The sequence below is a fragment of the Schistocerca piceifrons genome, chromosome X (genome assembly GCF_021461385.2).
Source record: "Schistocerca piceifrons isolate TAMUIC-IGC-003096 chromosome X, iqSchPice1.1, whole genome shotgun sequence".
Lineage (NCBI taxonomy): Eukaryota > Metazoa > Arthropoda > Insecta > Orthoptera > Acrididae > Schistocerca > Schistocerca piceifrons.
This window is the reverse complement of record NC_060149.1, coordinates 102,214,289-102,286,377: the sequence shown is the minus strand read 5'-3', so window position 1 is coordinate 102,286,377 and position 72,089 is coordinate 102,214,289. Positions and strand designations below refer to the sequence as shown.

General features: G+C 39.2%; 1 long non-coding RNA gene across 1 annotated transcript; it reads right to left on the bottom strand.

The window, feature by feature from the left end:
- Positions 1-35,300: 35,300 nt before the first annotated feature.
- On the bottom strand, positions 35,301-65,082 carry LOC124723146. The gene is made up of 3 exons (XR_007006519.1): positions 64,949-65,082; positions 64,779-64,874; positions 35,301-35,982 (listed from the first exon to the last, which is right to left on the bottom strand). It is a non-coding gene; the product is annotated as an uncharacterized LOC124723146 (long non-coding RNA).
- Between the last annotated feature and the right edge of the window lie 7,007 nt (positions 65,083-72,089).

Here is a 72,089-nt window from a genome sequence, read left to right as displayed (position 1 = left end):
AACATTCAACAACTAAAATTTAGAAATGGTGATTTATATGAAGTGTCAGTTTTTTACCTTCATACATGTAGAAATAAAGTAAAAAAGCATTTAGTTTCTTAAATTGATAAAAATATTAGTACTAAGTAAAATGAGTGCCATTAATTTTATGGCTGTCTTGCTGTGAGAACATAGCTTTCTTAGCAAAAAAATAACAAATAAGCTTAAAAAGAGTTTTGATGTGTACTCTGTTCCAACTAACAATCTTGTCACTACTAGTCCAGTGCTTTAATCTTACACCAATGTGTTACACAGACAATTTCATTTTGCTTAATCTTTTCACAGTACACATTAACTGTAATGCCAACTTCCATGGCAACTTAGACTGCAGATGTGGCTGATCTGCTGAACTGCATAAGAAAGAGAAACGCGAAACACGTAAATGTATTCAGCATAGAATGTGGTGACAACTCTGACTGTGGTGCACAGCTGCATAACATTACTATGCAAATTACACTTCCTCCACATAGTTTTCTTGATTCTGAAACATCACAATAACTATGACCATTGAAGCCAATATTTATTCACTACAAGAGCAGGCTAATGAATACTGCAACAATGCTAAGAAATACTTCAAATGATAGAAAGATAATGGTGGACCCTTGCTACCTGTCACTAAAATGATAGACAAAACTGTGGCTGCATTAAAAATTCATAATAATACTGTTGTGAGAATAGGGAAGGAAAATTATGGAGCAGGAGAATGTGAAACTGGACCATCTCACTTAATCACTCTGAGAATACAGAGACAATTTGAGATACATGTGATGAATATTGATGATTTTTAGGGAAGTACAATTTGACATCATATTGATGATTACTTTTAGGGGAAGGAATATTCAACTTTTGATAAACTGAAGGCTTCCTTAGAAGGAATAGAAGTTTCCAGAGGCAGCAAATCATCACTGCAAATGTATTCCATGGCTTAGGCTTCAAAACTAAAAAATAAAAAAACATTAACTGAAGTCACAATGGAGAGAGGTGATATTGTAGCATAGCACTGTCAGTTATGGAGGACAGTATCAGGAGAAAACTTTGATGATATCATTTTGATCAGTGAAACATGGTTCAATGGAAGCCATTCAATGGGTACAGGCTATACAGAAGATTCTGTAACAGGCACCACACCACAACCCATTGGAAAATGTCACAGACTGATTCTTCTCCATGCAGGTACATCTGCAGGTTTGGTGGAAAGCTGTATGTTATTATTTAGATAGAGGGAAAGTGCTGATTACCATGAGGAAATAAACAGAGACACATTTCAGAGGTGGTTTAAAAACTCACTTTCGAAAAACTTGAGCAAGCCTTCAGTGATAGTTATAGAGAACACTTCATATCGTTCTACTATCCTTCATAAGTTGCCTACAGCAGCTTTCAGAAAACAAGACATTATTGACTGGCTACAACAAAGAAACATTCCCATACTAGATAACTATAGACAGGGTGAATTACTGGAACTTGTAGCTCAGAATAAACATAGGGTCCTCAGACTACCAACATACCACTGTCACTTCATTTCAGTTGAACTCATGTGGGCTCAAGTTAAAAATTATGTTGCAAGGAACAACAGAAAATGTACATTAGCAGAAGTGGAAAGACTGACAAATGATGCTGTATACCAGACTGCATCATCAGACTGGCATAATGTTGTAAGGCACACAAAAGAAGCAATAACAAAAGTATGGGAGTCACTGAATGTGTAGTGGAAAATGATTCTGAACAGCATATTATTTCATTAAATTCTGACAGCTGTTCTAGTGACAACACTGATGACAGTGAAAGTGATTCAGATACAAGTGGCTTGCATCCATTAGGGGTATAACGTGCTGCCAAAAATTCAGGTACTTTCTGCATATAAAGTTCCTCTGATTATTTAAAAATTGACTCAGTGCTCCTTATATTGCTGTTTTTCATCTATAATTGGTGATTATGGCATCTTAAATTCATCAACATCACTACATCATTAACAGTCCCCAACACTGCTCTCCCCCTTACCTACAAAGATGTTGAAAACAGTCAGTAAGTAGATGACATTTGTATGTGTGCGTGTGCGTGTGTATGTGTGTGAAAGAGAGAGCACAATTATTACATGAGCATGTGGCTTGTATTGTGGGTGCCATGCTGTGGGGAACTGCTGGGTATGCTTTCAGGTCATAGATGATAGTGATTGATGGAACATTGATGGGACAACAGTATAACACAGACCTCATGTGTCCTCATGTTTTACCATGAGACAGTACCGTAGAGTCATTTTTCAAAGGGACAATGTCCATTATTAATAGACATTTGATCATAGACTGCCTGCAAGTGTAACTTGTAGGTTAGGGATTGTTAATTAACAATATTCTGTTATCAATCACAAATTTTATTTTTTAACTGCTGTCCATCACATTTTGAAGCAAGAAATCCATTTTCAATGATTGTATGGATATGCTTCAGTTACATATGCTTCAGTTTCTCACCTGACAGTGACAGAATGACACAGTTGTTAGATTTAACATTTATGTTGCACCTCTCAGCTTGGCAACCCATGCGGCAGCCAGTATTGCTTGGGCCTTAAACTGTCCTTGTACAGGAAATTAAAGAAATTTATTTTTTATTTATTTATTTATTCATCTGTGGAACAATATATATTGTATGGATGTCGTCAGTTTATAATACATGAGCACACATTTACATTTACAATGAAACAGATTTCTCATATTTTGTGTCGTTTTTATAACTAGTCATACACACATCTATAATTACATCATATTTTGGTGATAATGTCATATGTTGCTAATAATCTACATCTATCTTAAATATTATTTTACAGTATAACAACTTTTACTTACTGAGAAGGTTTTAAGCTTTTGTCTGAAAGTGAGGGGCTCGTTTATTTCTTTAATTTCTTATGGTAATTTGTTATACAGTTTTATCCCATTATAAAATATACTTTTTTGTGTCTTTGCCTTGTTCTTTCTATCTAGATGGAGGTGGTGACAAGATCTTGTTTCATGGTCATGTATTAGGCTGTTTGTGTTATACATGTTGAGATTTTTCTTAATGAACATTATGTTCTGAAAGATATACTCACAAGAAACAGTTAGAATGCCTAGCTTCTAAATAATTATAGACAGTGTGCCCTGTTGTTGCTGTTTGTTACTATCCTTGTGGCTCTTTTTTGTACTTTGAACACAATTTGTATGTTACTGGCACTTGTTCCCTAAAACATGATCCCATAGCTGAGGACTGAGTGTAGATATCCGTAATATGTTATTTTAAGACAGGTATTATTGCATACCAGTGCAAGGATTCTAAGATCATAGCATACTGTGGATAATTTCTTTGCCAAAATGTTGACATGGTTTGTCCATTTCAGTTGGCTGTTTATATTCATCCCTAAGAATTTGGTACGTGTTACACATTCTAATTCATTATTATTAACTTTTATTCTAGTGGCATTGTGTTTTTTGTTCAATTGGAAGTTAATATAGTTAGTTTTCTTTACATTTAGGGTTACTTTATTTTTTAATGACCAGTTGTGGACATCATTGAGAGCTTCGTTTACTCTTTCTGACAGTTGTGTTGGATTTTCACCTGTTGTTACTATGTTGGTGTCATCAGCAAAAAGTATTTTTTCTCCATGTCTGATACTTTGTGGGGAGTCTTTAATGTATATAAGAAACAATATTGGGCCTAATACACTTACCCGTGGGATGCCTATATTCACATGTTCTGGGTCAGACAGGTGTTTTACAAGGGAATTGTTTGAACCTTGTGATATCTCAAATCATTGAACTCTGTTTTCCAAGTATGATTTGAACCACTTCTTTGTCACACCTTTTGTTCCCTCTCGCCCTAATTTATGAAATTTGCCCTAATTTATGAAATACTAATTAATGAAAAAGATAGTTTGCAAATGTGCTCACTCATTAAAAATAAATACCTTTTCATAATTTGTAGTCCATCAGGAAGCTTATTTGATGGAGGCCCCAGAATGCATTTTATTCCTTGCCAGTCCTGCAGGTGTAATGAATCGTACCTCCTCAGACCTTGAGTATTTCAATTGAAATGTTCAATTCTGTCTAAATTTCAGCCTGACTTGAGTTTATAATGTAAGTATATAAAAATTTATTCCTCATCTAAATGTAATTTATCGTATATTTGATCACCAGAACACTATTTTTCTGATAACATAATTTTATTTTTCATATCAATCCATTTAGCAACGTCGATTTTGAGCCATGTACCTTATTAATTACAACTGTTAACTTGAATGAGTCAGAAACCACTTTAGAGTGAAGCTAATGTTATTATGCTTTAGTTTTCATACAAACAAAATTTCTGTTTTCATTTTTCATTTTCCTAATTTTATTATTAATAATTCAGTTGACATTTGTACAGAGACAGGAAGCTAATAGCTTCTATATTGTCAAAATTTGCAACCCTTATTATTAATTACTACGTGCATAAATCTGTATATAAATTATTATTCCTAGAAAAATTATGTAAATAATACCCGAAAAGTAATTTAAAAATTATATCTGAAAAGTAATTTAGACTAAAACAGTCATAATAAAATTCATTTCAACTACATCCGGCTCAGGAAGAATCTGAAAGCTATGTACATAATGCTTATAGGAATTTTAGGCACCAAACATGCTATAATAGTTGCACTTGTTATTGAGATTGGTCCACATAGCTATCAAGTTCTTTGTGTTGTGTTGAAATGTTGCACAATGCATTTACTTAACAAGTGATGTTTTAAAAGGTGCAACAACTTTATGAATAAATACTGATGATGTTAAAAAGCAACTATTTTTCAGTTACTTTTACAGAAGCAAGAAAACCTTGGACCTGTTAATTGGAAAGCATAAACAGAAACTGGCACCCTAGACAAGTCAGAAATAGTAAGATAAATAACATTTCTCTGCTAATATAATGCTTCTGCTCTTATTAAATTACATAAATGTTGACAACAATAGAATAGTTAGTTCAGTGTAGAATATCTACTTTCTGTACATTTACAAACACTTTGATTGTAAGGGATATGTAACATTATACTGGACTGAGGTTTTATCAAAATATGATTGTTTAAATTGTGCAATAATTCTTTTTTAATCCCATAATTTTGTTTAGATCTATACACTGTTGAACTTCAAACAGCCAAGATCAATATTTCACAGCATTTATTTCAACTACTGGTTTCAAAAACTAAGTTGCCTCTTTGGTACTTATGCCATACATTTCAGTGAATCTGAGCCATGTGTAAACTATACTGTCACATCATAAAAAGACATTTCAAGAACATGAAAACCATGGTACATCAGTCATGTCAAGTATAAATATTAAGAGTTATACCTGCCATGCTGATACACCATGGTTTTCATGTTCTTCAGATGTCTTTTTATGGTATGACATGGTATAATGTGTACATGGCTGAGATTCACTGAAATGTAATGTGTAATACCTGACAATGGCAACTTAGTTTGCTGACTCCTGGTACTCAAAATTAATGTTGTAAAATAGTGCTCTTGGCTGTTTCAAGTTTTTTACTTATTTTTCATATCAATATAGGTTGTCTGCTTAGGTAAAGAATGTCAAGCATAAAATTTATGCTGGAAATGCAGGAGAACAGTGTAGGTTATCTTCAATCACAAATATTCCTAGTAATTAGTACAAAATTATATTTATTAAATGTGAAGAAGTATTCAACTTAAATGATGCTTCTTCTTGCAAAATATTTGCCACAATTAGAAATTACTGCAAGTCCTCTAAACTATTAAAGTCCTGTCACTGTGCCTCTGAGTGATGCATATGCAGAGTCCAGAGCTGGCCTATGATGCCTACAGAGCCTTAAGTCTCAGAGACGACAGACAAACACTGCAGCTTTTAGACTTGGCAGTAAGTGGGTACTGTACATGGCTCAGTGCACTGAAGAGAACTGTCCACCGTAGCTCAGTGCTCTGGTGTTTAATGAGGCATTGATCAATCACTATCCCCAAACTGCAGCCCTTGGCAGACCTCAGTATAGTTCACACTGCCAACCCATACAGCTGCTGCACTACATGTTTTTTGAGTGCGGATTATCGACTGTGAAGCAGTACTCTCTGGAGTCATGAGTACCATCACCACAATATATAACTTAAAATATATATTTGTGAACATGTTTTTGAAACAACAACTTTGGTGAAATTATCTACACTGATGAGCCAAAACATTATGACCATCTGCTTAATTTCTTGTTTGTCCATCTTTGGAACAAAATATATCACTGATTCAGCATATCAGGGATCCAACAGTTTGTTGGTAGGTTTGTGGATATATGTGGCACTATATATGTATGACAGGTCATGTAATTTGTGTAAATAATGGGTGGCTGATTCGCATATGTGGTGACGGCACCTGATAGTGACCCAGATGGGTCCATAGCATTTACATCAGGTGAATTTGGTTGCCAATACATCAACATGAGTTTGCTATAATGCTCCTCAAACCACTGATGATGATGTTGAGTCAAAATGTGAACATATGTGGGTGGTTTGCAGCAGAGCTCTGTGTTCAACAGTTTACAATTAACAGTGTGCTCCAAAACAGTTGTGCATGTACAAGTATTGTGCTCTTTTGGCAGAGATGCCACATATCACCATCTGTCCTACTTTACAAAGCAGACAAACCTCTGAACTGCACGTTCTGTAGAGTTGTGGATATCCAACCATTTAGTGCCCATTGGTAGTTTTGCTGTCCTTCTTCTTCTCACCGTAGATGCTCATGACAGCAGCGCATGAACATTTGACCAGCTTTGCCATTTTCAAGATACTCAATCACAGGCTCTGTGTAATAATAACCTGCGCTTTGTGAAAGTCGCTTATCTCAGTGGATTTCCTCATTTGCAACCCATATCTCCACTAGGGTGACTCCACGTCCATTCCTGCTCCACTTATATAGTTTTCTTACCATCATACATACCCGAGATGCCACCAGATGGCGTACAACATCATGGTGGGCAGCAGTCATGTTTTGGCTTATTAGTGTATAATGGTACTATGGTACTGTTAAATGTAAACACTATAAATTGTAATCCCATAAGTAATGTCCACTACAAAATTAATTTATAATGAAAATCATTAATACCTGATATGTTTTATCATAACTATTGTGCTCTGTTAATTGACCATGTAAGAAGGTTAACATGTAGTTGTTTATTTGAAACTGGAGGTAATTCTACCATTCTGAGACATTTTGACTCAATAGCACAAGGACACACACACACACACACACACACACACACACACACACACACACACACACAGACACACTGACTTACCAAACGAAAGCGCTGGCATGTCGATAGACACACAAACAAACACAAACATATGTATGTTGTGTTGATTGGTAATTTTGAGGTTTTGTAGGGAGTGGAGCTGGAAGTGGGAGAATTTTGAGGTTTTGGAGGGCACACAATCTGGCACCACAACACCCTAATTCAGTAGTTAACCTTTCCTCCAAACCTCTCTCCCAATCCGAAACCTCTGTCCTATCCAAAGGCCTCACCTTCAGCCCCACTCCCAGATTCAACCAAGCAGCCCTCGTCAAAGATTTACTGTCCTACACTCGTACTCTCTGCTGGAAGTATCACTTTGCCATGAAGAAAAATGATCTTAATCCTACCCCTAATGATCCAACTCCCCAAGACACTATCCAAATTGAACCCTGTCTGGAACAGTTCCGTCCTCCGTCACAGCGGGACCCACCTGCTCTTCCTCAAAATCACCCTCTCCAAACCTTCCAGGAATTTCTGACTTCCAGCCTTGCCTCTCAATCCTCCTTAAAAACCTTAATCCTACTCTCAACATCACCACCGCTGAAGCCCAGGCTATCTGTGATCTGAAGGCTGACCGGTCCATCGTCATTCTTCCGGCGAACAAGGGTTCCACGACCGTGGTACTTGATCGACGGGAGTATGTGGCTGAGGGACTGCGTCAGCTTTCAGACAACACCACATACAAAGTTTGCCAAGGTAATCCCATTCCTGATGTCCAGGCGGAGCTTCAAGGAATCCTCAGAACCTTAGGCCCCCTACAAAACCTTTCACCTGACTCCATCAACCTCCTGACCCCACCGACACCCCGCACCCCTACCTTCTACCTTCTTCTTAAAATTCACAAACCCAATCATCCCGGCCGCCCCATTGTAGCTGGTTACCAAGCCCCCACAGAACGTATCTCTGCCTACGTAGATCAACACCTTCAACCCATTACGTGCAGTCTCCCATCCTTCATCAAAGACACCAACCACTTTCTCGAATGCCTGGAATCCTTACCCAATCCGTTACCCCCAGAAACCATCCTTGTAACCATTGATGCCACTTCCTTATACACAAATGTCCCGCACGTCCAGGGCCTCGCTGCGATGGAGCACTTCCTTTCACGCCGATCACCTGCCACCCTACCTAAAACCTCTTTCCTCATTACCTTAGCCAGCTTCATCCTGACCCACAACTTCTTCACTTTTGAAGGCCAGACATACCAACAATTAAAGGGAACAGCCATGGGTACCAGGATGGCCCCTTCGTACGCCAACCTATTCATGGGTCGCTTAGAGGAAGCCTTCTTGGTTACCCAGGCCTGCCAACCCAAAGTTTGGTAGAGATTTATTGATGACATCTTCATGATCTGGACTCACAGTGAAGAAGAACTCCAGAATTTCCTCTCCAACCTCAACTCCTTTGGTTCCATCAGATTCACCTGGTCCTACTCCAAATCCCATGCCACTTTCCTTGATGTTGACCTCCACCTGTCCAATGGCCAGCTTCACACGTCCATCCACATCAAACCCACCAACAAGCAACAGTACCTCCATTACGACAGCTGCCACCCATTCCACATCAAACAGTCCCGTCCCTACAGCCTAGGTCTTCGTGGCAAACGAATCTGCTCCAGTCCGGAATCCCTGAAGCATTACACCAACAACCTGACAACAGCTTTCGCATCTCACAACTACCCTCCCGACCTGGTACAGAAGCAAATAACCAGAGCCACTTCCTCATCCTCTCAAACCCAGAACCTCCCACAGAAGAACCACAAAAGTGCCCCACTTGTGACAGGATACTTTCCGGGACTGGATCAGATTCTGAATGTGGCTCTCCAGCAGGGATACGACTTCCTCAAATCCTGCCCTGAAATGAGATCCATCCTTCATGAAATCCTCCCCACTCCACCAAGAGTGTCTTTCCGCCTTCCACCTAACCTTCCTAACTTCTTAGTTCATCCCTATGAAATCCCCAAACCACCTTCCCTACCCTGTGGCTCCTACCCTTGTAACCACCCCCGGTGTAAAACCTGTCCCATGCACCCTCCCACCACCACCTACTCCAGTCCTGTAACCCGGAAGGTGTACACGATCAAAGGCAGAGCCATGTGTGAAAGCACCCACGTGATCTACCAACTGACCTGCCTACACTGTGACGCATTCTATGCGGGAATGACCAGCAACAAACTGTCCATTCGCATGAATGGACACAGGCAGACAGTGTTTGTTGGTAATGAGGATCACCCTGTGGCTAAACATGCCTTGGTGCACGGCCAGCACATCTTGGCACAGTGTTACGCCGTCCGGGTTATCTGGATACATCCCACTAACACCAACCTATCCGAACTCTGGAGATGGGAACTTGCTCTTCAATATATCCTCTCTTCCCGTTATCCACCAGGCCTCAATCTCCGCTAATTTCAAGTTGCCGCCACTCATACCTCACCTGTCATTCAACAACACCTTTGCCTCTGCACTTCTGCCTCGACTGACATCTCTGCCCAAACTCTTTGTCTTTAAATATGTCTGCTTGTGTCTGTATATGTGTGGATGGATATGTGTGTGTGTGCAAGTGTATACCCGTCCTTTTTTCCCCCTAAGGTAAGTCTTTCCGCTCCCGGGATTGGAATGACTTCTTACCCTCTCCCTTAAAACCCACATCCTTTCGTCTTTCCCTCTCCTTCCCTCTTTCCTGATGAGGCAACAGTTTGTTGCGAAAGCTTGAATTTTGTGTGTCTGTTTGTGTTTGTTTGTGTGTCTGTCGACCTGCCAGCACTTTCATTTGGTAAGTCACATCATCTTTGTTTTGACTTTCACTGGGCATTCACCATACCCACACCCTGCCATCAGATTGCTGCATTGTGTACCATAATTCATCACTCCACACAACGTTTTTCCACTATTCAAGTGTCCAATGTTTACGCTCCATACACCAAGCGGAGCATCATTTGGCATTTACCGGCATGATATATGGCTTACGAGCAGTTGCTTGACCATGAAATCCAAGTTTTCTCACCTCCTGCTTAACTGTCACAGTTCTTGCAATGGATCCTGATGCATTTTGGAATTCCTGTGTGATGGTCTGGATAGACGTCTGCCTATTACACATTACGACTCTCTTCAATTCATTTCATTTCATTTCATTTCATTTTATTATCTTCCTGTATATCATTTACATGATGTAGGAATTGTCACAACAAAGTTATCATACTAGTACAAGTACTACAGACATAATAATGGAATATCACTTTCAAGACATTTTTTAAAAGTACAAGTTTAGACATACAAATTAAAATTTTTGGCAATAAATTTACACACAATCAAAGTACTCATCTACGTCATAGAAAGTTTTGCTTAAAAGATAATTTTTAAGTTCAGTCTTAAATTTTACTTCATCTATTATTGCCTTCATGTACACTGGCAGAGCATTGTAGAGTTTTATTCCAAAATAACTTACATGCTTTTGGGTTTGTGTTGTCCTTACCCTTTCTACATACAAATTCTTACGAGTTCTATTATTATAATTATGGCAGTCCTCATTTGTACGTAGATTTTTCATATGTGCTCTTGTACACAGAATGCTTTTAAAAATATACAGTGATGGTATTGTGAGTATTTGCAGTTCTTTGAAAAGGGGCCTACAATGAGTTCTTGGAGAGTTATGTGTTATGATTCGTACAGCTCTTTTCTGAAATTTGAAGGTATCTGTTATGCTTGATTTAGTTTTACCCCAGAACACTATGCCATAAGACACGATGGATTGAAAGTAAGCAAAATACACTAGTCTAGTACAGTCTGTGCTGCATACTCTAGATAATATCCTCAATGCAAAACATTCCAAATTGAGCCTGTGGGATAAGTACTTGAGATGGTCTTTCCAGCTTAAGTTCTGATCAATGTGCATGCCCAAAAACTTTGTGGATTGTACACTCTCTATCTTCTTATCCATTAGTTTTAACTGGAGGTCCATATCTTGAGTTGCTTTACCATACTGTATATAATTTGTTTTACTTAGATTAAGTGTTAACTCATTAGCATTAAACCAATGTTGAATATATTTCAGGACTATATCAGTTGTGGTGGTTAATGATTTTTTATCATCACTTATAATTATGCTAGTGTCATCTGCAAACAACATTATTTTGGTAGAAATATTTGGATTTTTTATGTCATTTATGTAAAGCAAGAATAATAAAGGACCGAGAACACTGCCCTGTGGGACACCTATTTCCAATTTCTTTGCATCTGAGACCCACTTGATTTTCTGATTTTTATGCTCTGCGATGATTTCTACCACCTGAGTTCTATCTTGAAGGTAAGATTCAAACCACTGCTTCACAACTCCCCTTACACCAATTGCCTCCAAACTCCCCTTACACCAATTGCCTCCATCTTGTTTAACAGAATTTTGTGATTTACTGTATCAAAAGCTTTAGATAAATCTAATTTAATTCCCACTACACATTTTTTAGTGTCGAGACTCCTGACAATCTCTTTGGTATAGGCATGGATAGCTGATTCTGTGCTGTGGCCTGAGTGAAAGCCATGTTGATTGCAGTTTAGAAGTTTGTGAGCATCTAAGTAATTTATGAGTCTAGTTTTCATTAATTTCTCTAGAATTTTTGAAAATGATTGGAGAATGGATATTGGTCTATAATTTTCTACCTTGTATGGATCTCCTTTTTTAAACAGAGGTCTAACCTTAGAGATTTTCAACCTCTCAGGAAACACACCTTCGCTGAAAGACAAATTGGCAATATGTACCAGGGGCTTTATAATTTGTTGGGCAACTTTTTTTATTATTGACACAGGCACTTCATCCACACCTGCAGACATTTTTGATTTTAGACTCTGTATCACCTTTAATATTTCATTATCATTTGTGGGAATTAACAACATACTACTGTCTACTTTTGGGGCTGTTAATTTTTCATGTTTAGTAAAGTTTTTTATTATTAATGACACTGGTACACTTAAAAAGTAATTATTAATGTAATTTGCCAGAGTTACATCTTTTAATTCAATATTTTCACTATTTTTTAGTACTATTTCCTGATCCTTGAGGCCCGTACCTGTTTCCCTTTTCACAATTTCCCAAATAGTTTTTGATTTATTGCCTGATTTTCTTATTAATTTATCATTACTTAGTAATTTTGCTTTTGTAATTACTTTTCTATATATTTTTTTGTAATTTGTTACATATTCTTTAAACTTGGGGTCAGTCCAACTTTTCAGTCTATAGTTAAGCATTTTCATGGTCCTGGAGGAATTTCTAATACCTGGTGTGATCCAGGAATTAGCATGTGTATGCCCATATGTGTTTGTTTTGACAAGTTTCTTAGGAAAACACGTTTCAAAATTCAACATAAACAGGGAAGAAAAAACATTATATACAGTGTTTGTGCTAGTTTGTAACAGTACTTCTGCCCATGATTGGTTAGTCAGTGTATTTATGAAGTGACTGCAACTATTTGTGGAGAAGGTTCTTTTGTACATTTGGTATGAACTATTTTTGGTCACAGGGGCTGTGGGAAATTTAAGGATAAGTGCATTGTGATCAGATATTCCTAGGTCAACATTTATTACATCTATATCTATGGCATCTATATTTGTGAAGATATTATCTATGAGACTTTTTGAAGAGTTTGTTATTCTTGTAGGGTTAGTTATATGTGGATACAAATTGAAGCTATGTTGGTAGTCTTTGTCAATCAACAGACGGGGTCAGCCTGTACGCTTTTGTGCTGTACATGTCACTTCATATTTCCATTTCACTATCACATTGGAAACAGTGGACCTATGGATGTTTAGGAGTGTGGAACTCTCACATGCAGATGTACGACACAGGTGACACCCAATCACCTGACCACGTTCAAAGTTAATGAGTTCCATGGAGTGCCCCATTCTGTTCTCTCATGATGTCTAATGACTACTGTGGTTACTGATATGAAGTACCTGGCACTAGGTGGCAACACAATGCACCTAATATGAAAAACATATGTTTTTTGGGATGTCTGGATACTTTTGATCATATAGTGTTTATAAGACAAAGGAAACATCCTTAAGCTTTAAGAAGAATGTAATAATTCCATTTACAAAGGCAGCAGGTATCGACAGGTGTGAACAGAATACCATTAGTTTAAAGTTCATGGTTGTCAAATACTGACATGAATTTTTTACTGAATAATGGCAAAAAAACCATTAGAAGCTTACCTTAGGGAAGATCAGTTTGAGTTCTAGAGAAATGTTACAACATGTGAAGCAATTCCTATCCTCCTCCTTATCTTATGAGATAGGTAGAAGAAAGGTAAAAACCTGTTTCTAGATCTACAGACTGCCTTTGAGCAACTTCATTGGACTAGACTCTTTGGAATTCTGAAGAAGGGACAGAGTTGCAGCTTCTCCCCAACATTATTTACAACCACAAATACAAATGTTTTATTTCACCTTTGAGCATATTTACATGCAATTAGTGTCGTCAGTTGTAACACAATAATCATGATATAAACTTGGACAAATGTCATTAACTACAATATAATAATCCAAGATGGATTTATGCAAATATCAATAACACCAAAAAGTTTCCTAATAGATCAATTACATGATGAATGATCTACCTAATTCAGTGAATGACAAATAAATAATCCTACAGATAATGAACAACAAGTACATGAAACAGTAACAGTGTGGCATATGTATAGTTTGCAGTTAATTTATTGTTCGTTCTCATAAGGAAAGTGGATCATTTGTAACATACCCAAGAAACTCTTGAGCAGAGTAAATTACTTTAGTTTTCATCCATCTCAAAAGACAAGTTTTAAATTTATTTACTGGCACTGTGTGTGCTGGCCACTGTGGCCAAGTAGTTCTAGGTGCTTCAGTCCGAAACAGAGCTGTTGCTACAGTTGCAGGTTCGAATCCTGTCTCGGGCATGGCTGTGTGTGATGTCCTTAGGTTAGTTAGGTTTAAGTAGTTCTAAGTGTAGGGGACTGATGACCTCAGATGTTAAGTCCCATAGTGCTTAGAGCCATTTGAACCATTTTGAACTGGCACTGTGTAGGCATTTTCTGGTAATTTGTTGAAGTAGACAGGGCCAATATATTTGTAACCGTTATGTGTCTTTGCAAGCCTAGCATATGGCATATTAGTTGTATGTCCACTTATTATGTTATGGCCAGGAACTGTCCTCCTTAAGTCAGATTTATTCAGATTCTTTTAAGGAAGACAAGGCAGTTGTAAAGATATAGGCCAGGCATTATCATTATATTTAGTTTCTTAAAATAATCTCAACATGATTCATATGGACTAAGTCCTGCTATGCACCTTATGGTTTTCTTTTGCCATTTAAACACTAATTTTGAGCCTACGGGATTGCCCCATAATAGTATTCCATGACTCAGGTGGGAATGGAAGAATGCAAAATATGCTTATAACAGAAGTTCTTTACTGACACTGTTCCTCAGCTTATACAGCCGATAGTTGGCATCTGCCAACATGCCACATAACTTCCCTGTGTGGGTATCCCAGATGAGCTTTTGATCTAAATGAAATCCTAATAATTTTACTGCTTTGTTATCATGACTGGGAGCGTTCAGGTTGAATCCAATAGCTTCAGTTTTACTATCATTCTTCTGCAGTACATTTGCCTCAAACCAAGTATTGCATCTCTCCATTGCCACTGCCATACTGTGTTGCACATTTTCAAGGTTGGTATCGCATGGTATGAGTGTTGTGTCATCGTCATAATAATAGTATAATAATAATAACAATAATTTTATTGTCTTTAAGCCATTACAGCAATAGACAAAGTCATACACATAATACAATACAGTACAGTATGTGCTATAAAAGAACAGAGTTGTTAAGAACGTTACAGTTTAATATCACAGGTCATGAAATCCTTTACATTGTAGAATGGGTTTACAACTAACCAGTCATAAAGTGTTTGTTTGTATTGTTGCTCTGGTAAATTTTGTATAGCTTGTGGAAGTTTGTTAAATAATTTGTGGCCCTTAAATTCATAACTAGGTGAGACCTCAGAAAAATTAAAGGTATTTGTGTTTGTTGATGACCTAGCAATATTTTTTGACAGTAACTGTGATGAGCTGATTTCAGGTTTAATTATAGCACTTCCTACTTCCTCAACAGATTTAATAAAAAAGTCATTAAATTCCTGGGGAGAGATACTAATTTTGTCACTTCTTTTATCTTTGGTGACACTATTTGTTAGTGTCCATGCTGCTTTGCACTTATTGGTGGATTTCTCAATACTTCTGAGATTGTGTGCTTGTTTGGCTTCCACAATTGCTTTTTTGTACTCATTCCTAAATCTAACATAGGCTAATTTAGCATGGTTGGTTTTCAGATTTTTATAAATATTGTACAACAACATAACTTGATTTTTCATAGTAGACAGCTGTTTTGTATACCATGTATTTTGTCTATTTGGAACTTCTGCTTTTAGGACTCTGTCAGTTACTTTGCATTTCTTTATTGGAATGCAGTCATTAAAGTGTCCCAAAAATGCTTTGAGAAACCTATCAAATAGTACCTTTGCTGGCAGATAATTGCTTAGAGTATAATGTGTCTCATCATAACACAAGCCAAACCAATCTCTGTTAGAAAGGGACGTACGAAACCTGTCAATTTTCTCATCTGTGACTGGTCTAGTGACCACAACTTCTGGGACAAGCTTATTTACATTACTCTTATCAAGAGGGAACCTACTTGTATAACTTAAAGATACTGAATCATGATCAGAATATGGAAATACTGTCACAAAACACATGATTCTTCTGTTGTTTTAGAATTTACAAAAATATTGTCAAGACATGCATGTTCTCTTGTAGGCTTGTTATTGACTGAAGTAAATTGCACTGTCTTAGTAGGTTTTGGAGTTCAGTGACAGTACGTTTTTGTGTTGTAACATCGAATTCATCATTCACATCTCCACTTATCACAGTATCATAATGTATCCGTCTAGTATCTGTAAGTACATGTAACAGCAGGTCCAGTTTTTCTAAAAATACATTGGTTATACCCTTAGGTAACCTGTACAGGGAAATTACAACTAACTTAAAACTGTCTATTACTAGACCAGCAGCTTCAAAGTTTTGTTCATCACACAGAAAATCTAGATCTAATCTATTGACTGTACTGCTAAGTGACTTGTTAACATATATTGCCACACCACCTCTTAAATGCAATTTTCTGCAGTAGCTACTGGCTAGATTATAATTATAAAATTTAATAAATGTAATTTCACTCTCACTAGCCCAGTATTCAGTTAAACAAAAGATATCAAACTTATTTTCTAATCCAAAGTCATTGACAATAAATTCTTTATCCCTTACTCCTTCAATGTTAAGATAACAGATTACAAAATCAAAAATGTCTTTCTTTACAGATGCACTATTTTGCTGAGAGGCTATTAAATCTTTAGCACTATTTATCTTATGGGCTTCTTCCAATTGCTGCCTTCTACTAAAAAATCATTTAGACGTAATGGAGGTACAGTTTTCCGTTTGCCCGCTACACTTGATATTGCTTCTACTCTTGGAGGTCTCTTCTCTTCTTCTTGTTCATGACATGATCTAAGTGGCTGGATTCCCACTGTAGCTAGTTCAAATGTTGCTGCAGACTGGACAGCTGGATCACCTGCTGGTACACTTGTTGCTGAATATGCTGCCACTTTTGCTGTTTCTGTTATCTTTGTTCCTGAATGGGGTGTTCTACCTGTTGTAACTGTAGTTACAGCTTCTTCTCTCCGAGCACATTCTTTTGTAATCAGTGATACCTGATGTTGTGTTACTGCTGCAATTGGAGTACGTGGTAGGGAAGATACTTTGCAGGCGTCCTTTACCAGTGGTAGTGGAATAGGATCACTTTTCTTACATCTAGGAGAAACACTATCCACTAACATTTTGATCTTTTGACTGAGCAGCGATTTGTCCCATTTATTTAAATGCATACCATGGTAGAACTGCAGGTAAATCATTTAAATAAATAATGAAAAGGAAAGGTCCAAAATCAGATCCCTGAGGTACATCCTTTACAACTGGAGACATTCTGACTTTTGATTATTTACCAGAGATTAGATAAGATAAATTATTCATACCATAGACCCATAAAAGAGGGAATCCTATTGGGTGTCGAACTTGTCAGATAAACACATTACAAAAATGTAATTAGAAAAACTTGAGTTTCATTAATTTTAATGATCCTCAGTCAATAAACAGTAAAATTACGTACATGAATTAAATTTAAATTTCTAATATTTACAGGTTTAATACTTACATCTGCTTTCATTAAATCCATCATTCAGACATTTGCTAGTTTCTTGGCTATTACAACCAAGTATTGTCAAAAATTAAAGTAAATTATTCATTTCAGTGATCCTCAGTTAAGAACAGTCAGATTATTCACAAGATTTAAAATTAAAGGTCCACTATTTACAGACTTAAGACTTACATCTGCTTTCCATACATCCATCATTCATGCAGTAGGTAGTTACTTGGCTGTTACAACCAAGTACTGTCAAAAAATGAAGTATAATACATTTTCATTTAAATGGTCTGCTGCACTTGTTGAGAAACTCATGGATGGAATAGAAAAAGTTGGCCACCAAAAATTCTTTTAAATTATGTTTAAATTATGCCTTGTCTGAAACTAAACTCTTTATTGTTGCTGGTAACTTATTGAAAATATGCATTGCTGAATACTGGACTCCTTTCTGGGCAAGAGTAAGTGGTTTTAAATCTTTATGTATATTGTTCTTATTCCTAGTATTGATACTGTGTACTAAACAGTTAGTTGGAAAAAGAGATGTATTATTTACAACAAACTTCATTATGGAATAAATATACTGTGAAGCTGTGGTTAATATGCCCAATTCTTTGAATAGGTTTCGACATGATGTTCTTGGATTTACACTAGTCATTACCCTTATTATACACTTCTGTACTCTAAAAATGTTTTCTCTGTTTGTGGAGTTACCCCAAAATATGATGCCATATGACATAATGGAGTAAAAATAAGCAAAATATGCCAGTATTTTTATATTTATATCTCCTATGTCTGACATCATTGCATTGCAAACGCAGACTTGTTTAGGCGCTTTAGCAGTTCATTAGTATGTTGCTCCCAACTGAATTTATTATCAAGTTGTAATCCCAAGAATTTTGCACTCTGAACTTCTCCTTTTCCCATGACATCATATTTTATACACACACCAGAAGGAAATCTCTTGGAAGTTCTAAACAGCATATAGTGGGTATTTTCAAAGTTTAATGACAGTGAATTGGCTATGAACCACTTATTAAGGTCAGTAAAAATTTGATTAGCTGCCCTTAAAAATTTCTATTTGATTTACTATTTATTGAAATATTTGTATCATCTGTAAATAACACAAACTTGGCATCTGGTAATGTAACAGATGACAGGTCATTAATATACACAGGAAAAACTAGTGGACGTAGTATGGAACCTTGGGGAACACCACATGTAATTTCTTCCTAGTCTGATTACCTACTGCTGAAGTGTTACATAATGACACCCTATGTTTTCTATTAGTAAGATATGACTGAAACCACTTTGCAGCACTACCAGTGAAGCTATAATATTTTAAATTACTTAAAAGAATCTACATCTACATCTACATCTACATGATGACTCTGTAATTCACATTTAAGTGCTTGGCAGAGGGTTCATCAAACCACAATCATACTATCTCTCTACCATTCCACTCCCGAACAGCGCGCGGGAAAAACGAACACCTAAACCTTTCTGTTTGAGCTCTGATTTCTCTTATTTTACTTTGATGATCATTCCTACCTATGTAGGTTGAGCTCAACAAAATATTTTCGCATTCTGAAGAGAAAGTTGGTGACTGAAATTTCGTAAATAGATCTCGCCGCAACGAAAAACGTCTTTGCTTTAATGACTTCCATCCCAACTCGCGTATCATACCTGCCACACTCTCTCCCCTATTACGTGATAATACAAAATGAGCTGCCCTATTTTGCACCCTTTCGATGTCCTCCGTCAATCCCACCTGGTAAGGATCCCACACTGCGCAGCAATATTCTAACAGAGGACAAACGAGTGTAGTGTAAGCTGACTCTTTAGTGGACTTGTTGCATCTTCTAAATGTCCTGCCAATGAAACGCAACCTTTGACTCACCTTCCCCACAATATTATCTATGTGGTCTTTCCAACTGAAGTTGTTCATAATTTTAACACCCAGGTACTTAGTTGAATTGACAGCCCTGAGAATTGTACTATTTATCAAGTAACTGAATTCCAACAGATTTCTTTTGGAACTCATGTGGATCACCTCACACTTTTTGTTATTTAGCATCAACTGCCACCTGCCGCACCATACAGCAATCTTTTCTAAATCGCTTTGCAACTGATACTGGTCTTCGGATGACCTTATTAGACAGTAAATTACAGCATCATCTGCGAACAACCTAAGAGAACTGCTCAGATTGTCACCCAGGTCATTTATATAGATCAGGAACAGCAGAGGCCCCAGGACGCTTCCCTGGAGAACACCTGATATCACTTCAGTTTTACTCGATGATTTGCCGTCTATTACTACGAACTGCGACCTTCCTGACAGAAAATCACGAATCCAGTCGCACGGAAGTACAGGTGTGCCAACCGCTTGTAGGCTGCATATAGGCTGCACACGGGTTAACATGGGCGAGGTTGGTACACTGGTTCTTGGTAGCGGGCCGTGCCGCTACGAGCGCTGTAGGCATGAGTGGGTGTGGCCAAACAGCAGATGGCCATAGTTCATTGCCACGAGCTTGGCAAGTTAATTGTCCATTCGGAACACAAGGAGCATGAGCACTCGGGCATACACTATCATTACAAAAGGGGGTGCTGATACAGTTTACAGAGTTCACAATATTGTCATTAACGTGCGCAGGCATGGGAACACCAGATTGGCATGGACTGACCTTGTCTGTAGCCGATGAGTCGTCTGCTTGTAGTGCCGTGAGGCGTTGTTATGTGGAGGCCAACTTGTGGTGTATGTCGCGGAGATGCAGCAGCATTTCCGTACGTTCCATCTGCAACTTTGAAGACTTGGCGCACTCCTCTAGCCACTTGTTTGTTCAAGATTGCAGCTCCAAGGATAGGTTTACACACTTCTTAGCACAGCACACTTTTGGTGTTAGCCGAACTGTCACTCGGCGAAGCGAAAGGAATATGTTTTTTAAGGGGGGGGGGGGGGGGGTAAAACACAGTATTTTGCACAAAATCTAGTGACTACTGATAGTGCTTGAGGAAGTCAATTCCGAGAATAGGTTCTTCAATTGTTGACACTAGAAACATCCACTCCAGCTTGCACTTGGGCGAAAGTTTCACTGTATACAAAGTGGAACCCGAACACTGTAGGGTAGACAAGTTCACTGCACGAAGTACTGTTTTGTGTGATTGCACTTTATTGGTTGCTAGGCAAACCGGCAGCAAAGAGACGTCTGCGCCAGTGTCTACCAGAAAACATACACCTGATCGTAAATCGTGAACATAGACTCGACCACACTTACTGTTGTTGTCCGAAACGGAGTGCAACGTGGGATCGTGCCCGTTGTTTACATTGTAGGAGGTGGCACTGTAGCCTATCTGCGGTTGGAGTTTGGGTAAGAACACGGTGACTGGCATTTGCGAGCTTGCTCCCCGAATCTTGCGTGGAAGAAACAGTAAGGTTGGGCGGGCCTGTGCTCCTGTGGGTAGTTGCTAGGTGACGGAGTATGTGCCCCAGAGTCTTCCACAGAGGCCGATGCACTGTCGTTGTGGGGAGTTGAAGGTGCAGGCAGGGCGGCTAGTTTAAAAAACTTGTTATTAGCAGCACCAGACAAGGGCGTGGCGTCAGAAAGCGTCTTAGTGCGGTCACGTCCAGAATGCAGTGCACGGAGCTCACATTGCCTGGCGGAGTATGCTCTGTCGGCGGCGCATAAACGTTCATTTACTGGCCAATCTTCATACACAGAGATTGCCGTCTGGACAGGCAAAGGCAGCTTTTCAGTCCAGATTTCTGCGAGCGTGTCATCAGGCATAACTTGCTCATCGACGAGAAGACGGATGCACCGCCACAGCTGGGACGGAGACCTGTCGCCAAGACGCTCTTCGTAGATGAGCTGTCACACATTTTCTCTCCTGGTTTTAGAGGCGGGCTCCAGTACCGTCTGTTTCGCCACAGCATACTTCCCTGCTAGGGGGGGTGCTTTGACCAGATCATAAATTAAATCGACGCGGTCGTGAAGATGGTTCATGAGGCAGGCGAAACGTGCATCGTCGTCCAAAGCACAGACATTGAATGTTTGCTCAACCAGGTTAAACCAGAACTCCGGGTGAGCGGGTTTGAAGTCTGGCAATTTCGGCAGATTCGGCACTGCAGTCACTGTGGAGGTGCGCCTATTACTTCGGACGAAAGTAGAGCATGCAGAAGATAGCGAGTCCGAATTATTGGCGTCCCGTAATGCGGGAATCGCGAAATTCACTTGACGCCGGGGGGGGGGGGGGGGGGCGGCTGAGAAGCAATGGACGCTCAAACTGTGTGAGGATCGTAGTCAAAATGTGCATTCTCATTGACGTGGTAGCTCGGAGAGAAGCCACAAGTGCTTAAGTACGCCGGTGAATGTCCGTTATGCACACAGTATTCACTCGACTGTGAGTGGTGGGGCTGGTTGTAGATGTTGGAGTAATTACTGTCCAGCACAGAATTGTTGACTTGGTTAGAAGCAACACAAGGATCCCACACACGTCCACTAGGATGCGCGCTCGGTGTGATATTTGCTGTTTGGCGAGCATTGAACACCTGTTCACTAGCCGGCGCGGAGGGATACACACATGGCGGGAACTGATTAGAGTTTGAATTTACTACTGGATTTTCCAAAGTAGCAAAACCTCGCTCGACACCACGAACTGTATTGAATTGTGCGTTCGACACAGGAGTAGGAATGTTCCGACCAACACTCTGTGGAGAACACGTGGGAAGGTCTAGGCTAACAAAGCCAGAGTCCACGACCGTTGGCAGTTCGAAGAAACTGGCGGCACTCGATGAATTCCACTGCATGTTCTGGCTGAAGGATTCCGAAGATTCTTGCGGCATGTCCACTATGACGGCAGGAGTGCTGGAAAGATGTTGCTGAAATCCGGGCGGCGGTGAATGCTGAAAGGCCATTGTCTGGAGCTGAACAAAGGCCCCTCGCGATTGTGGAGAAACCCGACGCAGTAGGCGCGTAAACAACCTTCAGGCGGTAACTCGGACACGTATTACACAAAAAACGGTGTCACCAGTGAGGGAATATTGAATAGTTGTAGGTAAACAACTAGAATTCTCTCAGATACAGATTTATTCACACTTAGCTTCCACACAGATACAAGTCCGGAGGCTAACTGCCGTTAGCGTCCAGCATCCTGCCCAAAGCCCTCTCCTCCAAGATAGCACACTTACGCACAGAACAAATATCGATATTTATGGCGCTCTACGCCACAATTGCATATCAGATAGAGTTTCCTTTTTGTCTCACATGATATCTTTATCCCTTGTGTGATCCGTGGTTTCTTATTAGACTTCAGCTTAATTTGAGTTACCTTCAGGGGAAAACAATTTTCAAATAAGGTGCTAACTTTATTAATGAATGTTTTGTATTTTCCATTTGTGTCTTGGATGCTGTAAACATCCATCCAATTAATTTCTTTGGGCAATCTCCAAAATTTCTCAGTTTTCACTGTTTTATTGGCCTTCCGTACTCAGTTGTGATAGATGTTTTATCCTGAGAATTTTCAAAATTTAATGTTAGGTGTTGCATGTCATAGTCAGATAGCCCATTTACTACTGGTTTTGTAATGTGGCTTAGTTGCCTAGAATTGTCTATAAATATATTATCAATGGCAGTCTTAGAACATTTGTATACCCTAGTTGGGACATTTGCAGTAGAAATTAAATAGAATGACAATGTAACTGATTTCAGTAACTGTTCACTGACAAGTTTTTTTCAGGACATCTGCAGGGTGTTACAAAAAGGTACGGCCAAACTTTCAGGAAACATTCCTCACACACAAATAAAGAAAAGATGTTATGTGGACATGTGTCCAGAAATGCTTAATTTCCATGTTAGAGTTCATTTTAGTTTCGTCAATATATACTGTACTTCCTCGATTCACCACCAGTTGGCCCAATTGAAGGAAGGCAATATTGACTTCGGTGCTTGTGTTGACATGCGACTCATTGCTCTACAGTACTAGCATTAAGCACATCAGTACGTAGCATCAACAGGTTAGTGTTCATCACGAACGTGGTTTTGCAGTCAGTGCAATGTTTACAAATGCGGAGTTGGCAGATGCCCATTTGATGTATGGATTAGCATGAGGCAATAGCCGTGGCGCGGTACATTTGTATCGAGACAGATTTCCAGAACGAAGGTGTCCCGACAAGATGATGTTTGAAGCAATTGATCGGCGTCTTAGGGAGCATGGAACATTCCAGCCTATGACTCGCGACTGAGGAAGACCTAGAACAACGAGGACACCTGCAATGGACGAGGCAATTCTTCGTGCAGTTCATGATAACCCTAATGTCAGTGTCAGAGAAGTTGCTGCTGTACAAGGTAACTTTGACCACGTCACTGTATGGAGAGTGCTACGGGAGAACCGGTTGTTTCTGTACCATGTACAGCGTGTGCAGGCACTATCAGCAGCTGATTGGCCTCCACGGGTACACTTCTGCGAATGGTTCATCCAACGATGTGTCAATCCTCATTTCAGTGCAAATGTTCTCCTTACAGATGAGGCTTCATTCCAACATGATCAAATTGTAAATTTTCACAATCAACATGTGTGGGCTGACGAGAATCCACACGCAATTGTGCAATCACGTCATCAACAAAGATTTTCTGTGAACGTTTGGGCAGGCATTGTTGGTGATGTCTTGATTGGGCCCCATGTTCATCCACCTATGCTCAATGGACCACGTTATCATGATTTCATATGGGATACTCTACCTGTGCTGCTAGAACATGTGCCTTTACAAGTACGACACAACATGTGGTTCATGCACGATGGAGCTCCTGCACATTTCAGTCGAAGTGTTCGTACGCTTCTCAACAACAGATTCGGTGACCGATGGATTGGTAGAGGCGGACCAATTCCATGGCCTCCACACTCTCCTGACCTCAACCCTCTTGACTTTCATTTATGGGGGTATTTGAAAGCTCTTGTCTACGCAACCCCGGTACCAAATGTAGAGACTCTTCGTGCTTGTATTGTGGACGACTGTGATACAATATGCCATTCTCCAGGGCTGCATCAGTGCATCAGGGATTCCATGCGACGGAGGGTGGATGCACGTATCCTCACTAACGGAGGACATTTTGAACATTTCCTGTAACAAAGTGTTTGAAGTCACACTGGTAAGTTCTGTTGCTGTGTGTTTCCATTCCATGATTAATGTGATTTGAAGAGAAGTAATAAAATGAGCTCTAACATGGAAAGTAAGCGTTTCCGGACACATGTCCACATAACATATTTTCTTTCTTTGTGTGTGAGGAATGTTTCCTGAAAGTTTGACCGTACCTTTTTGTAACACCCTGTATATTAAAATCACCAGCAACCACTAGTTCTTTGTTTTTTAAATTTTAGATGAGATAATAAATCTTCAAGACCGTTTATAAACAGGTCGAAATTTCCTGAAGGTGCTCTGTATATGGCTACTATTATAAAGAACCTACTACGAAATTCTATCTCTGTTGCACATGCTCCTAAGTGCTGCTGTAAATGGCTCTGAGCACTATGGGACTTAACATCTGTGGTCATCAGTCCCCTAGAACTTAGAACTACTTAAACCTAACTAACCTAAGGACATCACACACATCCATGCCCTAGGCAGGATTCGAACCTGCGACCATAGCAGTCGCGCGGTTCCAGACTGAGCGCCTAGAACCGCTAGACCACCGCGGCCGGCATGTGCTGCTGTAAGCAAAATTTATTAATGTCAGTATTCTTAAATTTAAAACTGTTTTTAACAAATGTGGCAACTCCTCCTTTTTCCATCTTTTGTCTACAGAAGTAGGAGGCTAACTTAAATTCTGTAAGGTTTAACATATCTGTACCAGTAATCACATGATGTTCAGAGAGGCAGATTATATCAACTGGGTTATGACTCTAATTCATCAATGCACATAAGTAGTTCATTAATTTTACTTCTGAGCCCTCGAATATTTTGATGCACTAAAGATAGTTGGCGTTTCACATTTACCGAGATGAAATCGGGTGGAAATAAAATTTCTGCTGATTGCTCTAAATTTTTAACCAACAGCTGTGTTCGCTGATCCAATGTGCCAGGAATATGCTCTTTGATTTCTTTATCAAACTGAAGGTTTGTTTCAATCTACTTCTCTCAGAACTCGACTTTGTTCTGTCCTACCTATCCTAAAAAAGGTGCTGCTCCAACACCTACGACCACTGGTATATTACCACTCATGGCAGCACTTGCCCTCCTTACATTTCCTGCTATTAGCCCAGCCACTTTACCCTTCCTTTTCCTGTTGAGGTGTAGGCCAGCTAGGTGAGAATTGACAGGAACCAAATCCATATGTGACCCCGCACCCGACCCAAGCAGCCGTTCCAACTCCAATTTAACTCTCCCAACAGAAGAGTTTAAATGAGGTCGGTCATGGTGTCTCAGAAAAGACACAAATTCAAACACTGGTATGTCTCGTTGCTGATGCAATCTTTGCCAGGTCACACTCTATATTGTGCCCAGGATCTCTGTCAATACTATTGCCTGGCCCACCCAGAAGAACCATGGTGTCTTCCTTGGTAAAATCTTTACAGAGTGAACCTATATCCTCTGTCACCTGACCCAGACCAGCACTTGGTTTAAAAAAATTTGTGACCTGATATTCTGATCCTAACTGGTCCTGCAAAATTTGGCCTACACCTCTGGCATGTGAACTACCTAACAACAAAACTTTCTTTCTCTATGCTGACTTCCCTACATTCTTATTCAATTTTCTACTGATTGTTTGTTGTGCCCTCTCTACACCTACCTCTGTCTGAGGCTAACTGTTTTCTACTGTCCAAGTGAGACTGCATTAGGCATAGAGCATTTTCTCTCTCTCCGCAGTGGTAAAGCTTTTTTATGAGAATATTCTGGGAGACCATATCAAAAGCTTTCTTGAAGTCCAACAGTGTTGCACAGATATCTTTATTTTCAAAACAATTGTATATTTTTGCTACCGTACTCTCAACTACTTTGACTGTAGAAAGGCTGGATCTCAAACCATACTGTGAGGAGGTAAGTATATCATTATGTTCAAAATATTGACTCATCTGTTTATGTATGCAGATTCTATCAATTTTTGATATGATGTGTACAAATGATATTGGTCGATAGTTATCTTGAGAGGCTATATCTCCATTCTTATGTACTGGCTTGAGTACAGATATTTTTAAACATTCTACGCATTGAGCAAACAGTAAAGGAATGGAAGGAGAAATCTGAAAAAGAGTGTTACAGTTCAGGAAGAAGAACTAAAAAGTTTTAAGTCTGCTGTTGACATTGTAATTATGTCACGGACAGCAAAGGACTTGAAAGAATAGTTGAATGGAACAGATAGTGTCTTGAAAGGATATTATAAAATTAAAACAAAAGTAAAACATCTTGGAATGTTGTCAAACTAAGTCCCGTGATGCCAAGGGAAGTAGACTAGAAAATGATACATTAAAGGTAGCAGATTAGTCTTGCCATTTGGGCAGCAAATTATCTGATGATGGCCAAAGTACAGAGGATATAAAATACAAACTGGCAATAGCAAGTACAACATTCCTGCAAAAGATATATCTTGTTAACATCTTCTTCTATAAATATATAAATTAAAATTCCCTTCTGCAGTGTTTAGGTTAATCTCAGGAACCACTATAGGGATTTTGATATGGTTTTCACTACTATATAGACTGATTCATGAGGAAGATTTGTGAATTTAATTTATAAATATTTTGTGCTAATTTTCTGAACTATGATGAATTAAAATTCCCCAATGGATTTTCTGTATCTCAAATCTAATTTTAGGGACTACTGCAGGGATTATGATACAGTTTTTGCCAATAGATAGACTGATTCATGAGGAAAGTTTCTGTGTATAATTTATTACCACTAAACCACGTTTCTGGCCGTACATTCTTAGCGCTACTCACCTGAAGTCAGGGCAGGTCACTGGTCTAATTTAAATTTAAGTGTTAGATTGTAAATGAAAAAACATACAACACTGGTGTAATATTCTACAATATTTATTTCTTTACAAACCAGTTCTCATTTGTTACACCTTTCTAAGGTACAAAGATAAATGTGTGTGGCTGTGAAATTTTTGTGGCATGAAAAATTTTAAAATAGCACAGTTACAGAGTATCTCAGTTGGTTTCAAAGCTGACAGTTGTTAATGCTTGAACAACTGAGAGGGATTCTTTCCATAGAAATGTTACAAAATATTTAGGTAATGTGAAATATGTGACACATATATTAAACAACATAATAAATTACAGACTGTTCTAAGACGAAAAAAATAAGTCAACAACATAAAGTGAAATCTGGTGATATGTCCCAAGGGGATGACTGAGAAAGATAATTTTCTCCTTAAAAGTCCCAATATTACAAACAGATACAATATAGTGCAGGAGTCTAACAGATAATGAAACAACAGTTATTATAGAATGTAAAATATTTTTAATGAAGCAAGTGAAACTATGGTAACTGAAATAAAGGGAACAATGGGCCAAGTGAGTAAAAAATGTAATTTACAAAGTGGCTGGGAGGACATTACTAGTGGTATCTATAGTTACAAGCAGTGAGTAAACGAATTATGCCTGATCATTAAGTACTAAGCATGGACAATTGGACATATGTCTATTAATTCCATTATTTCAAGGGTGTTCGGCTTCCTTTCTTTGTGGATGTTATGTAAGACTTCATGTTGCATGTTGTGACTGTGGACTTCTTTAAACAGGTGGTTTGCAAAAGTAGAGTCTCCTTTTCTAAATCTCCATCTTCAATGGTACTCCTTCAAGTGGGTGGATACTGCCCTGCCAGACTTGTCTATGTAGAATTTCCCACAAATACAAGAGGTTTTATATATACCATTCTTTTCCAAAACTGAGATGATGTCCTTACCACTGTGAAAAAAGTGTCCAGTGGTCTTGTGCACATACACTGATGTTTTATAGTTCGTGGATTTAAGCTTCCTGTCCACCTTCAGAGGATATTCTCTTAAATATGAGATCATGCATTATTTATTGAGGTCTTGATGTGGTGGGTAGAGCACAGGGTAAAGAAGAGAGGAGACATGATGGGAAGCCTTTTCTGAGAGTCATTGTCTTGAGTATAGACTTGCACAGAAGTGAAATGTGATAAGCAGTTCAGTAAAGAAAAGAATAGAAGCTTTTGAAATGAGGTGCTGCTACAGAAAAATGTTGATGATTAGGTGAGCAGATCAAACAACTAATGATGACAGACTGAATAGAGTTGGGGGAAAAAGGAAAGTTTATGACACAACATGACCAAAATAAGGGGTCAGTTAACAGGATATGTCCTAAGGCCTCACAGAGTAGTAAATATGTTAATAGAGGGACATGTAGGCAATAAATATTGTAGAGAGAGACCTAGGCATGAATATAGTAAGCAGGTTCAAATGGATGTAGGATGAAGTAGTTATTCAGAGATGAAGAGGTTTGCAGAGGATAAACTAGCATGGAAAGCTACATAAAACGAGTTACAACAACAAACTTGTAACTGGGTGAATGAAATGGCGAATGAAATTAACAGATAAACACTGAAGTGACAAAAGTCATGGGATAGAGATATGTGCATGTACAGATGGCAGTAGTATTGCATACACAAGATAGAAAAGGGCAGTGCAATGGCACAGCTGTCATTTGTACTCACACAATTCATGTGAACAGGGTTCCAAAGTGATTATGGCCAAACAACAGGAACTAACAGACTGTGAACATGGGATGTTAGTTGGAGCTAGATGCATGGACATTCCATTTTGTAAATGATTAGGGAATTCAATATTCTCAGTTTCACAGTGTCAAGAGTGTGCTGAGAATACCACATTTCTGGCATTACCTCTCACCACAGACGATGCAGTGGTTGAGAGCCTTCACTTAACAAACACTGCATGACATAACTGTAGAAATTAGTGTGGGGTGTACAATCAAAGTATCTGTTATTACAGTGCAGTGAAAATTGGTGTTAAAGGGTTATGGCAGATGACCCTCCATAATGATGTGGATTGTGTTTACATGTAATGGACTGAGCCTATGGATGTTCAGCTATTTGGAGACCATTTGCCACCATTCATGGATGCCATGTTCTGAAACAACAATGGAATTTTCATGTGTAACAATTCACCATGTCACCGTGCCACATCAATTGGTCTAAAGAATATTCTCGACAATTTGAGCAAATAGTTTGGCCATCCAGATTGCCTGACATGAATCCCATCAAACATTTATGGGACATATTCAAGTGGTCAGTTTGTGCACAGAATACTGTGCTGGCAACACTTTGGCAATTACAGACAGCTATAGTGACACCAGATCTAAATATTTCTGCAGAGGACTTCCAACAACTTGTTGAGTCCATCCTGTATTGAGTTGTTGCACTATGCCAAGCAAAAGGAGGTCTGATATGATATTATCCCATGACTTTTGTCACCTCAGTGTATATTGTAGCTTTACTTACATGTCTGAAACAATAGATATGATCAGAATCTGTATGAAACAATTCAAAATTTATTTGCTGTCTGCAAATTCTTTAACATTAGCTTTATTAGGTGTAGATATACAACCTATTAGTGACATATTAAAACTTGTGCCAGACCAGAACTCAAACCTGGGTTACCTGCTTATTACAACTGGTCACCCTAACTACATCAGCTGCCTGTGCACCCACCACTGACTGACCTAGCCCCCATATTTCACATTGTCTACATCCTACACCATAGTCCCTATATTTATCATGTAATGCTTACCAACATTAGGAATTTGATTCCTGCATAGAGAGATTGAGACTACAAGGAATCAATACCACTGTTATCATTGTATACTAGTCTAGGCTTGTATTAATTTACTTGCATACCTGAAAGAACATACAAGACAATCTGCAGCTGTATGAGATAACTCCAAATTAATTTGCTGACTTGAATTCTTTAACATCAAATGTACTGGGTATAGATGTATTAACTATTAGTGACATACCAAAATTTGTACTGGACCAGTACTCAAACCTGGACTTCCCACGTATCGCGAGTGGTTGCCATAACCATTTCAGCTATTCATGCATGTTCCCCACACTGACCCAAGCCTCCATGTATAACTCTGTGTATATTCTGTGCCATAGTCCTCTATATTTATCACCTACTGCTTGCCAACATTATGAACTTTATTCCCACTCAGGGAGAATGAAACTGCAAGGAACCATGATGAATGTTATTATCGTCATGTACCAGTCTACACTTGTAATGCCTTACTTGGGTGTCTGAAGAACAAGACATTATTGATGATCCACAGTGGTCTGAGATAATTCTAAATTTATTCACTAAATGGAAATTCTTCAGCATCAGCTGTATTAGGTATAGGTGTACTACCTATTACTGGCATATAAGAATTTGTGCTGGACCAGTACTCGAACCCAGATTTATAACCTATCATGTGCAGTTGCCTTAACAACTTCAGCTATCTGTGCATTATCCCTGGACTGACTTAAGCATCAACGCTTCACCTTGTCTATATCTTATGCCATACTCATATATTCAGTACCTAATGCTCACCAACATTATAATGTCCATTCTTACAGATATGGATTTGGATTGGATTGTTTGGGGGAAGAGACCAAACTGCGAGGTCATCAGTCTCATCGGATTAGGGAAGGATGGGGAAGGAAGTTGGCCGTGTCCTTTCAAAAGAACCATCCCGGCATTTGCCTGGAGCAATTGAGGGAAATCACGAAAAACCTAAATCAGGATGGCCGGACGCGGGATTGAACCGTCGTCCTCCAGTCCAGTGTGCTAACCACTGCGCCACCTCGCTCGGTTTTACAGATATGCAAGTAAAGTATTACAAGCCTAGATGGCTATATAACAATGGCAATAGTGGTATTGATTCCACATAGTCTTATTCTCCCTGTCCAGGGATCCAGTTCATAATGCTGATATGCATTGGGTGATAAATACAGGGCCTATGTTGTCATAGGAAGAATACATTGTGATTTATGAAGACTTGGGTCAGTCCAGGGTATTTACACAGCAGCTGAAGTGGTTAGGGTGATGACTCATGATAAGTGGGAGATCAAGGTTTAAGTCACACCAGAAAAAATTTTCAAATGTTACTTATAGGTAGTACATCTATAACTAACACAGCTGATGGCAAAGAATTTGCTGTCAGCAAATAATTTTTGAAATAGTGTAGCATTATGATCATGTTGTTGTTGTTGTTGTTCATGGTGTTGAGAAAAGTGAGAGGATGAAACATTGTGCTTGCTCATAAGTTACTCTCTTTGAACAGAGCCAAATTTCTGGTCAAAAAGTTTTATTTATTTATTTATTTATTTATTTATTCTTTGCCCATGGACTCCAGCTGAAAATCCAGCTGAGAGTATTGGGTGTGTCATACAATAGGCTGTTAACATCAAACTTGATTTCATTATATATAAATGAAACAAATAATTAAACAGAAATAGTCCATAAGCATACAAAGTTATTCCATGTTTCACATTATATATACACACAAATCCAAACAACATACAGAAATGATAATTTTTAAAGGCACATTTCAGTAATGATATAACATATTTAAACACCATCTTAGTATTCACTCAAACTTTATATACATTTCTCTGTGAGATATAGTTTCAAATGATTTTTAAAACATTTTAGGTCTGTTTCTTTTTTAATGATTTTGGGGAGTTTATTAAAAAACCTTTTGCCTGCTTCTTCAGGGGCAGTCATAGACAGTTTTAGATTTCTGTTTATCATGTAGTAATTTTCATTTCCTCTTGTACCGTGTTTGTGTACATCTTTATTTAGGAGGTGTTTATCGCTTGACCTTACCGCCATTATGCTTTGGTATATGTACAGTGAATATACTGTCATAATATTATAGTGTACAAAAGCTTGCCTACAGGTCTTGTCTTGGTGGTATTTTTGCAATGCATCCCACTGCCCTTTTCTGAATTGTGAATATTCTTTTTAAGTAGCCAGCTTGTACACTTCCCCATGTATGAACTGAATAAGACAAATGTGGGAAGATAAGTCCATAATACATTGATCTGAGGACTTTATCATCCACAGTCTTAGCTCTTTTATGCATGATGAAGATCTGTTTGTTTATCTTTTTACACAGCGCATCTATGTGTTCCCCCCATGCCAAATGTTTGAATATTATAGTTCCTAGAAAATTTGTGCTGGTTACTTCTTTAATAGTCTTTCCATTTATATTAACATTTATATTATAATTTTCACTATGCTTGGTCTGAAATACTACATTCATTGTTTTAGACTGAGCTGGATTATTACTCTCCTCCTCTTGTTGGCCCAATGTTAGGGAAGAAAACTTTTGAACCACCAGAATCTTAACAAGTTTTCTTCTAGTTTAATGCAGCTACCTAAGAATGTGGTGACACAATTAGTCAAAAACAGTCTATGAAGCAATCATGTGCAAAATATCTTTGTTTTTAGGCTCTCTGTCTCACCACCTTGTTTCTTGGCAAGTTTCATTTGAGTAATTTCTGTTGGAGTGTTTAACGTATTTTTCATTTGGTGCTAGTAATGTATGTGTCTTCAATATCAATGAGTCCGTACTTCACTTGTTGGTTCATATATAAGAATGCAGGCTTTCTCAGCAATGCGCTGTTCTCCAGGAACATTTCAGCTAGTTTCTTACTTGCTATCTTCAGGAGAAGTGTTGGTTTCACGTCTCATCCGGATCTTTATAGCCACTGGACCATGTGGGCTTCTCTGCATCCTTGGCGCTGATTGTGCCAATGAGGAGCAAGAGGAATTGGCACGGCGTCGCGTGGTGGGGGGCAGCCACAGGCGCTGGGTCCTTGCGTCACATCTAGATATGCTATCAAGATGAGCAAGAAGAAGAAGACAAAGGAGGAGGAGGACCTTCAGGAAGAAGAGAACAACAGTGGTCTGGCATTACAAGAGCTTATCAGGGACCACACTGGGTTGCAGCTACAGAACCTTCCAATGGATAATTCCTTAGTGTGGTGTGAAACTTTTGAAATGCTAATTCCCCCATTTGTTCTAATGATTTTCCCAAAACAGGTTTTCTATTCTATCCAGGGACTCACACTTTCACTGCTGATTGCACAATCTGAATGGGGACCAATAGATATGCAATGCCAGGTATCAAACATGATAGCAGACCATTGCTAAAGACTGGCAAGGGTTGCATAAATATGTATTGTATCTATCTTGGATTACTATATTGTAGTTAATGACATTTTTCAAGTTTATATTATTATTATTGTGTTAACACTTATGACACCAATTGCATGTAAAAGTGCTTAAAGATGGAATAAAACATTTGTATTTATTTATTTGTATTTGCTAAATGGCTAGGGTGGGGCACCTCATCTGGAACCTATTGGTTCTTTCAGTGAGCCTACACAACAGTTTGCACACATCCTTATCAACTTGGTAGGGCCTCTCACTCCTCTACAAGGTTCTGAATAATTCTTTTTCCGCTAATGCTGCACAGAAGTAGTGCCTCTTATGGGTATTTCAGCAAGTAATGGGATAGTAGAATGTCATACTTTAAAAATGTTCCCTCATGTGCCATAGCTCTTCATGGCTATCTGCCGTGCCACTGAAGTTACTGGGACTACTGGTACATGCTGCAACTAAACCCAACATTGGAGCTCCTACAATAGAGTTCATGTACTGTGAATCACTCAGACTCCCTTCAGAATTTTTCGAACAGGAACATGACCACTCACTGCGGGACCCTTCATTCTTATTGCAACAAGTCAAGAATATCATAACCAAATTAAGTCCTTCTCTGGCATTCTGGTATTTGGACCCTGGTATCTTCATATACAAGGATCTACGTACATATTCTCATGTTCTGTTACATACTGATTCTGTCGATGCTCCATTGCAAGCACCTTACACGGGTCCTTATCCTGTACTGTTATGGAACAAACTCATTGTGATGAAGATAGTTAATGACAAACCCACCGCAGTTTTCTTGGAATGTGTCAAACTGCCCTAACTGCTCCAAGAGGACAATGCACTGAGTTGGGCCCCTACCATCACCCAGTACCTACAGTTCATGCCAATGTTGCCGCCAAGAATATGCCATCACCAGACCAGTCTGCATCTGACACTCAACCAGCTTCTCTGGTGTTACTACCAACCTGCTCTAGGACTGCTAGAGTTGTGTGACACAAATAGCCATTCATTCCAGGAAATCTACTCTGTGAGGAAGGGAGGGAGGGGGGGGGGGGGGGGGGAGGGCAAGGGTTAAAATCTATCTCTAAAGCAGTGAAGTGTCAAATATCTTGTTTTTTAGACTCTCTGTCTTCCCCCCTTGTGGACTGGCGTGTTCTGTTTGAGCAATTTCTATTCTAATGTCCCATACATATCCCACTGTGTGTTAAAGTGTATGTCTTCAATACCAACCAGTACTTATTGTACTTACTGCGGGTTGATGTTTCCCACAAGAGTATTAGAATCCTCCACTAAAGACACAGATACAGCATAAAATGAAAATAGGTTTTCTGAGTGACTAGCAAAAGTTAAAATATTAAATAAGAATAGTTCAATTTTGAATTTTCTGATTCTATATTATGTAACTGCATGAGTACCTACTTAGAATAACCCAGTATCAGCAATAGTAAGACACAGTGACATGTAAATACTTCAAGAACTGAAAATTTCTGTGAAGTTTTCACTTTTTCCACTTGTTTTGCTTTATTACTTCCTTTTATAAACATTTAAACATTTCACTTGTTCAAATAAACATAAAGATGTTAGATGAGCTACATTGGCAAAAATTTTCCCAGAAACCTATGACTAAATCTAGGTAATTACTGTTCAGAGATACAAATATTAAAAGTAATAGGAATAATGATAATAATAAGCTACAAAAGTTATAGTTTTTAGTTATTCTTATTTCATTCAGAAATTTGTGCTGATCTCCTTTGAATGAATGGATGAATACCTTAACAGTAATTTCTATATTTTCTAAGAGGCTTGATATTTCTGTAGTTTTGAAACATGTGCAAACCTTAACTCTATCTTTTCACATTTACCTTCAATTTAAAGAGATTTCTACTCTAATTCCACTAACTGACAACTGGCAGCAAACAATGACATGACAGTTTTGGCTCATATGATGTAGTAAACTCTGAAACATTGTTCACATCTTAATATTTATTAATACATATATTTTATTATTATTATTATTATTATTATATTTATATTTTCAACATCACTCTTTATTAAGAATTACATATTCACATGTAAACAATTCAGATAATTAGACTTTCTTGTAGTTTGGTAATCTGTTTATTGTAGACTTCCTCAAATGCTGCATTTCATCTGCTATACAGTATTCAACACACAGCACCTAAAAACATGTAAATCCAATGAATTTGTGTCAAAATACATCATCCAGTGCATAATATATTTTGGAATGGATGCAGAAAATTAAGCAAATAAGTCAAAGGTTCGTCATATATGTACAGCAGTCCATCAGAAGATAAAATGGTGTGGCTTTCTAACAACCAGTCACCTGTACACATTTGAGTAAATTCTATCAAGTGATCATCCCCTATCCTCACCTCATTTAATATGTAATCAAAGATAACACAAATATCGGAACAGAGAAAGGGGCAGGTGCAGTTATGTATGACAGGCAACTATTTGGTGCCAGGTACATCTGGACAGGAAAGAAATGTTAAAAAAAATTGAGTTACTGATGAAGAAACATAGGAAAAAGTAGATAACTGGTATAGATCTATAGGTGCACATCACAAGGTTTCATCATTGGTAAAGCAGTATACAGTAAGATGGACAATACATCTTTGCATAAATAATTCAAAGTTTACTACCTATTATGAACACTATTTATAATTAATGACTGCCATGTGGAGTCATTAGTCTTCCATTGGGTGTCTCCCCAGGTGGCAGATAGGGGAATGTTTGCAAGATATGCTTTTTACCAGGGAAATAAATGCCCAGGGTGGACCAAAACTAGCAATTATTACACATTTGTAATGGGGTACCAAAAGCAGTAAGGGACAAAGCAAGAGATTCAAGTATGATAAAGAAAAATTGATTACTGGAGAATATTCACTCATGCAAAAGACCAGAAGAAAGGTGGTTTCTGGACAAGTCTGAGAGACTACAGAAAAATTTACAGGAAGAAAGGCACTGATTATTATGGGAGACATAAATGCAAGACTAGGAATCAAGGAATCATGTAGAATAGAGATAAACATGAAGAAGCAGTATATAATGACAATGGAAAATGAGAGATAGGAATTTGTGAAATATCTGATCTAAAAATTGTCAACATTTTCTGAACACAAATACATTCACAAATATACTTGGCAGTAACAGCTTATAGAGGAGCCCATTGTGGATCAGACCACTATTTACTAAAACTGAAATTTTATGGCTAAGGGAAACAATAAGAAAGCATAATGTTAGTGCTATAAAAATGAATCACAGAAGGATGACAATAAATATTTACAAAATATCAACAACTACATTATAAAAGTATAACAACATTATTTGCTACAAAAAATGGGGAGGATGTTGGATGAATCCTTTGAAGGAGATACAAAAGATATGTATGAATACATAGTGACCAATGCACAGGTGCTCAGCATGCAGGAAAACAACCACAAGCAAAAAGCAGAATTGTGGTCAGAAGAAACAGAAACAGCAATAAAAGAAAAAAAAAGGAATGCATCCACTCAGTGACTGAATGATAAATCAGAAAAAGTAAGAACAAATTATAATGAAAAGAGAGTGAGGATGCTGTTGTCATGCTGACTGCTGCTGCTTGGAACAGTGAAGCAGCATATGATTCCTGGTGGGCCTCAGTAACTGGCAATGATTGCTAAGCCCATGAAGTTCTGCTGCTCAAGATCTGTACAGCTGTTGCAGCCACTTTTGACAAAGGCAGAACTCAACAACACGAGTACATTAGCAGTGATAATTAGAGAGTAATTGACACAGTTCATCAAACTAGAGACTGAAAAATTGTTTAGTGACAAGGCAAGATCATGCTTCTGGTCGGTGAGAGCTCCATTGTTCATCAAGAGACTGAAGAATTTCTTCCACTGACATGTTGGCTGTATATTGAACCAAAGAAATGAAATGCATGAAGTAGAACACCATCCATCTCACCGGGTATGGTGTAACATTGTACAGACACAATACCAGAAGTAAAACCAGCCAAGTTTTATTCTGTTTCAACATGAAGAGATTCACAGTAACAGTGGATGAAGTATAGAATCAAACAAAATCTCATAACTATAGAACACATCAGTATACAGTCTTGTAGGTGAGCTTGCAATAAGCAAGTAAATATAAGTAAGGCCAGGGGCCTGGCATGCCAGGCTTATGTTGAGCTATTGTGCACATGACACAGTGCAGTCTGTTCAGGTTGCGAGGGCCACCTCCCTAGGCTGGCCAAGGAGGCACATGTATTGTCCACTTTTTGAATATGTGCACCCACACTTTAGGGTTGCAACACAAGTATAGACAATATTTTCACACCGCAACAGAAAATTCTCCCAATAAACTGAAATCGACGATTTGCCTTCCCTACGACAGTTTTCACATGCTTCTTCCACCTCATATTGCTTTGCAACATTATGCCCAGATATTTAAATGACTTGACTGTGTCAAGCAGGACACTAGTAATACTGTATTGAAACATAGGTTTGTTCTTCCTACTCACCCACATTTTTCCACATTTAGAGCTAGCTGCCATTCATCACACCAACTGGAAATTTTGCCTAAGTCATCTTGCATCTTCATACAGTCACTCCACTTTGACACCTTACCGTACACCATGGTATCATCAGCGAACAATCATAGATTGTTGCCCAGTCTGTCTGCCAATTCATTTATGTATATAGAGAACAATAGTGGTCCTACCATGCTTGCCTGGGGCACTCCTGACAATACTCTTGTCTCTGATGAACACTTGCCATCAAGGACAACATACAGGGTTCTATTATTCAAGAAGTCTTCAAATCACTTACATATCTGTGAACTTATTCCATATGCTCATATCTTCATTAACAGCCTGCAATGGGGCACCGTGTCAAGTGGTTTCTGGAAATCTAGAAATATGGAAACTGCCCGTTCCCCTTCATCCTTGTTTCTCAGTACCTCACATGAGAAAAGAGCAAGCTGAGTTTAGCATGAGTGATGCTTTCCAAAATCATGCTTATTTGTGGACATAAGCTTCTCAGTCTCAAGAAAGTTTATTATATTCGAACTGAGAATATATTCATTATTCTACAGCAAATAGACATTAGGGATATTGATCTGTAATTTTGTGAGTCTGTTCTTTCACCTTTCTTACATACTGCAGTCACCAGCACTATTTTCCAGTTGCTTAGGACTTTGTGCTGGGTGAGAGATTCATAATAAATGCAAGCTAGGTAAGGGACCAATGCCATACATACTCTTTGTAGAATCAAACTGGGATTTCATCCAGGCCTGGTGATTTATTTGTTTTCAAATATTTCAGTTGTTTCTGTATACCAGTTATACTTATTTCTATGTCATCCATACAGGAGTCTGTCCAATGGTCAAATGATGGTATGTTTGTATGGTTCTCCTGTGTGAACAATTTCTTGAATGTGAAATTTAAAACTTAATCTTTTGTTTTGCTATCTTCAACTGCCACATTAGACTGGTCAATAAGGGACTAAATAGAAGCCTTAGAACCACTTAGCAATGTTACATATGAGCAAAATTTTCTTGGGTTCTCTGCCAGGTGTTTTGCTAGGGTGTGATGGTGGTAGCTGTTGTGTGCTTAGCGCATAGATCTTTTCACAGATGCATAAATCTCTACTAAACTTCTCTTGTTGTAATTTGTGCACCCGCTTTTGAATCTAGAGTGCAACAGCCTCTTCTTCCTCAGCCTCTGCTGAATTTTGTTATTAAACTTTAGACATCCCAGTATATACTTGGTAGGTTAAAGATACCTCCAACTAGTATTGCTTGATCTGGGCATTAACTTGCTATTGACCATAGACCTTCTTTGAATGACTCTAAAACTGTCACAGCAGAATAGGATGGCTGGTAAAAAATCCAGCAATTAACTTAGTTTCACCTACACCTTTTATACGTGACCAGATGACTTCATTGCTACCTCAACTTTAACCTCAATAGAGACAATATTTTTGGTAACTGCAATGAACACTCCCACTCCCATGGCTCCTAATCTGTCTTTCCAATATATGTTCCACAACTCGCTAAGCATCTCAGAGCCTTCTACTTTAGGTTTCAGCCAGAAGTACATCGGACAAACAGTGCGCACTGTGGAACATCGCAGGAAAGAACATGAGAGATATTATCGCCTATGCTATCCAGAAAAATCTGCGTTAGCTGAGCATGCGTTAGAAAACGGTCACCACATAAAATTTGACGATAGCTCTGTCATGGCTCGCACTAACGGCTTCTGGGACAGTTTAATAAAGAAAGGTATTGAAATAAAAATTACCGCAAACACCCTGAATAGAGGCGGTGGCTTGCAGCTCAGCGCTGCATGGGATCCAGTGATCGCTCGGTTGAAGAGGGCACATCGAATGCCGACTCAAAACATGCCCATATATGGCAATGTCACAGGCACCAGTGACGTTACAGCCAGCAGCTAGCATATATAAGGGCACACCAACAGCCCACTGACAGTCACACCACTTGACAATGGCCAAGGAGTGCTTGGCCGAAAGCTCATGTAGTTTTAAGCAATTGACGCGGTTGGAAATCTGAGAACTTTTTATTCAATGAAGCCTTTGATTGAGACCCTCTGTTCCGCTTCAGACCAAAGGACTACAATCACCTCTGGGAATGATGCTGTATGTTGCTAGCTCTGCTTGTACACCACGCACATGGCGAACATGTTACCACCCGCCACTCACACTGCTGTGAGAGCGGATCCACCATGTCGGGTCCATTAGGAGATGCCATGGAATTAGAGCCTATGGGAAAAACAAGTCACACCTGAGGTGTCGCAGGAGATATGCCAGATTCTGTACCACTACTACACCCCAAGGCAGCAGCCTGAAGGTGGCCGACTATAGCCAACAGCACATTCAGCTGTTCACAAACTGCAGCCAGTTCCTCCTATGTCTGCACACAGCATGCACACATCCTATCCATCCTAGAAAGATTAATTTGCAAATTAAACATCATCAGACAGAATATTTTACTAATCATCTGGATGAACTGTACGTAGAGGGGAAAAAATCAAATATATCAACAATTTTTGCTACCTGGGGGTCCATTTTAGAAAAAGAGGGATATTTGAATTTAGAGATTAATGCAAGAATTAGTGCTGGAAGCAATGTTATTGGGATGCTCAATTCAGTCTTATGGAGCACAAATGTGATGAACAGGAAAAAAGGCTCTTATTCAAGTCAATATTAGAGATTACAGTCCTACATGGGTCAGAGACTGGGACAATCAATCAGACATATACACAAGCTGAAAGCTTTAGAGATTGATTTCTGGAGCTCTGCAAGAATCTCAAGGAAAGACCCTATAAGGAACACTGACTCAATAAGGGTAATGGAAGTGGAAGAAGGAATGTGTGATGTGATGGATCCAAGAAAATTACAGTGGTATGGACATGTAAGAAGACTGGACGAAACAAGAACACCAGAAATGATCCTGGGGTGGGAAACTGGTGGATTAGGAAGAAGAGGATGACTAATGACTATCTTGCTCCAAAATGTACTGAGACAATGAGAAGATTTGGTACAGAAGAAGAGAATGCACAAGACTGAACCACCTGAAGGAACATTTTGAAGAATTATTCCTTAGTATTTGTGTAATACTCATTGCAATAAGTTCCAAGTGTACTGTTACATTGAAGGGAATCATCTGTATTGAGGAAAGTCTCAATAAATAATAAAGTAATATGACAGGCATTAAAACCGGATTATGAAAAAGATTCATTTTTGGAGTTACATTTTATTTATTTAGACAACAGAACAAACTGCGAAACACAACTAGCTTTTATTCACACAGAGCAATGATGGGTATTAACAGAGGATCTCAAACTGATTCCATATTTATAGATTTTTAGAGGCTTTTGAGGCCATTTCTCACTAGAGACCTCTAACCAAATTGCATGCCTATACAATACTGCTTAAGATGTGAGACTGGATCCTCTCAGAAAATTTACAGTCTGTATTAATCGATGGAAAATTATTTAGTAAAACAGAAGTGATATCTGTCACTCCCCAAGGAAGCATTATAGGTCCTCTGCTGTTCCTAGATTACATAAAAAATTTAGAAGATAATCTGAGCAGCCCTCTTAGATTTTCTGCAGATGATGCTGTCATTTGCCATCTACTAAAGTCATCAGAAGATCAAAACCAATTGCAAATTGGTTTGGACATGATATCTGAAAAAAAGTGGCAATTGTCTCTCAATAAGAAAAAGTGTGAGTTCATCATACATGAGTACAAAAACAAAGTCATTAAATTTCAATTAGAGAATAAATCAAACAAATTTAAACAGTGTCAATTTGGCTAAATACCTATGAATTACGATCACAAACAAATGAAGTTAGAATGATCACACAGATAATGTTGTGCAGAAGGCAAACCAAAGACTATATTTTACTGGCACAACACTTAGAAGATACAATAGGTCTACTAAAGAGATTGTCTACACTATGCTTGTTCAACCATGCTAGAGTACTGGTGTGCTGGATGGGATCCTTACCACGCAGGATTGATGGAGAACATCAAAAAAGTTCAAAGATGAGCAATTCACTTTGTATTATCAAGAAATGGAGGAGAGAGTGTCATGGATATGATACACGAATTTAATGGCAGTCATTAAACACGGAATATGGGAGAAAGTGTCATGGATATGATACACAAATTTGATGGCAGTCATTAAAAGAAAGGCATTTTCATTGTGGGGAAATCTTTTCATGAAATTTCAATCACCAACTTCTCCTCCAAATGTGAAAACATTTTACTGTCACCAACCTACATAGGGAGAAATATCATTATAATAAAATAAGAGAAGTCAGAGCTTGTACAGAATGATTTAAGTGTTCATTTTTCCAATGTGCTATTAGAGTGTCAAAAGTTAGAGAAATGGTCTGAAAGTATTTCACAGAACCCTCTGCCAGGCACTTATGTGAGAAATGCAGAGTAGTGATGCAGATGTTGATCTTGTGTATTATAGACCATTATACAAAAACATTCCGCCAAGTACCTGATGACATTTTCAAGACAACAACATAGATACGAGAACATTAATAATGAGGCTTAAGCCATATTACACCTGCAATACATAGAGTGTTAAATTTGTGTGAAACTTTTTCACTCACAATGAGAAGTCCACGGACTAGGAAAAGAACATTTTAAACAGGTATTTGGCCACTGTTCATATATGCATTAAAATATTAATTTAAAGAGCTATCAGAAAATAAGGGAGACAACTGTTGAAATTCATTAACAATATTGGTGCCACATGCTGTAATACTGGTCATACTCATCTCAAATTTTCTATCAAACACATTATCTCTATGGAAACTTTGAAAGTGTATCCTCTAGAGACCTTGAAGTTATAGACAAAGCTCTGGGGAAGTGAATAGACACACACACACACACACACACACACACACACACACACACACTTCCATCTAAAGTGCCTCTTGTATCTTGAGATGCAACATTTACGTAGGTAAAGAACTGTTGTCTTAAGGGTTTCATGACACTCTAGGACCTTCACATAATGTAAGAATGCTCAGATCTAATCTATGGGCTAGTATCTTCTGCCACGCATAACAACTCTCCTTAAACCAAAAATATTCCTGTCCTTAACAATTAATCTGCCACAGTATTTTTATTACAATCTTGGATCACAGCGTACCAAATAACTCAACATTTGTAGATACTTTTTGTGCTTTTTGAAATAAGTACGTAGAAGAACCTTCAGCTGCATTCCACCATTCACCAAACATATGTTACAGTTAGTCGATGCACTATACACCAACCCCTGATTATGGGGTGTATCCAAATTGATGGCCAAGAGCCAAGAGATGACTCATCACCTGTACTGATTTTGTTGAAAAAATGTGGATCATCTTTGAACGCGTCCTTCATGTCAAGACAGGCTTGAACACAATGATCCCTTTGATCTCTGGTAAGAAGCTTCGGCACTAATTTTGCTGCCACTCTTGAAATCCCCAAATCGATGGTCAAAATTCGCTGAATTGAGCTCCAGAACAACTTGGACAAGTTCTTGAGTTGGTTGATTGTCCTGCATCGATCTTCACTGATGAGATCACGGATTTTGTTGACGTTGTCTTCGCTTAGAGCTGTTCAAGGTCGACCGAAATGGGGCTGATCTTCAACCACCATTTCTCCCCCTTTTTAAACCAAGAAAACCATTTGCACACTTGCGTTTTACTAAGAGCATGGTCTTTGTAGACTGACTGAATCATCGCAACAGTTTCTGCTGCGTTCTTGCCGAGCAAGAAAATAAACTTCACTGCCGCACGTTGTTCGTAATAACTAGCCATTTCCTCGTGTCATGTCTGCACTGTACGCACACTCAAAGAACTGCCAAAGAAACCACACTTCTCACTGTTGGGTGACGCCGTGTGGCAGAATGACTCAGCAGAGCTCTTACTACAACCCTCTGGCGGTGCAACCTGCTACTACAAGTACAACACGATGTGTAGCATTACGATTCTGGTTACTTTTGGGTCCCCCCTTGTATGTACTGTCGCCATGGCAAAATTAAACTAAGGTATGAATTGTTGCCACACCCACCTTATTCATGTGATATGGCTCTGTCAGACTTCCATCTCTTCCCAAAGCTGAAAAATGAAGATTCGCTTCAAATGAAGAGCAGATAGCCGGAGTTGCAGGCTTGGAGGAAACTCATTTTCAAGATGGGAACAAGGCACTGGAACATCGTTGGACCAAATGTATTAATCTACAAGGAAACTACATTGAAAAATAAAAGAAGTTTCAGTGATGTAAGTACTTTTTTTGTATTCCATTTTGAGAACTTTTGAAACCACCCTCATATCACAAGAACTTACTCTAAAAAACAAAACTGACAAAGCTGATAAGTAACAGCAAGCAGCAGTTGCACAAAGTAAGAAAGAAAAACTAAGCGAAATGGTGCCTACAAGAACACCAGTAAAAAAAAATTGCATATCAACATTTGGCCAAGGATTTGTTTGGTACACTCAGGGAAATTAAGAAATTAGAATTTACAAATTTGGTAGCAAGAAATATGAATGATTATCAAATAGAGACTAGAATTTTATCATTAAAGAAGAAAATAAAGCTCATAATTCTGCTTCATATTGTACAATACATGAGGAATAAGAAATTAGGGAAGAAGTACTTACAAATGAAATATGGCCATACATAATGTGTGTGAGTGAACATCAGTTAAAAGAGAATGAAATAGGCAGTTGTACTATAAGTGATTATGTTCTTGCAAACTATTTCTGCAGATCAGAATATAAGGGTGGTGGAGTAGGAATAGTGATCAAATATGAACCAAATCCCATCATATAGCAGTACGAGCAATACATACAAAAATTTACCCAAAAGTAAAGGAAGATTTTGAAATTACAGGTATTGTGCCGCAATGTGTGGTAATGCAGGTGCTGGGTTGATCATACAGGTGGTGAATCTCTCCTGGGATATGTTATGCCAAGCCAGCTTGATTTATTCATGTAGTTCTGTAAGAGTTGTAGGTTGGCGAGTTGCACCACTCATTTCTCATCCCATCATATCCCATATGTGCTTGGCTGGAAACAATTCTGGATATCCTGATGGTCAGGGAAGTTGCTGCACATCCTGCAGAGCATGTTGAGTTTCATGGGAAATGTGTGGGTGAGCATTATCCTGTTGCAACAACACATCACATTCCTGTTGCAAGAATGGCAAAATAATGGATCTAACAACATTCTACGCATACGAAGCACTGGTTAGCATTGCCACTAGAAACACTGAATGTGAGTGAGAGTTGTAGCTTATTGCACCAGGGTCCGTAATGCCTGGGGTGCAAACAGTGTGTCTCGGATGAATGCATGCCACAAGACCACATTTACGATGTTTATATCATCCACGCAAATGACCATCACTTGCAAGCAATCAGAAAATGCTTTCATTGTTTAAGAGCATGGCATGCCACTCCATCCTCCAAGTGATCCTCTGACAGCACCAGTTGACTTGAGTACATCAGTGCTGTGGTGTGAGTGGAAGACAGGCTAGAGGTGTGTGTGTGCCACTAGTCCCACAGCTAATAACCAGTTTATAACAGTTCATATTGACATGTCCAGGCTCACAAGCCCTCTTATCTGTGCTGTGATAACTGTACCATCTGTTTTGCTGTCCTTACAATACAAATACCCTGGTGGGCATCTGTGCTGTGTGGACAGCCATAACCTTGTCTATGGGTGTGAGAATGTTCACAAGCATTGTTGCAGAACTGAAACAGCATGTCCAACTTGTATGGTGGTTCTCCAAAAGGACCATCTCACCACTTGGAAGGCCACAATGTGACCCCTTTCAAACCGGCTCAGTTGCCTGTAGGAAGCACGAGTGTATCTCCATGGCATGACTACCTGCCTACTTCACACGCTTGTACCACACTGAGCTTCTGTCTGTGAGCATTTGTTATTAACAGTAGTCACATATGGCACTTTGGTAGCTATATCACTGCACTATCTGTTGGTGGATGATGTTGAAACCATTATCAATGCATCTACTATCCCCCAGGTGGCATATGCCATCATCTGATGAAAATCAACATTGTCTTTTCTGGTGTAATGTTTTTTTTTTTCGGCAGTGTGGGTAGCAATGCATATACAATGGTTTGACAAACAGGGCTTTCTGATAATTTTGGTCATCTGTGTTAAGTATATGGAAAGCTAAACTCACAGACAGAAGATGAAAATATAGAAAGAGATATTAGCCTTTACAACCAACAAAACAACAATATATTTAAAGGAATGTTGAAAAAAGAACAGTGGGCAGACACTCTTAAAGCTCAGGGAACAGATAAAAGATACAATACTTTTCATGAAACTTCATCACATTTCTTCAGTATAGTATTTCCAAGAACAGAGAGGAAAAGAAAAATTCTCCAAACCAAGCAGTGGATCATGAAGGAAATAACAGAACTAAAGGCAACTTTGAAAGAAATAAAACAGAAGGAAACCACTGAAGACAACAGACAGTTGATAAGACAATAACAAAGCCAAATTACTAAATGAGATAATTTAAGAATCAAGGAATAAAATTAAAACAGTCTGGGATATAATTAACTCAGAATGGTGACAAAAAATACACAAAGAAAAGAAATGAAATAGAAAATATGAAAGTGAGTAACAAAATCATTGCAGATAAAACAGAAATTGCTAGCATCCTTAATAATAACTGCAAAGATACAGTAGAAAATCTAAAGCATGGTTGTAACAACCACATAAGTCACCAGGCCAATGTGACAGATAAGCCAAGCCACTAAATGTTCCTGGAACCAATATCTAAAGAGGAAGTCACAAAGATTATAAGAAAGCTTAAGGGAAAAAGTGCTGAACATGACAAAGTGTCAAACTACCTAATCAAGCAGGTGGGTGCAGAACTAACTACATCACTCATTCCAAAGAGGAGTATTTCCTGATCAACTTAAATTAATGAAAGTAGTGTCTGTAAACAAAATTGGAATTGCAGAGCAGTATCCTTAATATGAGGCTTCTTCAAAATACACTCCTGGAAATGGAAAAAAGAACACATTGACACCGGTGTGTCAGACCCACCATACTTGCTCCGGACACTGCGAGAGGGCTGTACAAGCAATGATCACACGCACGGCACAGCGGACACACCAGGAACCGCGGTGTTGGCCGTCGAATGGCGCTAGCTGCGCAGCATTTGTGCACCGCTGCCGTCAGTGTCAGCCAGTTTGCCGTGGCATACGGAGCTCCATCGCAGTCTTTAACACTGGTAGCATGCCGCGACAGCGTGGACGTGAACCGTATGTGCAGTTGACAGACTTTGAGCGAGGGCGTATAGTGGGCATGCGGGAGGCCGGGTGGACGTACCGCCGAATTGCTCAACACGTGGGGCGTGAGGTCTCCACAGTACATCGATGTTGTCGCCAGTTCGTCGGCGGAAGGTGCACGTGCCCGTTGACCTGGGACCGGACCGCAGCGACGCATGGATGCACGCCAAGACCGTAGGATCCTACGCAGTGCCGTAGGGGACCGCACCGCCACTTCCCAGCAAATTATGGACACTGTTGCTCCTGGGGTATCGGCGAGGACCATTCGCAACCGTCTCCATGAAGCTGGGCTACGGTCCCGCACACCGTTAGGCCGTCTTCCGCTCACGCCCCAACATTGTGCTGCCCGCCTCCAGTGGTGTCGCAACAGGCGTGAATGGAGGGACGAATGGAGACGTGTCGTCTTCAGCGATGAGAGTCGCTTCTGCCTTGGTGCCAATGATGGTCGTATGCGTGTTTGGCGCCGTGCAGGTGAGCGCCACAATCAGGACTGCATACGACCGAGGCACACAGGGCCAACACCCGGCATCATGGTGTGGGGAGCGATCTCCTACACTGGCCGTACACCACTGGTGATCGTCGAGGGGACACTGAATAGTGCACGGTACATCCAAACCGTCATCGAACCAATCGTTCTACCATTCCTAGACCGGCAAGGGAACTTGCTGTTCCAACAGGACAATGCACGTCCGCATGTATCCCGTGCCACCCAATATGCTCTAGAAGGTGTAAGTCAACTACCCTGGCCAGCAAGATCTTCGGATCTGTCCCCCATTGAGCATGTTTGGGACTGGATGAAGCGTCGTCTCACGCGGTCTGCACATCCAGCACGAACGCTGGTCCAACTGAGGCGCCAGGTGGAAATGGCATGGCAAGCTGTTCCACAGGACTACATCCAGCATCTCTACGATCGTCTCCATGGGAGAATAGCAGCCTGCATTGCTGCGAAAGGTGGATATACACTGTACTAGTGCCGACATTGTGCATGCTCTGTTGCCTGTGTCTATGTGTCTGTGGTTCTGTCAGTGTGATCATGTGATGTATCTGACCCCAGGAATGTGTCAATAAAGTTTCCCCTTCCTGGGACAATGAATTCACGGTGTTCTTATTTCAATTTCCAGGAGTGTATTAGAAATGCTCATGCTCAATAGACTAACTGCTTTTCTGGAAAAGCATAATATAGCAACTCCAGCACAGCACAGATACCAGAAAGGGAAATCAAAAGAACAGAAACTGAATCATTAACAGAATTTATCATACAGGCCTTGGACAACATGATGGTAGCGTCTGGAGTTTTTCTTGACTCATCCAAGGCATTTTACAAAATTAATCATGCAGTACTAGGAAAGAAACTAGGGAATAGTGCTATTGTAGACAAGCAGTACACTGGATAACATCATATCTCAGTAAAAGGAGGCAGTATGTAACCATCAACAACATACACAGATCAGTAGTTAAAAGCAATAAATATGGAGTCCTCATAGGTATGCAATGGAACCCATGCTCTTCAGTGTTTTTGTAAATAATATACAAACATATGAAAATAAGATACTGTATGCAGATGATACAACTGTACTAATTCCTTCCAACAATTCTGAAGCACCTGAGAACAACACTTTCATATCAACCACTAACACAGAGCAATGACTCATGGAAAATGAGTTCATTATTGATCTGAAGACTATGTACATGGTTTTCAACAATAAACAAAAAGAAGAGCACATGGATATTTTGTAGGTGAAAAAGAACTGGAAGAGCCATTTCAGTTAAGTTTTTATGTATAACAATAGACAGTGAGCTAAATTGGAAGCAGCAGATAAATACTGTTTCTAATAAGCTAAGCACAGTGGTACCTGTAATGAAACAACTGTCTCAGTATGCACACCAAGACCTCTTGAGCACTGTCTATCCAGGACTTTTTGAACCAGTCAAACACTATGGATTCACAATATGGGAGAACTCAACTATCACAGGAATGACAAGAATATTCACACAACAGAGGAAAGCCATTTGAATTATACTGAAAAAGAATCTTGTGGAAACTGTTTCATAGGTCGTATTATTTTGACATTTCCATCACTTTATACAGGGTGTTTCTGTAAGAGCATGGAAAAAGCATAACAGGATATAGAGAATGCTCTGCTGAACAATTTGAGGTAGGAAACCTGGGGTCAGGGAAGCCAGTTTAAGGAGATATGGAAGTAAACTTGTCTATCGCTTTGTCAAGCATTACTAATTTCCAGCTTATTTACAACTAATATGTGTATAAGTTTATAAATACTGTGCTGTTTATTTACATGTACATTCTTTATTTTCTGCAAGGAAATTAGGGAGGATGAGCCTGATTACTACGAAGTATTTCCCAGTCACTGGATTGGAAGGGGAGGTCCCATTCCATGGCCTGTGAAGTCATCTGACCTGCATCCTCTTGATTGTTTCCTATGGGAATATCCAAAGCCACTTTTGTATGGGACCCCAGTGGATATGGAGATAGAATTAGATGCCAGAATTGTAGCTGCCAGTGATATGATTCGAAACATGCCAGGAATATTTGTCAGGATGCATCAGACTCTTTTTCGCCGATGTCAAGGTTGCATTGAGGTTGATGGCCGTCAGTTTCAGCATATTTTGTAAGACACAGTATAAATGGTACATTCATTGTGTCAATGATGGCATCTGCAGTTAACTATAACTAATGTAAATAAAAAAATTCCACAGTACTGTGATTTTATTCCTTAAGCTGGTTTCTCCATCCCCAGGATCCATACCTCAAATTGTTCAGTGGAGCATCCTCTATGTCCTGTTAAATTTTTGCATACTGTTACAGAAACACCTTGTATAGTCAAGACCATTGTGACTGCATTATGAGATCATGCAAAACTGGAGACCAATGAGACTGTTCATCCTCATAACACGAGGAACAAAAACTTGTGGTGCATTTCACATAGACTTCAGGTTTTTTAAAAAGGACCTACACTGGTATCAAGGTAATACAATTATTGCCAAAAGATTTACAAAGCTTCATAACTGAGAACATGTTCCCTGCAGTTCTACAGAAGTTTCTAGCAGAAGAGGAATTCTGTAGTGTGGCAGAGTAGACTAGCAGACAGTGAGCAACAGTTAATCCTGTGAGCGAATATTTTATATACCACATTAAGATAAATTAAAAATAAGAGTTAGAAAATAAACTAGAATTAAAACTGCTCATACACAATAGAAGGCAATGTCATGTGATGAAGTTGCATTTTTTAACTCTGGTATATTTATTGTAAATAACTGCGTATTATGTAACATTATGAATATACTGTGCACGATATTATAAGTATTTATTGTGTTACATACATGTGTAGACCGAGCGGGGTGGCGCAGTGGTTAGACACTGGACTCGCATTCAGGAGGACGACGGTTCAATCCCGCATCCGGCCATCCTGATTTAGGTTTTCCGTGATTTCCCTAAATCACTCCAGGCAAATGCCGGGATGGTTCCTCTGAAAGGGCACGGCCGACTTCCTCCCCAATCCATCCCTAATCCGATGAGACCGATGACCACGCTGTCTGGTCTCCTTCCCCAAACCAACCAACCAACCAACTTGCCTAGATTGTAAGCATAATGATGTGTCCTTGCTACAAGAACACCGCTATACAAAAGTCAAATTATGGGACCAATAAAAATCACTATCCCACAATCACTCTGTGAGAAATTTATTTTGAGCATAGAATATTACTTGCTTATGCGGAAATAAATTGCCACCAACATTTGGCAGGATATGGAGAGAGGCATGAAACAAGGCAAGTCAGCAAAGGGAAGGGGTCCAATGGTGACAAATAGTGACTCAAGGAAAAAGACAAACTAATATGAATCAAACAGGATATGAAAAATACATTAATAATAAACTAAAGGGCACATATGATCATGGAACAATTAAAACAGAACCTGAGATCCTGTCTTGGAATAATGCTAGATTAGAAATAAATAAAGAAAGGAGAGAGAGAGAGAGAGAGAGAGAGAGAGAGAGAGAGAGAGAGAGAGAGAGAGAGAGCGAGAGAGAGAGTGGGGGGAGGGGGGAAAGGGGGGCGGGAGAGGTGGAGAGGGTTAAAATTAATTTCTGTGGTGTCATATAAAATGCTGATAATGTGTTACTTATTGCTGCCATGACCACAGCCAAGTCACATAAACCAATTATTTTACACACATCAAAAAAGTTTTGCATCACCTTGGCTCCGAGTGTTCTGGAACCTGTACAGAAAATTGGAATAGAGATCAACATAAACATCATTTCTGCTCTTTTTATTGCTCATGAAAACCACACATTGCATGTTGTACCACCATACAGTGAGACCTTCAGAGGTGGTGGTCCAGATTGCTGTACACACCAGTACCTCTAATACCCAGTAGCATGTCCTCTTGCATTGATGCATGCCCGTATTCTTTGTGGCATACTATCCACAAGTTCATCAAGGCACTGTTGGTCCAGATTGTCCCACTCCTCAATGGGAACTCGGCGTAGATCCCTCAGAGTGGTTGGTGGTTCACGTCATCCATAAACAGCCATTTTCAATCTATCCCAGGCATGTTTGATAGGGTTCATGTCCGGAGAACATGCTGGCCACTCTAGTCAAGTGATGTCATTATCCTGAAGGAAGTCATTCACAAGATGTGTACGATGGGGATGTGAATTTTCGCCCACAAAGACGAATGCCTCGCCAATATGCTGCTGATATGGTTGCACTATCAGTCGGAGGATGGCATTCACGTATCGTACAGCCATTACAGCACCTTCTATGACCACCAGCGGCATGCATCAACGCCATATAATGCCACCCCAAAACAGCAGGGAGCCTCCACCATGCTGCACTCACTGGACAGTTTGTCTAAGGCATTCAGCCTGACCAGGTTGCCTCCAAAAACATCTCCAACAATTGTCTCGTTGAAGGCATATGTGACACTGGCAGGAGAAGAAGACCTGATGCCAATCCTGAGCAGTCCATTCGGGATGCTGTTGGGCCCTCTGTACTGTGCTGCATGGTGTTGTGGTTGCAAAGATGGACCTTGCCATGGACATCAGGAGTGAAGTTGCACATCATGCAGCCTGTCGAGCACAGTTTGGGTCATAACACAACGTCCTATGGCTGCATGAACAGCATTTTTCAACACAACGGTGTTGCTGTCAGGGTTCCTCTGAGCCATCATCCGTAAGTAGCGGTCATCCACTGACACCCCTTGGGTGGCTTGAGTGAGGCATGTCATCGACAGTTCCTGTCTCTCTGTATCTCCTCTATGTCTGAACAACATTGCTTTGGTTCACCCCAAGACACCTGGACACTTCCCTCGTTGAGAGCCCTTCCTGCACAAAGTAACAATGCAGACATGATCGAACTGTGGTATTGACCATCTAGGCATGATTGAACTACAGACAACATCAGCCTTATACCTCCTTCCTGGTCGAATGACTGGAACTTATCAGCTGCCAGACCCCCTCCATCTAACAGGTGCTGCTTATGCATGGCTGTTTACATCTTTGGGTGGGTTTAGTGACATCTGTGAACAGTCAAAGTGACTGTGACTGTGGTATAATATCCACAGTCAACGTCTATCTTCAGGAGTTCTTGGAACTGGGGTGATGCAAAACTTTTATCGATGTGTGTATTTACAATAGAATTTTTATCCATTATTACCAAAATGAGCAGCATGATGTTGCTCATCAAAATTGTAGCAAAACATTCTGTGAAATAAAAGAGAATCATTCACTTTGCAAACTGCTGCAATGAAGTACTGAAGCAGTTCATTAACACACGTTTAAGGATTTCAGATGTTTAGAAACATATTATATGTTGTGAACAAAACAGTTAGAAAATACAAAATTCTTACATAAACTGTTAGGTGAAAGGGAAAAAATAAGTCATTCTAGTTCAAGGTCAGTAATAAACTGCAATACTCTTTCTCAGGGTACATGTAGTAACAGTTTTTCCACATTAGATATTTTTTCTATACTGTTGTTTTATTTGGTTTGTGGGTCCATTCTAGTATACTACAACCTCTCCGAAAACAAAGCAGTGTCATCATGACATATTTATTCACAGACCTCGCTCCTGCCATCACTTAGAAAGATGTGTCTGAGTTCCTTCAGCTTCATGGAAATCACAAAAACTCCACTGATGTCATGTGACAGGGAAAGGTGGCTTGGTAGTTAAGGAGTGGGACTCAAATGGAACAGTGATGTTAACAAGACAGCTTTAACCATCCTGTTTACAAACTATTTTTGTTCACATTTGGAACTCATGCAAAATATTTCTGCAGTTATATCAGTTTCAAATTGAAAGTCATTTTCAATATTGGCTAGGATGGTATGAAGGTCAACCTATCGAAACAGCATAATATATGAAGTATCACCATTCAAGTAATGCCCCTGCTCTCTGTTGAGCATGGCAAACATGAATGTCCTGGATATGTTTTCCATTGTTTCCTTGAATCACTTGAGGAGGAAATTTGGATGTACGTTATACTTTAATAAAAGTAATCCTGAGTATTTTCCCAGCCCTTGCCCTAATGACCTCCATCACTCATATACACAATGTGATGAAGTATGGAAGTCTTCCATCCATTATGGACACTTCAGTGACTTCTAACCTCGATGTTATGTTATTCTCTTAGGTTATTTATGTTTTTTCTATAACTAGGGAAGAACTGATCCATACCTACAAAAGAAAGAAGTTGTTCTTTTTTCACATATGTCTCTTAGATATCATTTTTTAGGACAGGCTTTTTTTAACCTTATTTTTATCACTAACGTTTGCATTGAATTTTCAAGCTGCACACTCTGGTGTACATCAAACTTTTGTTAATCACTACAACAGCTGTCTGTATTGTCATGAGAAACACTCCGACATTATTGACTATTGAAACTGCAGTATCATGAAGATGGCATGCAATAAATGTCAATTTGTTTCAATGGTTCAAATGGCTCTGAACACTATGGGACTTAACATCTATCGTCATCAGTCCCCTAGAACTTAGAACTACTTAAACCTAACTAACCTAAGGACATCACACAACACCCAGTCATCACGAGGCAGAGAAAATCCCTGACCCCGCCGGGAATCGAACCCGGGAACCCAGGCATGGGAAGCGAGAATGCTACCGCACGACCACGAGCTGCGGACGTCAATTTGGCAAGGAGTGTACTACATGCTTGTATATCCAAATGATTAGTATTTCAGCATAACTGCACAAAGTAGGCAGATGCATCACCATGTACATTCAGTATTCAAGGAAAGATTACAAAGTCAATTTCTCATTCAGAAATCACATTTCAGTGTTGGTTATTTGTGATAAGAACATGTCTTATGTAAGGAGTAAAAACATCTACTATCACGTATTAGAATTCAAAAGCAATAAGTTAGTGGCATATGGATGCTGCTGGTTGTTGTTCTGTGATATTGCAGCTGGTGTAACTCAGGATCCTAATACTGTCACATGAATATGAAGTTGGCAGATTCAGGAGGACCATAGTCAGCACCATACAGTTTCTGATTTTTCCACTGTGACTATTGCCTGATAGGAAAGACATAATGTATGTCATAATATGCAGGATCATCATAAATCATGGGTCATGAAATGGACTTGTTTGCAGCTTGACAAGTGTCCATAGAGACAGTGTAAGAACATGGGGACCACCACAGAGTGTCAGCATAGGGACCATTGTTGCTGCTTCCCTTGATGTGCAGCAAAGATAGGTTTGTTGACAGTGGTGCACCCAATGACAATACTGGACACAGGAGTAGCACCAAGTCAAACAGAGTTCTGGTTCTGCATACAGCATCATGATATATCTGTGTGAACGGTCTCTGAGGTAAAGAACCTACACAGATTACATTCATTGTCATCATAATCATCATCACATGGGCCCAGCACAAGGTGTTATGATACATGGTGCCACTGGATTCACAACACTGCCACTTCGAGTTAAAAGAAAATGTAATTTGAACAGCAGCTAGTACATATCTGGTCTTTTAAGTCTCATATGCCTGTGCCCCACCTCTGAGGTTGTCATGATATGTTTCAGCAAGACAACACACAATAACATGTTGCCCCTGCTATTCTGAACTACCATGACACAAAGAGTGAACAACTGTTGCACTGAAAAGCACATTCTCCAGACTGCTCACCCACCGAAAACATCTAGTCATGGGTATCTGAGAATGCGGCATGCAGCTATGATTTTTGAACTCTGGCACAGACTGAAACAGCATGAAATGATATATGTGAAGCTGCCAACCACGCTCAGTCCAATCTGATGTCCAGATGGATTGGAGCCATTGGTGGAACCAGCGGTGGCTGTTGTGTGTATTAAATTTTACATCTAGCTCCAGTTTTGCATACTGTCCCTGACAGGTCATTCAGTACTGACCAGCTGCTATGTTACCCATTGCCAAAGATATCATTTGGGTGTGGTATTGATTCATCACATCACTCTCCTGGTGATCACTATCAGTTTCGCAGCCCCTGCAGCCACTACTTGGTACTCAAGCAGCTCCTCCATTGGCATCATGAGGCTGAGTGCACCGTTTCAGTTCTGCTACATGCCAAGGAAAAATCACTGTAAGTAGCACAAATTGAACCCGGGTCATCCATATAGCGATGGAAAATTTTACAGCCAATGTGCCCTAAATCATCTAGAAATTACTCATGTGTTCTTCCTACTATGTCAGCCTCTGTAGTTGAGTGGTCAACGTGGCTGCCTGCCAGGTGGAGGAGTCGGGCTCAATTCCATGTACTGCCAGGGATTTTTCATTGGTGTAAGGACATAAATGAGGTCCACCCAGCCTTGTGATGCCAACTGAATAGGTGCTTGAATGAGAAGTAGCGGCTTCAAGGTCTGCAATACTGCCAATGACAAAGACTGCTGAACTCATGCCCATAGATACCACAACCAAATGATGTCATTAGCTGTGAATGACATGGCAGTCAGTGTGTTCAAAAAGGCCTGTCTCAGCCCATTATGGCAGAGCTTTGCTTGCTTTTTGTTTCCTACTATACTTTGTATGCACAATACGTATAATTTTGTTATTTCTGTTCTTTCCCGGAGTCACTATTTTAAGGCCAGAAATGTGTTGCATCCTGTTATATGGGTCATACTGAAATGAACTATTGAATTAACTTGTGTTGCATAAAACCAATGCAATGGTGACAAAGGACTCCAAACCCATCAAGTAAATACCAGTATATGTTAAGTCACTGCTCCAATGAGATTTTTAATATTGCAAATTACTTATGTAGGTATTGTCTTAAGGACAGTACTACATAATTCAATGAGTCTATGTGATATTTTATGTCGTGTTGGGCCTGCAGCATAGTACACGTTGGTATAAGACGTTATGTAAATGAATGCTCCGAACCAGCTGCAAAAAGTTAATATGTTTTTTTGATATTTTACAGGACAGGCCTGTTTCAGCTTATTGCCATTGTCAAGTGACACCTAATTGGAAGTGATGGCCATATTGCATCTACAGTAAAGTCTTTCTGTCATATCTCAGTAAGTATAATAGTTCTTGTAGTTACCAAATGTAAAATACTCTATCCTGTGCAAGCTTCATCTCCCAGTACTTACTGCAACCTACATCCTTCTGAATCTGCTTAGTATATTCATCTCTTGGTCTCCCTCTACAATTTTTACCCTCCACACTGCCCTCCAATGCTTAATTTGTGATCCCCTGATGCCTCAGAACATGTCCTATCAACTGGTCCCTTCTTCTTGTCAAGTTGTGGCACAAACTCCTCTTCTCCAATTCTATTCAATACCTCCTCATTAGTTATGTGCTCTACCCATCTAATCTTCAGCATTCTTCTGTAGCACCACATTTCAAAAGCTTCTATTCTCTTCTTGTCCAAACTATTTATCGTCCATGTTTCACTTCCATACATGGCTACACTCCATACAAATACTTTCAGAAACGACTTCCTGACACTTAAATCAATACTTGATGTTAACAAATTTCACTTCTTCAGAAACACTTTCCTTGCCATTGCCAGTCTACATTTTATATCCTCTACTTCAACCATCATCAATTATTTTTCCCCCAAATAGCAAAACTCCTTTACTACTTTAAGTGTCTCATTTCCTAATCTAATTCCCTTAGCATCACCCGAGTTAATTCGACCACATTCCATTATCCTCGTTTTGCTTATGTTGATATTCATCTTATAACCTCCTTTCAAGACACTGTCCATTCCGTTCAACTGCTCATCCAAGTCCTTTGCTGTCTCTGGCAGAATTGCAATGTCATCGGCGAACCCCAAAGTTTTTATTTCTTCTCCATGGATTTTATTACCTACTCCAAATTTTTCTTTTGTTTCCTTTACTGCTTGCTCAATATACAGATTGAATAACATCAGGGCGAGGCTACAACCCTGTCTCACTCCCTTCCAACCACTGCTTCCCTTTCGTGCCCCTCGACTCGTATAACTGCCATCTGGTTTCTGTACAAATTGTAAATAGCCTTTCATTCCCTGTATTTCACCCCTGCCACCTTTAGAATTTGAAAGAGAGTATTCCAGTCAACATTGTCAAAAGCTTTCTCTAAGTCTACAAATGCTAGAAATGTAGGTTTGCCTTTCCTTAATCTTTCTTCTAAGATAAGTCGTAAGGTCAGCATTGCCTCACATGTTCCAACATTTCTGCGGAATCCAAACTGATCTTCCCCGAGGTCGGCTTCTACCAGTTTTTACATTCGTCTGTAAAGAATTCGTGTTAGTATTTTGCAGCTGTGACTTATTAAACTGATAGACTGGTAATTTTCACATCTGTCAACACCTGCTTTCTTTGGGATTGGAATTATTATATTCTTCTTGAAGTCTGAGGGTATTTCGCCTGTCTCATACATCTTGCTCACCAGATGGTAGAGTTTTGTCAGGACTGGCTCTCCTAAGACCGTCAGTAGTTCTAATGGAATGTTGTCTACTCCCGGGGCCTTGTTTTGACTCGGGTCTTTCAGTGCTCTGACAAACTCTTCATGCAGTATCGTATCTCCCATTTCATCTTCATCTACATCCTCTTCCATTTCCATAATATTGTCCTAAAGTACATCGCCCTTGTATAGACCCTCTATATACTCCTTCCACCTTTCTGCTTCCCTTCTTTGCTTAGAACTGGGTTTCCATCTGAGCTCTTGATATTCATACAAGTGGCTCTCTTTTCTCCAAAGGTCGCTTTAATTTTCCTTCTTTTACTGCATTTTTATATTTTCTCCTTTCATCAATTAAAAATCAATATTTCTTCTATTACCCAAGGATTTCTACTAGCCCTCGTCTTTTTACATACTTGATCCTCTGCTGCCTTCACTACTTCATCCCTCAGAGCTACCCATTCTTCTACTGTATTTCTTTCCCCCATTCCTGTCAATTATTCCTGTATGCTCTCTCTGAAACTCTGTACAACCTCTGGTTTAGTCAGTTTGCCGGCCGCGGTGGTCTAGCGGTTCTAGGCGCTCAGTCCAGAACCGCGCGACTGCTACGGCCGCAGGTTCGAATCCTGCCTCGGGCATGGATGTGTGTGATGTCCTTAGGTTAGTTAGGTTTAAGTAGTTCTAAGTTCTAGGGGACTGATGACCACAGATGTTAAGTCCCATAGTGCTCAGAGCCATTTAGTCAGTTTATCCAGGTCCCATCTCCTTAAATTCCCACCTTTTTGCAGTTTCTTTAGTCTTAATCTACAGTTCATAACCAATAGATTGTGGTCGGAGTCCACATCTGCCCCTGGAAACGTCTTACAGTTTAAAACCTCGTTCCTAAATCTCTGTCTTACCATTATATAATCTATCTGATACCTTCTAGTATCTCCAGGATTCTTCCATGTATACAACCTTCTTATATGATTCTTGAACCACGTGTTAGCTATGATTAAGTTATGCTCTGTGCAAAATTCTACAAGATGGCTTCCTCTTTCATTTCTTACCCCCAACCCACATTGACCTACTATGTTTCCTTCTCTCCCTTTTCCTACTCTTGAATTCCAGTCACCCATGACTATTAAATTTTCACCTCCCTTCACTACCTGAATATTTTCTTTTATCTCATCATACATTTCAACAATTTCTTTATCATTTGCAGAGCTAGTTGGCATATAAACTTGTACTACTGTAATAGGCACGGGCTTTGTGTCTATCTTGGCCACAATAATGCATTCACTATGCAGTTTGTAGTAGCTTACCCACACTCCTATTTTTTTATTCATTATTAAACCTACTCCTGCGTTACCCCTATTTGATTTTGTATTTATAACCCTGTATTCACCTGACCAAAAGTCTTGTTCCTCCTGCCACCGAATTTCACTAATTCCCACTATATCCAACTTTAACCTATCCATTTCCCTTTTTAAATTTTCTAACCTACCTGCCTGATTAAGGGATCTGACATTCCATGCTCCGATCCGTAGAATGCCAGTTTTCTTTCTCCTGATAACGACATCCTCTCGAGTAGTCCCCGCCTGGTATCTGAATGGGGGACTATTTTACCTCTGGAATATTTTACCCAAGAGGACGCCATCATCATTTAACCATACAGTAAAGCTGCATGCCCTCGGGAAAAATTACTGCTGTAGTTTCCCCTTGCTTTCAGCCGTTCACAGTACCAGCACAGCAAGGCTGTTTTGGTTAGTGTTACAAGGCCAGATCAGTCAATCATCCAGACTGTTGCACCTGCAACTATTGAAAAGGCTGCTGCCCCTCTGCAGGAACCACACGTTTGTCTGACCTCTCAACAGATACCCTGTTGTGGTTGCACCTACGGTACGGCCATCTGTATCGCTGAGGCACGCAAGCCTCCCCACTAACGGCAAGGTCCATGGTTCATGGGGGGACTCATAAAATATCTGACAAAAATGTATCTTTATGTTTCATAACTACAAGAACTATTATACTTACCAAGACATGACAGAGAGACTTCACTATAGGTACAGTACAGTCTCTACTTTCAACTAGACATAACTTGATAGTGGCAATAAGCCAAACCAGGCCTGTCATGTCAAATATTAAAAAACATATTACCTTATTACAGCTGGTTTGGAGCATTCACTTCTGAAATGTGTTATAAGTCTACATGAGTTACTAAATGTAGTGTGATCATCACAGTACCTCCCAACTACATAAAGTTTGTAATTTTGATGATAGATGTCTATTAGAGCTAAGATTTGTGACTGAGGAAGTACAGAATGGCTCTTGATACATTGAAATAAATTATTCGTAAGAACATTTGCTCTTTGTACATATTAAGAGCTATACACTAACATTAATTTAGTATGTCTCATCATAGTATTAGAAGACTATTAATTTTCAAACAGTAATGTGCTGGAGCGAATTAAGAACCTGCATGAACATTATTTTGTCATATCATCGTTTAGAAGTTGCAGAAGCTGAACATTTTTCTAGACAGGGAAAGAAGCTCCTGTCGGCACAATTAAGTGAAGAAATGAACATATAGCTATAGACATAAACTACATATACTGTGATGGTAAATAATCATGGGATGGTCATATGCACATACACAGATAGCAGCAGTGTCACATACACAAGGGCAGCGCATTGGCTGATCTGTCACTTGTACTCAGGTGAAAAGGTTTCTGGCATGATTATAGCTGCATGAAGGGAATTAACACAGTCTGAACATGGAGTGGCAGTTGGTGCTTGATGCATGGAAGATTCCATTTTGTAAATCATGAGGGAATTCAGTATTCCAAGACCCACAGTGTCAAGAGTATGCCGAGTATGCCAAATTTCAGGCATTACCCCTCACCACAGACAACCCTTCACTTAATGGTCAAGAGTAGCAGCGTTTGCATAGAGTTCTCAGTGCTAACAAACAATCAGCACTGCATGAAATAACTGCAGAAATCAATGTGGGATGTACGAAAAATATATCTGTTTCAACAGCGTGAAATTTGGCATTAATCAGCTATGGAAGCAGACAGCCGATGTGAGTACCTTTGCTAACAGCATGGCATCACCTGCAGCGCCTCGTCTGGGCTCGCAATCATGTTGGTTGGACCCAAGATGACTGAAAAACTGTGGCCCAGTCAGATGAGACCTAATTTCAGTTGATAAGAGGTGACGGTAGGGTTTTGAGTGTGGGACGGACCTCACAGAGCTATAGAACCAAGTTGTCAACAAAGCAGTGTGTAAGCTGGTGATGGCTCCATATTGGCGTGGGCTACATTTAAATTGAATGTACTGGCTCCTCTGTTATGTTTGGCTACTTTGAGATCATTGCAGCCATTTATGGCCTTCATGTTCCGAAACAACGATGGAATTTTTATGCATGACCATGCGCCATATCACCAGGCCACAATTGTTTGCAATTGCTTTGGTGAACATTCTGAACAGTTTGAGCAAATGATTTACCCAGCCTGATCACACAAAATGAATTCCATCAAACATGTATGGAACATAATTGAGAGGTCAGTTTATGCACAAAATCCTGCATTGGCAATATTTTTGAAATCATGGATGCCTATAGAGGCAGCATGGACAAGAGGAGGTCCAACACAATATTAGAAAGTATCTCATGACTTTTGTCACCTCAGTGTAGATTTATTACATGTCATGAATGGTAAAGAATACTGCACCTGGGGTAATGCTTTGAATAACACACAGTCTCATTACTCAATATTAAAGTAGGCCTACTCAGGACAGTTGTTCTGACTGTGTACATACCACTAACAACAGATTTTTCACACTTGATTAGTTAGATGGTGAGATTATTGACAAACTACACAAAAACAGTGTTTTATTTTGTACTGTAAAATATGATGGGCAGTGTAGAGGAAATGGAATATAGTTACATTCAAACTCAAATGAGGGAAATAGTAATAGGTGTTTTGAATCAAAGCATACTGTAAGAATAGAGAGCTTTGTGCTATTCTATACTGTAATTTACAACTGAAACAACAGTGAACACTGTGTAGCAAAATCTTCCGTTCAGTATAAAAAAATATAAAAGACTTCATTACACAAAATATTAAAAACTCCAAAACTAAAGCAAAATGATCAGTAGTGCTTTTTAACAGACAACAAATGGAAAGTGTAGAACTAATGGAATTCTCTTCAAAACCACCTACCGGTGGAACTCATGAAGTAAAACTGAAATCACTTACAACAAGATTTAATTTAATCTTCCTGACAGTAGTCCATAAACAAGAAACTAAAATTATTAGTATGTTTGTTTGCATGAACATCTTCAGCTGACCAATAGCAACAGAGAATGCAAAGCACAGCTGCTAAAAACATTTGAAAAATATTACAGCTCATGACAGAATTCACCATTCTGTCTACAAACACACTTGCAGCACATTAATGAAATCTTAGCTGAAATGAAAGTTTCATCTCCTCCATCGCTTCCTCCCACCCCTAGCACTCCTAAATTCCTGCAACATATATTCATATTTGCAATTAGAAATTGACTCAATCTGTTTTAGCAAAATTCTACAGAATTTGTAGAGGCACAGGAACTGTACACCTACCTAATGCACCTAAAACAAAGTTTAAATTTTTATGAAAATATCTGGTACCTTCTATTATATGTAAAATTATCTAATGACTATCTTAAAAGTTACTTGCTGATCTGTGTGAGTCTGTGTTTTGCAAAAAGGCTAAGTTGTTATGAAGCTATACATGTATAACAATATCCCCTTCCCACCTGCTATAATTTTAATAATGTCCGTATGAATCCAAACTTACTGGACACAACATTATAACAAAGTTTCATTGGATAAGAATACACACTTGGGAAAAGTCATGTTATATACTGATTGTCTTTCGGTGTACAAAATACTTGAAATTTTTAATGATTGACAGCACAACATTATCCACAACTGTAGATATATTTTAAATATGTGAACATAATATAATTTTTAATCGATGTAAATTTAAATTTATGCCATAGTTTACATTCCACAGTAAAACAGTAGTCTGGGTAATGAGTCAGTGTTACAAGATGCAGAGAGGCAGAAGGTATACACTTCTAACAAGAAAATATGTTCTACGGGACAGGGATACTGAAATTTATCTTTGAAATTATGACTGTTTTACAAGTTAAACTCATCCACGTAAAATTTCCTCTCATACATATTGTCTCATTCCAGAAACTGACATTTCACATCAAGAGTCCCAAAAAACCAAGTGTACAATTAAAAAGCTAAAGATTAAATTCTCGAAGAGCAGTAATGTTAGTATCTGCTAAAAATGACGCCAAGAACTCTGGAACTTAGTAATAATGAAGGAAACAGCACAAGGTGCAATTTTAATAATTGTGTAGTTCCACGGATTCTGGTAATGTGTGTAAGAGTGCACTAACGATAAAATCCATAAATACAAGCTTGAGTTCTATTTCGGTAGGCCTGCCCTTTACTCGTCATTTGGATTCCATACATGATGAAAGCAATCAAGCATAAATTATATTCATAAGTAACGTACCGACTTAGAGCGTGACACACACCAGGGAAAGCTTTCCCTTTCGCAATCATCAGGCTCTCCAAAATTAAGTACCGTACTGTACTAAACCTATGACAGAAACGGAGGAAAATTTATGTTCATAAACGTAGAGCCTCACCTATACGATCTCACACTGAGGTTGCTCCAACAGAACGGGTAGGCCTAATAAAACATTTTAATTGTTTTACGCTGAGAAGTAGCAACGAAGTTCAGTTCAAACAAGAGGGGATCCCAGTTCGATTTCCTGTGCTATCAGCAATTTTTTGAACCACACCACTTTTCCGGCATGGTTATGTACGCTATGTGGTACATTTCAAAGTTCGCGACTTTTTTTTTTTTTTTTTTTTTTGCCTGATTAGCCGATTTTCGTACTAAGTACTAATTTGTTTCCGTGAAAAACTATCTATACGTAATGGCATTTGTGTACGGTGGGTGGGACGTTTAAAAACCACAAGAATCTACATCACAGTGACGTACTACTAATAATGAAAGCAGGGAACTACGCAGTTAGCAAAAGCTACGAGTGCGATCTTGACGCTTTAAATAGTATCACCTGTTTTTCATGCTGAAAAGACGTATAAACTAAAGACTTTCATTTCACAGCACAAGGTTATAAATCATTCTAGTAATAATTACCTCTCCACGTCTGGGTGTCCCTGGCCTTCGCTTCGAAACGCAGTGCAGAACACACATCTCCGAAATATTTCGGTACATATTAAGCAAGTGCTCAAACTGTAAGGAACGAGTTATTCATAAAAAGGAAAAATAAGTTACTCTTGTATTCCCAATCGTTTACAGTTACTTACTGGGTCATCTGTGTTTCCAGCCATGGTGAGGACTAGAGCACTCTTAACTTGTACATACTTCAGCTATTTCTAGTGTAAATTTCATTTTCAGTTCCGTGAAACACAACCTCGTCGGCATACAAGCGACAAGCGTGTGTTACCAAGTGCGCCAAAGATTTTATTAGGTGACACAAGTACCCTCAGATATTCCGTTGGATTTGACGTCACGGGAAGTACCACCCAATCGTCGACAGGCAATAGATTTGCCACATTTCCGCCGCTTTTACGAACTGCATTTCACAATTTGCATTATTGTGTTATTAATCGTACTCCTGGACACAATGTCGAACTTGCCAGTGAGGTAGAAATGCACTACTGTTTGATACAAGAACTGGTGCAGAAAAACATCACTTTATTGAAACTGAAAATACTATTTCTCAGGCACAAATACAGAAATTGAATAGCGGTGTTTAATCAACTAAATGGTCATACAACACATTTTCCGAGGAAAATCTAAAACTAAACTTTCCCATCTCTTCCTCAGGCATGCTACCCAAGCAGAGTGTCGGATTTAATATTTATGCCTATCTGTGAGGCCAGTGGCAACGTAAGACACTGCCTTCGTGAAATCAACGCCGTAGCACAGCTTTGATGACGTCACGCTTTCAGTCGGCGGTGAGGCGGCAGATTCGTAAGCATACGTGAATTCAGTTCGACTAGTGTGATTGTGTTTTCGGTTAAAAATATCAGATTAACTGTAACTCATATGGTTTTCCATTCCCAATATTTTAAACTACTGTTAAATGATTTTTCACACGAAATTAAGAGCAGTAACACACAATGATAGACTTTACACCGCTATCTGTTTGTGGTACATAGGATACATGTATATTAACTACTTTGTAATTAGTTTTCATGATGGTATACGATTTAATATTGCATACATATATGTACATACATGTCCACATTAAAAAGAAATGGTAAAATGCACTTGACAGAATATGATATACAATATATGGAACAGTCGTTAACATGTCAGGTAAATGCCATAAAACTGAAAAACACGGTTTTTAAGGGAAGGTTAACATGTATTTATTTGTATCGTTGTATGACAAATTTGTTTGAAATTATTTTAGTGGCTTACTAACAGGATTCTGTATATCCTTATAATATGTGTACTCTCCAGGTAAATGGTATGGCAATGAATGTTTTGCCTGGCATTTAAACATAAACAAAATTAATAAGACATATTATATCATTTATATGTACACACTCGCAGCTGCTATGAACTAACAGACAGTAAACGTAAAATAAAGAAGTAACCACACTGATTCCGTCAGTAAGCTACGTTTCGGATCAGAATTGGTAGGCCTACCTAGATAATGATCCAAATACACGCTGATTACTTATCCTTGAACTTTTCTTTGGACTTATGAGTGTGTGCATTGAAAAATATCAGGAGAGGAGAGGAGAAATATGTAGGTAAATTTGGAAATCAGCTTGTACAGCATTACCTTACAAAAACAACATTTTACAAGGGGGACTACAGAACCTTAAAGAGAATGAGCCTATCTTCAGTACCATTATGAATGCTGCTTGTATCTATATAAAACGTTTTGGAAGCTAGGACCCTATTAATAATTACTTCACGTCAGTTCAAGTCTCTCTTATTTCCCGAAAAAATTTATCTTCAGGATAATGTAGGCTGCAAACTCCTGTGTTCTTTGTAACTACGAGACTTTCCCTTGGAATTTGTTTTTAGCCACTGCTTCTTCTATCCTTCATTAGAATAAAAAGAAAAATTGAGATATATTTTCCTTTGTAATAATTAGATTTGCAGCAGGTTTATAAGTAATATACCAAAGAAAAATAACAGGAAACTACATAGAAATACACGCTAGTCATTACGATCCACCAGCTCAATGGAACAGCCGATTGTGTTTCCGCCATCTCTGCGCTAAGGTCTGTATTTATCACGAAGAGAGTGCGTAAGAAATCGGCGACCACTGACAGCCTCACGCCTGTGGAGGCCTCGCACAAAAATTGTTCATGTTGTTAAAATTTTAGCTATTTAGTTATCCGTATTTGCTTCTGTACAAGTGTAGTACTATTTATCTAGGATGGTCTGGCACCATTATGAAAGTTAAGCCCCTACTACACGATGCACCTGAGGTGTACATCTACGCAGCAGCGTCCCAAGCACACATGTTTGGAACTACAGACAAGTTCAGGTAGACCGATTATACGAGACACGGGGGATATATCTGTCGCAAATACTGCGCTTGCGCATTAGAAGGCAATAAAGCGCGTAACTCTGGAGTCAGAGACTAGCATGTACAAAACTTCTGATTACGTTTCTTTTCATCAATAAGTGAAATCTTGGTTATTTGTTTATTGTAAATAAGTTATTACTCATATTCTGAAACATTTACCATACGCTGTGATTTATTTCATATTTGTAAGGTAAGTCAGTATCCAAATACGAGGGCAGTTCAATAAGTAATGCAACACATTTTTTTTCTGAAACAGGGGTTATTTTATGCAGCATTGAAATACACCAGGTTATTCCCCAATCTTTTAGCTACACAACACTATTTTTCAACGTAATCTCCATTCAATGCTACGGCCTTACGCCACCTTGAAATGAGGTCCTGTATGCCTGCACGGTACCATTCCACTGGTCGATGTCGGAGCCAACGTCGTACTGCATCAATAACTTCTTCATCATCCGCGTAGTGCCTCCCACGGATTACGTCCTTCATTGGGCCAAACATATGGAAATCCGACGGTGCGAGATCGGGGCTGTAGGGTGCATGAGGAAGAACAGTCCACTGAAGTTTTGTGAGCTCCTCTGGGGTGCGAAGACTTGTGTGAGGTCTTGCGTTGTCACGAAGAAGGAGAAGTTCGTTCAGATTTTTGTGCCTACGAACACGCTGAAGTCGTTTCTTCAATTTCTGAAGAGTAGCACAATACACTTCAGAGTTGATCGTTTGACCATGGGGAAGGACATCGAACAGAATAACCCCTTCAGCGTCCCAGAAGACTGTAACCATGACTTTACCGGCTGAGGGTATGGCTTTAAACTTTTTCTTGGTAGGGGAGTGGGTGTGGCGCCACTCCATTGATTGCCGTTTTGTTTCAGGTTCGAAATGATGAACCCATGTTTCATCACCTGTAACAATCTTTGACAAGAAATTGTCACCCTCAGCCACATGACGAGCAAGCAATTCCGCACAGATGGTTCTCCTTTGCTCTTTATGGTGTTCGGTTAGACGACGAGGGACCCAGCGGGAACAAACCTTTGAATATCCCAACTGGTGAACAATTGTGACAGCACTACCAACAGAGATGTCAAGTTGAGCTCTGAGTTGTTTGATGGTGATCCGTCGATCATCTCGAACGAGTGTGTTCGCACGCTCCGCCATTGCAGGAGTCACAGCTGTGCACGGCCGGCCCGCACGCGGGAGATCAGACAGTCTTGCTTGACCTTGCGGCGATGATGACACGCTTTGCCCAACGACTCACCGTGCTTTTGTCCACTGCCAGATCACCGTAGACATTCTGCAAGCGCCTATGAATATCTGAGATGCCCTGGTTTTCCGACAAAAGAAACTCGATCACTGCCCGTTGTTTGCAACGCACATCCGTTACAGACGCCATTTTAACAGCTCCGTACAGCACTGCCACCTGTCGGAAGTCAATGAAACTATACGAGACGAAGCGGGAATGTTTGAAAATATTCCACAAGAAATTTCCGGCTTTTTCAACCAAAATTGGCCGAGAAAAAAAATGTGTTGCATTACTTATTGAACTGCCCTCGTACATTTCTAAGCATGTTTATTTCTCTATGAAACGTCATTTATTTTACTGTAACAAGTTTTAGGTAAGTATTTCGCAAATGATTTTTATATTTTAACATATTTTATTCTGCCATCGTGCATCCTATTCTCTCTATACTATAGCTTTAAATATTGTAAGTGCTGTGCTTATCAGCCTACTTAACAAAAAATATGTCTTAGATCATTATGTCTGGATGATCCTCAAGGGACAGAGACATAGGGACGAAATGGGAACCCGGCGCATCAAAAAGAGGAAGAAACGCTGAGACGGTTATATCCAACCAAACTATGAGTTCGAGTATGATGAAATTTCTTAAGAAACCTTCTTCAGGTGTGACTGGTCCAGAGGCCTCTGATGAATCTCTTCTCCAAGTTATTTAGTTTCTGAAACGGCACAGCTTCAGGGTCGAATGAATGTTACCCTACTGATATAGCATCAGAGTTGTGAAACTGCTGTAATCCAAGATTCTGGGCCGAGTAAAGAGTTAAAAATTGAAAAGATTTGTGACTAAGAAAATCAAGAGCAAACTGTTCATATAAGAGAGTCATTCACAGAATTAAATACGAGGAAGTGGGTATTTCCAGTAACAGATCCGCAGCGTCATGACTTAATTCAAAATGGTCCCCAAGAAAACCAAGAGAAATCTGATGAAAGTCACCTCAAAGACGCAAAAAAAAGATATTTTACTAAATTTCATTTTGCTAGAAAACTGAGTAACGGCTAAAAGAAACATCGCAGATGGTTAGCTTACTCCATATCTCAAGATAAAGTTTGTTGCTTTCCATGTAGACCTTTGTCACATTTGCAGCCACATGTGGTAAAAGAAGGATGTTGTGACTGAAAAGATCTGAGCAGTACATCGCAAAGATATGAACAAACTCAAGGATACATGGAGTGTATGATTAAATGGATGGAATTCTATAAAGGGATAAAATACGGAAAAACAATAGATAAAGAAAACGGGAGACTGATTAAGGAATCAGAAAAGTAGCGGTACACTTGTCTGAAAGATTTATCGATATTATCAGCTAAGTAGCCTGACACAATCTGACATTTAGTACTCACCGAGAATCCCTTAACCTGAACAACAGCGGACACTTTGGAAATTTTCTTGACATATTTAAATTATTATCCAAATATTATCTAACACTTGCAAGGTATTAATAAAAAACAGCTTTGTCAACATTATCTGAGCCACGAAATTAGAAATGAATTAATTACATTAATATCCAAAATTTATTACTAATGAAATTACAAACAGAGTGAAACAAGCAAAATACTATGCCTTAATGTTCAATAGTACCGGGGATGTGAGCCGTGGGGAACAAAAAGTCAATAATGTTAAGATTTTGGAATTCGTCAACCGGAGAGATAGAAGGACGTTTCGTTGGGTTTATTGCCGTCGCAGAAACAACCGGAGAGTATTTAACAAATGATATTTTTAAGGAACTACAAAATATTGGCCTAAATATCCAAAACAGTCGAGGGCAGGGGTATGATAACTGCGCAAATATGGTTGGCATTAATAAAGGTGTCAGAACAAGAATATTCAATATTAATCCACCAGCATTCTTCACGCCGTTGCGGATGCCGTTTTTGGAACTTGCTTTTGATAGATGCAGCTAACAGTTCTACAACAGATAAAACGTTTTTCTGCTTCATGAATAAAGTTTATGTGCTTTTCACAAAATCATAGAAGCGCTTGGCTCTAATAAAAACTAAATGAAAATCTACATTGAAATCTGTCTGAAATACGACTGGTAAATAGAATCGGAAAAGTAAAAGCAATATATTTGCAGTTTGATGATATCATTGAAAGAGAGAATGACTTCAAATATAAAATTGATGGTTTCTAAACTGTTAGCGACTGTGAAGCAGTCTTGAACGAAATGTTAACTTTTGAGTTTATTGTTGGAATGTACGTGATTTTACTTCGTGTGATCCATATAAGTGAACTATGGCAATCCATTCAAGTGAACTTGAAAGTTGCTATTGATACAACACGTTCATTTCGTGACTGATTTAAAGAATTCCATAATACAAGATTTGATACAAGCGTTGCAGAAGCTATGAAAGAACTGATGAGCCTATGCAGTCTGTTGAAATTCAGTACGGAATTAACTTTTTAACACGATGATACATGGGCAACGGCCTTTTCCGCAGTTGTACACCGGTTCCCGTCGGATACCGAAATTAAGCGCTGTCGAGCGTGGCCGGCACTTGGATGGGTGACCATCTGGGGCGCCAAGCGCTGATGTTATTTTTCGGGGTGACCTCAGCCTCGTGATGCCAACTGAGCGGCTCCGGTCGAAGAAAACCATCATAACGACCGGGAGAGCGGTGTGCTGACCACACGCCCCTCCTATCCGCATCCTCAGTGAGGATGACACGGCGGTCGGATGGTCCCGATGGGCCACTTGTGGCCTGAAGACGCAGTGCTTCTACACGATGATACATGCTATAATAGATGACACTGAATGCCGATTCTAAGCGTTTAACGAATATTTTGAACAATTTGGTTTTATTTACGATATCAGTTATTTGCAATCTTTACCCAAGGAGAACCTACTGAAACACTGTAATGATGTAAGTAGAATACTTCGAGAATGCGAAAACAACAACATACAGCCTTTCGAACTTTATAAGAAACGCCAGCTTTTAAAATCGAATCCACTGGACTCAATCGAAGACGCTAAAAAACTATTTGGAAAATAATTTAGAAGAAGTATATCGAAATGTTTAAATAACAGTCAGAATCATGCTCACAGTTACCAGTTCCGCTCATCACACCTTCGTTTGGGAGAAGCTGCTCAAAGTTTAAATTGATTAAGACCTACTTGAGAAGCACGTTGAGCCAAGAAAGACTCTCTACGTTGTAAGTCCTGTCAATTGAAGCGGAAATAGCGGATAGTATTAATTATTACGTAATCTATAAAAAAATACAGTTAAACGAAAAACCGAAAAGTTCGTCTATTATAAATGGTGTTTGTTTATTGTATTTTTTGTGATTGCAGTACTACTTGTATAGTATACCAATAAAATTTGTGTATAACTGTTGTTAGTGTTAATTCAGCTCATTTAATTTAACATTTTCTTTCTGACTGGAAAATGAAAGATGCTTCGCATAGCTGATTTGTCAACGAAGTCCAGTTTTCGTCTTGTGCCGCCATTGTGTGAGGGCGTGCTTCCACCCACCAGAAGGCGTAATATTTTAAGGCACTGAGCTCTTTCTCAGATCCATATCCACGTTTTACACTACTGGCCATTAAAATTGCTACACCACGAAGATGACGTGCTACAGACGCGAAATTTAACCAACAGG